The sequence below is a fragment of the Primulina tabacum genome, chromosome 10 (assembly GCF_025594145.1).
Source record: "Primulina tabacum isolate GXHZ01 chromosome 10, ASM2559414v2, whole genome shotgun sequence".
In the NCBI taxonomy this organism is placed as follows: domain Eukaryota; kingdom Viridiplantae; phylum Streptophyta; class Magnoliopsida; order Lamiales; family Gesneriaceae; genus Primulina; species Primulina tabacum.
In genome coordinates, this window is record NC_134559.1 from 24,128,627 (window position 1) to 24,189,574 (window position 60,948).

General features: G+C 36.5%; 2 protein-coding genes across 2 annotated transcripts; both read right to left on the bottom strand.

Moving 5' to 3' along the window:
* Positions 1 to 47,945: 47,945 nt before the first annotated feature.
* LOC142505577 (UDP-glycosyltransferase 86A1-like) lies at positions 47,946 to 52,302 on the bottom strand. The gene is made up of 2 exons (XM_075618620.1): positions 51,694 to 52,302; positions 47,946 to 48,981 (listed from the first exon to the last, which is right to left on the bottom strand). The coding sequence occupies exons 1-2, from the start codon at positions 52,220 to 52,222 to the stop codon at positions 48,077 to 48,079; spliced, it is 1,434 nt and encodes a 477-aa protein (XP_075474735.1). The 5' UTR covers positions 52,223 to 52,302; the 3' UTR covers positions 47,946 to 48,076.
* Positions 52,303 to 52,708: 406 nt separating this feature from the next.
* Positions 52,709 to 54,804, bottom strand: LOC142506197 (UDP-glycosyltransferase 86A1-like). Its single transcript, XM_075619377.1, has 2 exons — positions 54,097 to 54,804; positions 52,709 to 53,765 (listed from the first exon to the last, which is right to left on the bottom strand). Exons 1-2 carry the CDS (start codon positions 54,635 to 54,637, stop codon positions 52,861 to 52,863), a joined length of 1,446 nt encoding a protein of 481 aa, XP_075475492.1. The 5' UTR covers positions 54,638 to 54,804; the 3' UTR covers positions 52,709 to 52,860.
* Between the last annotated feature and the right edge of the window lie 6,144 nt (positions 54,805 to 60,948).

Genomic DNA, 60,948 nt, shown 5'->3' on the forward strand with positions numbered 1-60,948 from the left:
TTCTGTCTAGTTTGCAACCTGCATAATCAGCATCTGAATATCTAATAAGATTGAAAGATGAATCAATGATATACCATAAGCCGACATTTCGAGTTCCCTTTAAGTACATCAGAATGCGTTTAGCAGCAATATAATGAGATTGCTTAGGGTTAGATTGAAATCTTGCACAAATGCAAACAGCAAATAATATATCAGGTCTACAGGCAGTAAATAGAACAGTGAACCAATAAGACCACGATACTGAGTTACCTCTACTAGAATTCCACTTTCATCTTTATCAAGCTTGGTAGATATGCTCATTGGAGTAGAAGCAGCAGATCATGCTTCCATACCAAACTTTTTCAGAAGCTCCTTAGTATACTTAGCTTGATTTATGAAAATTCCAGTATCAAGTTGTTTAATTTGTAATCCTAAGAAGAATGTTAACTCTCCCATCATGCTCATTTCGAATTGATCCTGCATCAATTTAGCAAACTTCGCACATAATTTGGGGTTAGTTGACCCAAAAATAATGTCATCAACGTAGATCTGTACCAATAGAATATGTTAATTCTTGACTAAAGTAAACAAAGTTTTGTCTACTGTCCCAATTGTAAAATCATGATCGACAAAAAATTGTGAAAGAGTGTCATACCACGCTCTAGGTGCCTGTTTTAGACCATACAAGGCTTTGTGTAATTTGAATACATGATGAGGTGAAAAATGATCAATAAAACTTGGAGGTTGTTCGACGTAGACTTCTTCTTGTAGTAGACCATTTAGGAAAGCACTCTTCACATCCATTTGATAAACTTTGAAATTTTTGAAAGCAGCAAAGGCTAAGAATATTCTGATAACCTCGAGCCTAGCTACTGGTGCGTAGGTTTCGTCATAGTCGATTCCTTCTTCTTGTCTAAAACCTTGAGCCACCAGTCTTGCTTTATTTCTGATCACTGTACCTTCTTCATTTAATTTGTTTCTGAATACCCACCTGGTTCAAATGACAGCTTGGTGAGATGGTCTAGGTACTAGAAACCAAACTTCGTTTCTTTTGAATTTATTCAGCTCTTCTTGCATAGCTTCAATCCAACTAGGATCCAGAAGGGCTTCTTCAATTTTCTTTGGTTCATCCTGAGAAATGAAAGCAGCATGCATATATTCATTAATCATTTGCCTTCTGGTTCTCAAAGGTGCTGCTGGATTTCCAATAACCAAAGAGGGAGGATGAGATTTTCTCCAAATAAAAGGGTTTGAAGGGATTTCTTCCTGATTTTATATATTTGGATTGATTTCTACTGAACCAGTAGCAGGTTCTTGAATGTATTCTGGTGGTACTGGTAAGTCTAATGTCTGTACTTCTGGTTCCACTATTGGAATGTCTGGTTCTGGATTTTGAACATCTTTAAAGCTTGGTTCTGTATCTTCTTCACTATCTGGTTCCAGATGAATTCTGTCTATCCTGTTACTTAAATTTGACAGATTAGATATTTTAGGAGTATTGCTATCTTCATCAAAGACAACATGAACCGATTCTTCAACATTGAGAGTTCTATTGTTGAAGATTCTGAAAGCTTTGCTCACGGCAGAGTAACCAAGAAATATTCCAGTATCTGATCTTGAATCAAATGCAGTTAAATAGTTTTTACCATTATTGAGCACAAAGCACTTGCAACCAAATACATGAAAATAAGATACATTATGCTTACTCTCTTTCCATATATCATAAGGAGTCTGATTATGCCTTTTGTTGATCATTGTTTTGTTTTTCTTATAGCATGCAGTGTTGATTGCTTCTGCCCAGAAGCGCTGAGAGATGTCTGCATCTGCTAGCATTGTTCTAGCAGCTTCTTTAAGAGTTCTGTTTCTCCTCTCAGCTACTCCGTTTTGTTGAGGCGTTCTGACAGCTGAATATTCAAGATGAATTCCATGCTCATCGAAATACAACTCAAGTATTTTGTTAGTGAACTCAGTACCCCTATCACTTCTGATTTTAACAATAGAAGAAGATTTTTCATTTTGAATCTTTTTCAGAAGCTTGATCAGGAGGTTATTGGTTTGATCCTTTCAAGCAAGAAATATTACCCAAGTAAATCTAGAGAAATCATCAATAACAACAAGGGTGTATTTCATTCCCCCTAAGCTCATGATAGGGATTGGGCCAAATAAGTCCATATGCAGTAATTCCAAACACCTTGAAGTTGATTTAATGCCTTTGTTCTTGAAGCTGGATCTGACCTGTTTTCCAAGCTGACATGCAGAACAAACATGATTCTTAACAAATTTAATATCAGGCAAACCATCAACTAAATTCTGCTTTTTGAGATTATTGATTGACTTGAAATTCAGATGATTCAATCTCTTGTGCCAGAGCCAATGCTTATCAGTAAGAGAGACAACTAAACATGTAGGAGCATTAACATGATCTAAGTTCCAAGAAACTCTGTAGCTGTTGCCTTCTCTCTTTCCAGTTAATACGGTGGACTCAGCAGAATCTTTAACTGTACATATGTGCTTCTGAAAAGCTACAGAATACCCATTATCACACAGTTGACTTATGCTAATCAGATTGTAACAAAGATTCTCAACCAGTAGTACGTCATTGATAGTTATGTTACCATGGATAATCTTACCCTTACCCACGGTTTTACCTTTTGAGTTGTCCCCAAACGTTATCTTTGGTCCAGTACAACTCATTATTTCTAATATTAGATTTTTCTGTCCAGTCATGTGTCTGGAACATCCACTGTCCAGATACCATGTGGAGCTGCTTACTTTAGCTTTCTTCATCTGTTCCTGCAAACACAAATTTTAGTATCTAGTACCCAATCTACTTGGGTCCAAGCCTTATTAGTCCCTTAGGAACCCACATTTGTACAATTTTTGGTGATTTTGTACTTCGGGTATCCATAGAGGTGTGTGCAGCAGAGGTTCTGTTATTTCTAACAGTATGCATCTTCGAATGTTGTTCTTCCCTTCTGTTCCTGTTGTCTGGCATGTATCTCTTCTGAACAGGTCTAGAATTATAGTACTGATAGTTTTTAACCTTCATAGGGGGTTTTCTTCCTGAGTTGAATCCTCTACAAGATCCAGAACTTTGGTCAACTCTTCCCTTAGGTTTAACATAACCCAGACCATAATGCTTTCTTCTGTTCATCTGATTTACATTTCTTTCAACTTGAATAGTCGGTACTTCCGGTTCATATGCCACACTGGATTTGACAAAGTGAATGAATTTCCCTTTACCTTTCTCCAGTTCTGGTTTAGTACTGGTTTCAGAAGTGCTTTCATTATTGCTGAATCCGATACCACTTCTGTCACCGGATTGCTTATGCAATTCTTGCATCTTTTCTAATGAAACAGAAGACTTATTCCAAGCATTTACCAGAACAGATAGCTTCTGATTTTCAGATTTCATTGTCTGGTAATCTGCTTTTACTTTCTTTTCAATTTACTCATCTCCACTTTCAAATCATTGCAGCTGTTCTCTTTCAAGCAAGTGAACTTACTGACTTGATTTTTTAAGTTTAGATTTTCAATCTTAACTTCCTCGAATGATTGAGAAAGTCTCGAGTACTCTTCTACCATGTCATGCAGTGCTTTAATTAACTCAGTTCGTGTGAATTCATCAGAGTCAAAGTCGAGTACGTCTTCAGATGTCGAGTTTGGTTCAACATCTACCATAAGACATTTGATCTCTTCTACATCACTTTCGCTGGAATGACTTTCAGAGTCAGATGACTCAGTACTGGAGTCCGCCCATTTTGATTTGCTTTCCTCAGCAATCATTGCTTTGCGTTCTCTTCTGAACTTCTTGTCATTCCTTCTGTATTCTTTCTTCTTCTGATCATCCTTCTTGGGCTTTGGGGAGTCAGCAATAAAATCCCTGACTTTTTCACAATTAAAGCATGCCATATCTCCAGAAGATGAATCCTTTTGAAGTTTCGATTTGGACCTTGGTAAGCTCGATGATTCTTTTTCATGAACCTAGAGAACTTCTTTACAAACAAGGACATAGCATCACTGTTGATCTGCTCAGCAGTCTTTTCAGAAGTACTTTCAATAGAGGTGGCAGATGCTGCTTGTGGAATGACTACAGCAGCAGCAGTAGAGGTAGTAGCAATAGTAGCAGCAAGGGCCTTGGTTGGCAGACTGGTTGAAGGCTCTTCTCCGCTTCTCACTTCTAGCTCAAACTCATAGGCTTTTAAGTCAGCGAACAAGTCATGTAATTCCAACTTGTTTAGATCTTTGGAGACTCTCATAGCCATTGTTTTCACGTCTCATTCTCTTGGTAACGCTCTCATTACTTTGAGTGCAATTTCTCTGTTGCCATGCTCTTTTCCCAGAGCCGTCAGCTCATTGACCAAGCTGCTGAAACGTTCATCAAACTCATTTAGAGTTTCTCCAGCTTTCATTTTTAGATTTTCAAACTTCTGCATTGCTACAGACAGTTTGTTTTCCTTTGTCTTCTCATTTCCTTCACATATCTGAATGAGCTTTTCCCAGATCTCTTTTGCGGTAGAACACATCTTGATTTTGCTAAAGGTGTTTTTATCAAGAGTCTTATACAGAATATCTTTCGCAACATTGTCAAGATTAGCTTTCTTTTTATCTTCGCCAGTCCATTCGTTTCGTGGTTTTTCAACCATTTGAGGTGCCCCCTCAGTAACATCAATAGCTGTATTTGGCTTTAAGATCTTTAATGGTCCGTCTGTGATGACATACCACATGTCATCATCCTGAGCTGCAAGGTGAGCTTGCATACGGATCTTCCAATCATCAAAATCTTCTTTTGAGAACATGGGAACCTTGCTAAAGTGTGTCATAACTGTTGCAAATATTTAGAACAAGAGAAACCAGCACTAATACCACTTGTTGGAGATCGATGTAGAGTTTAGAGGGGGGTGAATAAACTCTTCTCCTTTGATGATAGTTTATGCAAAGGGTGCTAAAATCCTGTTAGAAATTGTAGTTGTTCTTGTTCAATAGTACGTCCAGCAGATCACAATTGAAAGTGCGGAAACAATCTGATGAAGTAAGGCGAAAAACAGTAATAGCAGTAGGTAGTAACACAGAAGTTGTTTCTAGAAGTTCAAAGATAAAATCTTCTACGTCTCTCCTTCTTCTGTTTCCTGAAGATATCACTAAAAGACTTTGGTTTTGTAGTACACACTTGTACACACCCACTTCAGCAGGACTTATCTATTGCCTACTGAAACTCTTAGCAACTCGATACAATAGTTCAATATAGCAATGTTCTGGAAAAGACTATTTTACAAACTCTTCTACAACAATATTATAAAGTTTTGCTTGAAGAGATGAAGAAACAACAATACAAAATGATCTCCAAAGATCAGATGTAAAATATGATGCGTGCACTGCTTTTCTGCAAGTTTGAGCTTTTCAAGATAATGAAAATTTCACGGTTGCTCAATGTATCGTTGGATGGACAAGAATGATCAGCGTTGTTATCTAAATGGTTTTGATACATATATATAGGTAACTTGAGTCCAACGTTTATAATCAGAGATTGTCTCCTGTCCTCTGATACAATCAGCTTTATTACCGAAATAGGTTCCTGCATAAGAGCTACAGAACAATCAGTCAGGTTTTATACTAAAATCGGTAAAGCGTATTAAATGACTTAGTATAGCATTTAATGGTGCAATAAATGCTTGGTACTAGATAAGATAACGGTAACAATTAAGATTGAAACAATCGAGTAGAAAGCCGTTAAGTGCTGATCCAGTAGAACTAAGTTCTGCTAAGCCGTTGAGTATTAACTAAAATACTACTTCTGATAGAGCAACTCAAAAGCTACTGTTTTGCATAATCTTCTGGTTGATCTTATTCCTACTGGTTTTAATACTTATCACCACAATAAAGTTATGTCTAACATTACGTTTTCAATATATTTTATTTTTAATTTGAGTAAAAAAATTAAAAAACATATAGTACATAAATCACATTTGATTTAATATAAAAATTAATTAAATTCAAAATTGAATTAAATGAATTGATATAATCAATGCAAACAATAATTGAAGTGATCATTTATTGCAGTACACATATGTCAATATTCATCATAAATCTTTCTTTTTTTAGAAATAACATTTTGGCATGAAATTACTATTTTTGACAACGGTTTTAACAAAAACCGTTGTGGATTAACGTGTTTGTTGGACAAACGACAACACCGTTGTGGATTAGCGTGTTTTTTGGTCCAACAACAACGATTTTAGCTAACCGTTGTTGATTAGCGTGTTTTTTTAAAGAAACGACAATGACTTTAGTGAACCGTTGTTAAATAGCGACGGTTTTAGAGAATATTTAGCGACGGTTTTAATTTTTAAAATAGCGACAGTTTAAACAAAAATCATCGCTATTTTTGCTTAGCAATCGCTAATAGCGACGGTTTTACCAAAACCGTCGCAAATTATCTATAAATATTCACGTCAATTTCCTCCACACCGCTTCACATCTACAATAAATTTTTCTCTCTTAGAAGATTATAGTTTTGATTTAAGGTAAGTTTTTTCGTTTCAATTCTTGGTAAATTTCTAAGTGTTAGTTAAGATCATGAATTGTGTTAGCTTAGTAAGATTGTAAGTTTTTTTAATAGATTTATTAAATTATAAAATTAATTTTTTTTACTGAAAAATTAGCGACGGATTACGTCTAAACCGTCGCTAATTAGTCAAAAACCATCGCTAATTAGCGACGGCTTAATAAAAAATCGTCGCTAATTTTAGCGACGGCTTAATATAAACCGCCGCTAATCAGCTACGGCTTAGTCAAAACCTGTCGCTAATTTTAGCAACGGTATATCATAAACCGTCGCTAGATATTTGAAAACTGTCGCAATATGATAGTTACGACAACGGTTTAAAACCGTTTTCGTTGAACGCACTTTCAAAAAAACTGTCAATTACAACAGTTTTAAATGACCTACGACAACAGATTTGTCGTATAAAATCCGTTGTCTATTAGCGTTTTTGTTGTAGTGATTCTAAAATAAATCAATTAGGCCTAAAATGTTTCTAAAATAAGAAATCTTAGACTTTGCTTGTGATTTGGTGAAGATGCCACGTTTTTTATGCTCATGAGTTGAGACATATTCCAAACAAATGTTTTTATTTAACACATGATCTCAGAAAAATGATGATAAGATCGATATGCTTGGTCCGAGAGTGCAAAACTGGATTATAAGTGATTTCTGTTGCACTTATGTTATCGCAGAAGATTGGTTATTTCATTGCATCAATGCCATAATCTTTGAGTTTTTGAATCAAAAACAGTTGGGGCACAACAACTAGGTATTTACCTTCAGCAGTTGGGGTGGCAATAGAAGTCTTTTTCTTGCTAAATCAAGAAATCAGTCAGTCTCCAAGGAACTGACAAGTCCTACTCGTACTCTTCCTGTCTAATTTACTTCCTGCATAATCTGCATATGAATATCTAGCTAAATTCAAAGACGAGTCACTGGGATAGCAGAGTCCAACACTCTGAGTTCCCTTAAGATATTTCAAAATGTGCTTTGCAACTAGTGAGATGATTATTTAGGTTTAGATTGAAAGCGAGCACAAATACATACTGTAAACATAATATCTCAGCTGGCAGTAAGGTATAACAATGATCCTATTAAACCTCGATACATTGTTACCTCAACTGATATTCTTCCTTCATCTTTATCAAGCTTAACTGATGAGATCATTGGGGTTGCAGCAGCTAAGCAAGTCTCAAAACTCTTTAATATATTTGACTTGATTGATAAAAAAATAATATAGTCTAGTTTTTTGACTTGTAATCCCAAAAATAATGTCAGCACTTCCATCATGCTCATTTCAAAGTTATAATGCATCGTCTGACAAATTTCTCACATAATTTTGAGTTAGTCGATCCTGCATTTTTTCCATCAAAAACCTTGTGCAACTAGTGTAGCTTTATTCCTAATTACAATTCATTCTTCATTAAAAAAATTTCCTATAACTCATCGGGTTCCTATGACTAATTGATGAGAAGTTTTGGGTACTAAGTACCACACCTGATTTCTATCAAATTGATTTAGTTCATCTTGAATTGCTTCTATCCAAATGCTATCTAGATGAGATTCATCTATCTTTTATATTCTAATTGTGAAATAAAAGCAAAATGCAAGAATTCATCAATCATTTGTCTTTTAGTTCTAAGGGGTTCTGAAGTGTTACCAATCATCAGTGATGATGGATGAGTCTTAATCAGTTTATAACTTGGTCCAAGTGGATTGCCATTAACATTGTTTGGAGTAGGATAGGTTATCCTTAGTCTGGTTTCCATCAGCTTGATTCTCAATAATAGCTTGGATATTATCAGTCTGTTTCAAGTCAGCTTGATTTAGACCAATTTGGTTCTCTTGTTCTTCATTTCTTTCTCTGGCTGACTAATATGAGATATCTGGTTCATGTGACTAATGAATCCTCTTGTTCACATTGATTTCATCTTCTCTGTCATCTGCCAAATCAATTAATTTTATGTAATTGATCAAATCAGCTATGTTAGTTTAATCATGGATCGATATTGAGTGTATTTGATTGCTTCTACCCAAAAATATTTGGTAAACATCATAATCAGGAAGCATTGTCCTTACAGCTTCTTTCAAAGTCATGTTTCTTCGTTCAGCAACTTCATTCTGTTGAGGAATTCTTGCTGTTGAGTACTCATGATAAATCATCTGTTATGATAAATACTAATCCAAAGTTTTATTAGCAAACTCAGTACCGCGATCACTTCTGATCCTGATTACTAAGACCGATTTCTCATTTTGAACACGCTTAAGAAATTAAATAAGTTTTTTACTGGCATGATCTTTATCACTAAGAAATATAACCCAAATAAATCGAGAAAATCATCAAAAAATACTAGTGTGTCTCATTTTCCCTAAACTTATTACAAGTATAGGACCAAAAACTTCAATATGCAACAGTTATAAAAATCTATTTGTCACTTTGCTAGTCACCCCCGTGGACCCACGGTTCAAGCCCTAAGCCCTTAAACCAAGATTTCGAACCCCATACGTTCTCCTTGAGCCATATCTCGTTTTCTTCGAGCCACACCCGAGCCACCCTGAGCCAGCCCCTGACCAGCCCACCTAGGAACCCTACTGCACCCACTGGACTCGCCCTATCCCACACTGCAACTCCCTGCACGATGCATGAGCCGCGCGACCCTAGCTAAAACCCTAGGACTCTTCACAACTCAGCTAGGACTCCTACCATCGAGCAACCACTCACCCTCTAGACCCTCACTGGACCCTGACCGACTCCTGCCCGCCAACCTTAGCCACCACCGAGCCGTCACCCTCTGGACCCTCACTGCATAATATGTCCATTAAGCCCATTAGTTAATATTTAAAATATTTTTTTAGGAAAGGTTGTGTAATTATTAGATGAGTTCTCAAAAAGTTCATATTTTTGTCAAAAATCGAATAATGTTAAAAATTACGATTCGGCGTAAAAAATCACCTAAAAACACCTTATTCCCAAAAATATCATATATCATAAACCTTATTTTAAATAAATAAAAACAATTGTTTAGTAAAAATATTTTCCCTTTTTCAGCCATCAGTCTCCGTTCCTCGATCGCATCTCGAATAACCTTTAAAAATATTGTTTTATGCATTCTAAAAATAAACCCTATTTTTAAACATGTAATCATGCATATCATAATTAATTCATCATATTAAAATCATTTAATTAGTCATTTTTCATTTTCCTTATATTTGCATACAGTTGGATTACGCCATTTTATTTTTGGACCTTAAAATACAAGACTTGTTCATATAATGAAAATCGAAAATTTCGAATATCAAAAGTTTCACTTACCATATTGGATAGCTGCCAGTTTTAGTGAACTCCTTCACAAAACAAGAAGTTTCACTATCCTTCTTTATTTAGCAATCATGCTAACTTACATTTCTTTCATCCTATGGAATCAGCTTATAAACTCCTTTATAAGCATCTAGTTTGATTTCTATCAAACTATTGTCGCCAAATTCCAAATCCTTGAAATTTTACTATCTCAACGGGAACACAGAATATGATATTTGTGTGACCCTCAATGGTTCAGATATACAGCTAGCCGTTGGTTCGCATCCTCATATGATTCAAAATAACATTTATTCTTATTCGGGTTTACTCTAGTTGACCTCATTCTTTACATCAACTCCTTGATCAAGAATGTCTTAACTCATTTCTGATTGTACCCATCGGATAATGGTAAGAGCGTCTAGTAGCATCGCCTCATGATCCCCTCGGTATAATTGATAGTGCCTGCAAGAATCTTTAGTCATGGTTAGCGTACAGTACGGTCCCTTCAACACATATATCCCGATCGTGAAACGTCTGCTATTTGTTTTGCTTAAAAAGTACTAGAAAAGTTTTTTTTTTAACACTTCCATTATTCGGCCAAAACCCTCACGCAAGTATAAAAATATTTTTGTACCATTTTTAAAATAAAAAAATTTCTAGTACTTTTTAAGCAAAACGATTAGCAGACGTTTTAGTTGGTATGAGAGCAAAGGTCCTGTAAAAGGTTGTTCCACCATCTGCGCCGGAAAGATCAGTCGTCAAGCCTCAATCTATAAGTTTACCTGCTTTATATGATTTTATGATGTTACCTGCATAATTATATGATTCATATGTTTACGTCACATGTTTAATAACTTTATGAAGTTATATTTTTATATGCTTTAGAAATTTTATACGTGATATGATATGAAATAAGAAATTACGTGATTTCAATGCATGTTGGCTTTGTGGTGGAATTGGACTATGTTGATTTTTTGGGTTGTAGTATTGACATTCTACTTTTTGGGTCATAAGTTAATCGTGAATTTTATAAATGTTTTTGGGACACGTAGATTCTTCTAAGAAAATACTGATGATCCATGGTAACTAGTTGAATTAATTGTGGGAATTAGACATAAGGAATAATGATTCGAAGACATCGATGATCTTTGAAAGTAAGAAAATATATAAATTGAGATTTTAAGTTTTGATGAAAGGTAAGATTGGTTATAGGAATTGATTTTTGGGATAATAAGTATAAAATTTTTGAAATTATGTTATGGGAAAATTGTAGAAGGAAATTAAGAATGCCAAAAACTTATGGGATAATTGTAGGAATTTTCGAAATTAAGGACCAATAGGGATAATTTTCGAGGAAATTAAGAATTAATTTTGTAGTTGTTCAGGAAATTGGGGACTAATTTAGCAATAAGCGATAATTGAATGATTTAAATGATGGGAATTTTGATGATTCGGGTTCGAAAGGATATTTAGAACCTTGGGATATCTTAGGTTATAACGTTATAAGGGATGTTAATCAAGGGAATTATAGGATGAATCAATATTAGGCTTGAAAATCTAAGCGTTAGCGGATGCATTTGAGATTTTAAGGTTGATATATGATAAGTAGACGAACATTTTGGATATAAAATAAGGAAAGTAATATATGATAAGTATGGTCATCGATATTTTAGTGATGAGAATTGTAAGAAAAGTTGAAATTCGAGGTTATAATAATACATCATTAAGTCATCATGGGTCTTTTTAAGTTGCAAATCCCAAACGAGGATTTAGAAGGTAAATTTAATTGGGATCAAGGAGACGTAAGGACATTCTAGAACTTAAGTTTTATCAGAGTGGCGCAGCGGAAGCGTAGATTTTTGGGATACTAGAATTAAGTCGAAACTTTTGATTATCAAGGATAAGCGAATTTCGAGGACGAAATTCAGTTTAAGAGGAGAAGATTGTAATGCCTCGAAAATTTAAGGGGTCCACCCGAACCACATGCATTCGAGTTATTAAATTCCTTGTGTATTTCAATTAATTGTTTTAATCACATAAATTAATTATGTTGTGCATGTTGACATGTGTAAGGTCCAAAATTAAGACGACGTAATTCAATTGCATGCAAATCTAGGAAGTAGGAAAAATGGCTAATTAATTGATTATGTGACATCCATGATTATATGAAATATGATTTTATTGTCATTATGCATAAAACTGTATTTTAAGGAATTTTCGAGTTGCGATCGAGGAACGGAGACCGATGGCTGAAAAAAATAGAAAATGTTTTTAGTAAATAATTAATTTTAATTATTTAAAATATGGTTGATGCTTTTTCATATTTTTTAAAATAAGAGATTTTGATTTGATTTTATACGCCGGGACGTAAATTCTATCGGTATTGGTTTTTCAACAAAAATACAAACGTTTTGGCAACCCGGCTAATAAATTCACAAACTTATTTAAATAAAACTATTTTTGAAATATTAATTAAGCACTAATGGGTCTAATTTGTATGCTTATTGGGCCTAAGCTTAATTAATGATTAATTAAGTATAAAATACTCAAAACCCTCCCCATTAACTCAAAGTTACACGCCACTTTTCAGAATTATTCACCAAATTTTCCCTCAAAGTTCACGGCACACACACATCATATTTTCAAGAGGAAAAGTCGAAAGCTTCAAGGAATTTCTAGCCAAGGTTGTCGTTCCCGTTCTTCGCCATCATCAACAAGAATTCGTGCGTTAAATACGCAAAGGCACACATATTTCTTTCCTTCAAAACATCATCACACAATAATAAGTTTTATGTATGAATTTTATGGAAAAACAAGTATCATTTTGAATTATTTTTTGTTTATGGTATATGTCAAACTTTTGGCTTGTATTTTCCTTCAAAAAAATCATGTTTTGAATGTTTTAAAGGGCTGCCATGATTTAGGTTATGATCAATCATTGTTTTACATGGGTTTAGAGCCCTAGAACATCACCAAAAATCGCTGCACACACGAAACATGCAAGATGAAACCAGTTCATGTATTAAGATAACTTGGGGGCTCGGTTATGGTCATGGAGGCTCGGCTTGGTCTTGGCTTGGGGCGAGGGCTAGCTAGGGCCATGGGTGAGTCAAAGATAGGGTCCTAGCCACGCTAGGACCCGAGTTAAGATGGCTGGGAGGAGTCCTAGCAAGCTAGGACTCCCACCCGAGAGCCAAGGAATTGCGCGCAGGGTTCAGGGGCTTGCGCAGGGAAGAGGGCTCAGTCTGGGGACTTCAGCTAGGTTGACTCCTTGGGGTCCTGGGTGAGTGCTTGAGAGGATGGTTCAGGGGCTAGGCACGCTGGTCAGGTCTTAGGGGCGAATCAAGGGTCCTATGTCTACTAGGAGTCTCGGCCGAGTGCATGTGTTGGTTGTGTGCTTTCGGTTTTGAGCTATGGGGCTGTTCCGTGGGTTCCATGGGTCCAGGAGGGTATCTTAAGGGGTTGGTCAGGGTTTGGTCTAGCATGGCTCGAGGGTGGCTCGAGGAAATCGGGACATGGCTCGGGTGGAACTTTTATGGGTCAAGTTAGGGTTTTTAAGGAACAAATTAATTGAAACACGACTCACGGGGGTCGAGTCGTTGTTCACAAGGGCTAAAATAATAAAAAAAGTCTAAGTGTTAAATTTAGGAATTTTATATTAAAGTTTAGAATTTTTCGGTATTAAAACGCCTTAAAAACGACTAATTACGAATTAATAAGAAAGCCTAGTATTTAGGCTAAATAAAATTATGAGAATTTTAATTTAGGCTTAAATAATTGTTTGGAACATGTTAGAGCAAATGAAATTAAGAAAAAGTAAAAAACGTGAAATTTTACGTCCAGGGGTAAAACAATCATTTTACACCTAGAAATTAGTAATCGTCATGGCAGTGTCATGTATGATGTATGATATGTTAATATGATTATCTCAAATGTTTATGAATTTTTATATGTTAAAATGTGATTTTTAAATGTTTATGGATTTTATGATTTAAATATGAACATTTAAAAGACATGTTGCATGTTTTGTTTCAAAATAAAACAATATGTATATTTATGATTTTATTAAGTGATGAAAATACAAAATATTGAAGGACGTGAAGGAATTGTGACTAAATACGATGATATGTTGAAAATATCGTGAGGGTTATGATCCTAGTGGGAGTCCGACGATCGTGTTTCCTTGGATACGGATACGAATATGTTAATATGTTAATACGTTAACCAATGCCCAGTTGACTGGTGAGAGTGTTGCTGGTGTCCCCGCTGCCCAGTACTGTGGTTTTCTCTAGATGAATCCATCGCCTAATACGAATACGAATACGAGTCACAATCACGATCTGAATTCAACAAACACGAATATGAATATGTTAATACGTTAATATGAATATGTTAATATGAAAATATTTATGAAAGTGTTACGTTTAAAGTTTATGCATTATTATGAAAATGTTATTTTAAGTACAAGTATTTTTCATTGTTGCATATGATCTGTATACGTATTATTTGTTATCAAGAATATGATGTATTGAGTCTTTAGACTCACTAGGTGTGAAGGATGCAGGTGAGTATGATAATAATGTTGAGGGATGCTTGGATGCCTGATTTGACGACTGAAGGTGCACATGACCTGAGGACCAGCGCTTCTATTTTTCGCACTTATGATTTATGATTTAAGTTATAGATTTTCAATACTATTTATTTATGCTTTTGAGTGGTTTTTAAGAGGATGATACTTTTCAAATTTATTGCTTATTAGGTTTGGTAAACGATATGACGATTTGACTATTTCTTTGATTTTCAAATGTTAGTTGGTTGTTTTATTTTAAAATGGAGCAAAAATATTTTTATGTATAGTTGCATGTTTCGGCTGAATGGTTATGTTGGAAAAAAAAATTTCCTAGCCCTTTTTAAGAAAACGAATAGCAGACGTTTCAACATGTTTAAAATATACTTTTCTACATGATTGCAAAAAATATATTTTTAAAGGTTATTCGAGTTGCGATCGAGGAACGGAGACCGAGGGCTGAAAAATGGAAAATAATTTTATTAAATAATTATTTTTAATTATGGGTGATGCTTTTCTTATTTTTGAAAATAATGAGTTTTGAGGTGATTTTATACGCTGGAACGTAATTTTTATCGGTGTTAGATTTTCAACAAAAATACGATCGTTTTGGCAACCCGACTAATAAAGTCACAAACTTTATTAAACAAAATATTTTTAATTAGGCACTAATGGGATATTGGGCCTAACTAATTTTCCTAATGGGCCTAAACCTTTGTTAGTGTTTTATTTATTATTTAAAACTCAAAAGCCTACCCTACACAATCACAAACTCACGCCCACCTCCCCTAAACACTCCAAACTCCTTTCTTTTATACAAGACACGGCACACACCAAAGCAAGAAGGAAAAGCATCAAATTCTTCAAGGGTTTTGAAGGGAAAAGCATCGAATATTCTTAAGGTTTTTAAGCCAACATCCACTCGTCATCGTTTTTCGATTTGTCGACGTTTATTCGTGCGTTAAACACGCAAAAGCACGCCATATTCTTCCTTTACTCATCATCACACCATATTATATATTTATGTTTTAAATTGCATGAAAAACAAGAGAACCTTAATATATTTTCGTACATGCATCTAGGGTGATTTTTTAAGCATCGGTTTTGATCCAAAAAATTCATGAATTACATGTACCTAAGGGACTGCCATGATTAGGAATTTAAAGGGATGGTTTTACACAAGTTTTGGGTCCTAGACACACACACAAAACGCTGCAACATGAATAGAACAAGCTGGACAGCATCGGGTAGCATGGTGTTTGAGGGTGCGCAGGTGTGCAGCTTGCGCAGGGAAGGAAGGGCGAGGGTTAGGTGAGCTAAGCTAGTTTGATAGGGGTCTGAGGTTGGTCCAGGGTCAGTTGGGCTTGGGTGTGGCTCGGGTGAGGAGTCCAAGAAGCGAGGGAGACTAGGCGCATGCATGAAGGACTCGCGCGGCTCTCTTGTTTTGTACAGGGGGTTGCTACGGGCTAGGGTCGAGTCCTAGAGGTCTAGGGGGCTCAGTATGGTCCAGGGATGGTTAGGGTCAGGTGGGCTCAGTGGTGGCTCGACTGGAAGTGTCCTAGGTTGGCTAGGAGACCATTAGCGTTGGATTTCAGCTTGTCCAAATCTGGTGCTGGGTTGCTGGGTTTGTGCGGGGGTTGAGGGCGTGGCTCGAGGGCCTGTGCTGGATCAGGCGGGGTCTTAGTGTGGTCTAGGCTCGGTGATTGTTAGTGCTGGTAGATGGTTAGGGGGCTGTAAGGTTCCTAGGGTCGAGTCAAAAACAAAAATTAAAGAACTAAATTTGGAACCATGGGTCCACAGGTGTGGTTCATGGCTCACAAAGGTAGAATAAACAATAAAAATGTTATGTTTAAAATTTGGGATCAAAATAATGAGTTTTGGATTTATCCGGGATTTAATCGCCGCACGAAACGTTAATTAAATGATTAATTGAAACGCCTAGATTAAAGCTTTATAAAATTATGAAAAATTATATTTAAGCTCAAATAATTATTAAAACTCTAAGTTTTTAATTTGAGAATTTTATATTAAGGTTTGGTTTTATTCGGGATTAAAACGCAGTAATATGTTATATTGAAATATTAATTTAAAAGTCGTTGATTTAAGCCAAATAAAAATATGAGAAAATTCATGTAAGTTTAAATATTTATTTGGACAAATTAGAGTCAATGAAAGTAAGAAAATGTCAAAAACGTGAAATTTTACATCTAGGGGTAAAACGTTAATTATATTTTTAACGGCTTGATTTAAATTTTGGATCTCATCCAAAATTAGTGATTTCAATTTTAAAAATTTGTCTCATCATTGATTTTAAGACTCGTGACATGTTTGTTTGTATGATTATCTGATTTATGTAACTCTTGTTATTATATTAATAATAACACACATACTGATTATTTATAATATATCACATACATCATAAATAATAAATGATGATCGATAACTGAGATATAATTGATCTGTACGAGGCACATATGGATCCAATTCCACAACCTAGGTAAATGCAGGATGCAAATGCAATATTACATAAGCATCCAATATTTTACATGTCTTCGATCTTCAAAACTCCTTCCGCTCCCACTAATTCTAATATTTACATAAAATATCCATGGCACCTTGGATACAAATTTAGGGGGTGAGAACAGACCATAAATCAGGTCCACTTTTAATTATAAATAATCAAAATTACAACACGTAAAATATCATAACATACAAATAGCACATTGGTCATGGCTCTCGATAATCCTTTTACAATATAATATCTTATATTATATAAATTCAATAATATCATATATTATAATTGAATCGTGTATCTCGTAAATTATCAATAACCGTCATAATTATCAATTTAAATAAACACTTTTATTTAATTTCAAATAATTAAATTTCTTGTAAAACGCCTTTTACCATAAATAATTAAAATCATATTTCAATTATTTATGCGGTAAGAAATTAATTTTATCAAAAATTATTGTAGGGGTAAAATTCCGTATTTTCATAAAATATGAATTTAACTCAAAATTTTGAAAAATAAGAAAATCGCTCCCTAGGCCCGAACAATTCAAGCCCACGACCCAGCGCGGTGCTTTAGACGTTCCCGGGCAGCTGCCCGCCCACTGCCCGATCCGATCGGGCGCCGGCGGGCGCGCTGTGCACTGGTTAGAAATAATAGAATCAACACAATTTAATTAAAACACACGATTGAGAATAACTGGCTCTGAAACCACTGTTGGGACATTGTGTTCTAGCACCCAAGACGCAGCTGAAGTTTAAAATTTTTTGTTATGTGCATCGTGTGTTAAAAAACATTCATAGGATGTTCTAAGAATTATACATTCGCGTATATAACGCTGGACTCCAAGTTATTCCGGATTTTAAGCCGATATTGCTCTTCTTGTATATCCCTACGAACGGCTCTTCAAACTCGATCGTCTAATTAGGTCCACGATCAGAAGCTATCCTCCTCGCTTGGATTGTACTAGAAATCGCAAGCGATTTGTGCGTTGAGACTTTATGGAAGAGGAGGGCAGAATTTTGCAAGCTTTGTGCAAAATTGTATTAGCATTCCTCATGGTGTATATATAGAGTAAAACTCCTAATCTAATTAGGAGTCCCTCTCCCACAAGGACTCTACATATATCATTATATTAAAACTATCATATAATAAATATATAATGTATCTATTGATTTAATTCATCATATAATAATACCATATACACATGATTTTATATCATTATATAAATATATATATATATATATATGTATGTATGTAAATGTACATTAAATTAAATAACTCTTATTCAATTTATAAAATAACTCGTTGGTTAATTTAATTCTAGACTCTTTTAGAACATTTATGAGAATTTGTACATGTTAATAGTCAACTCTACTAGCACCAACATTTATGTAAAGTACCGTATTTTCATCTACTTGAAATTTGCGGAAAAATTTAAAATTTTCTTAAACACCAAATGGACATTCAATTTTCGTTCATAAATCAATTGTTCATCCAAAAATTTTTGCATTAAAAGAGATCACCAATAAAATTTTCTAAAGGAAAAAATACTTGTTTAAACATTGTAAAAAAACGTGAAATCAGAGTAGCTGAAACATTGCATAAAAACTTAAAACATGTGCTGTCCTCGGGTTTAGCCTCCCGCTCAGTCCAAGCCGGCTCACTGGTCCCAACCTCTCATCTCCTCAAAGTCATCCTCACCTGCATCGATTAAGTCTAGTGAGTCTAAAGACTCAACATGCATAAATTGGGAATAACAAATAATACGTAGTAAAGCCACATGCATCTTTAAAATAGAGCGTATATACTTAAAACTTGAACTTGCATACAGTGCTTGAACGTACATACATATCATAGACGTGCCATCAACGTAAAACTTTTCTTAACATGCTTGCATCGTACATACTTGAACATACATAAACTTCATCATTTTGTGTAGAGATATGTTTCAAAGCAAGTGACCCATACATAAATACATCTGATCAGACTAAACCACGGTACTGGGCTGACAGGGATGATCCACTGCCACATACATGAGATACCCGTTCATGCTTTAACGGGTGGATTGGTCCCTGGTAATGCTTTACCGCTTTCCAATCCTTATCTAAACCCGGTCATGCTTTACCGGGGTGGATTGGTCCCTGGTCATGCTTTACCGCTTTCCAATCTCATACATAATTTGGTCAGAAGACATTTAGCATACCTCAAAACTTGAAAATATTTTCTTTTGCACGTCGAACATACTTACTTGGCATTGAGGGATTCATTGGATCTCGCTTGGGGCAATGCTGCACATACTAACATGACTTCAAACACTTATCTTTCGTAGCTTAGACGTATAGCCATGCTCACACCCAAAAATGACAATTTTCCTTATGACGTTCTAAATTTCTCGGGACTTGACCTTGTTAAATCATCGTACTAAATCATGACATAAAATCCCAAACCAAATCCTATATTTTATATTCATAACCACAAACCAAATCCTACATTTTATATTCGTATTTAAAATAAAAAAATAATTTTTTTAAAGGGGTACACGGACCCCGTGTACGGGTCCGTGCAGGGGTCCGGGTAGGCACTGGAAATTCGTATTTTGAAGGAAAAAGTGCACGGACCCCGTGCCAGGGTCCATCTACAGGTCCGTGTAGGTGCTGAAATCGCGAACCAACGAAGAAACACTACACTTAAGGCTTATCCCTCCTAAATCGATCATATGGACCATGAACCAATGCATCGAGACCCATCCTAGGATGCTATGACACTTAATAAAACTCCAACAAACGCCTCAAAACAAACAAACACCTCAAAACAACTACCCATTGATAGACGTGGTTTTTACATGTTTTAGTGCATTTGTTTGTGTATGTTTGCATGGTGCATGCGTTCATTTCATTTACATTTTGTTCACTTTAGAGTAAACATTTGCATTTGATCACGTCTCACTTGTGTGTGATAAATTTGCAGGAAAAATGACCGGAAGATCGAATCTGGAGCAAAGTGCGCAAGCCAAGAAGAAAATGGCAGAAAGGCTGGCGCTCGTGCGGTAGAAAATTACTGCCCGGGCGCAAGAGGTGATGATGTCCAGAAAGTATGGCGCTCGGGCGGTAAATTTCTACCGCCCGGGCGCGAGATTTAATTTCCGAAGTCAACTTACAGAAGACTCGGCGCTCGGGCGGTAATATTCTACCGCCCGAGCGCGAATGCCACATTCCCCAAGAGAAATTACAGAAGATGTGGCGCTCGAGCGGTATTATTCTACCGCCCGAGCGCTGCTTATTTTTTGAAATAATCCTTGGCCGATTCCTTACCTTATGTTGTGGATGGGGATGATATGGAAAGGGGGGAGGATGTTTTTGAGGGCATTCAGACTTCATTCATCAGCCGCCGCAAGCTTTGGAGAGGAGTTTTGCGCTTGGATTGAAGATTCGAAGCTTTCCGGGCGTCGTTCTTCGCAATTTTCGTCAATTCTAGTATTTCTAATTTAGTTTTTATCTCTTAAACATTCTTGTGTTTATTTCAATCATGAATTCTAGTAGCTAAACTTTAATCTTTGTTGGGATTTAAGGGGATCCTACCCCAAACTTTGATTTAAATTAATTCACATATTGATTTCTGATGTATTCTTGATTATACTATTGTTTTATCGTGTTGTTAAAGCGTAGCTAACTTTAATAACAATTTTATATTGCGAGTGAGTTCGAGAGAATAACTTGTGATAGGAACGAGTAGTATAATCCGTGGATCTACAATTTACATAGATATATGAAATTGGATACGCACCGATAGTAATAGTCCTAAGGGTCGAAAACTAGGGGATTTCATAGATCGACATGCAATTCGCTCTTCATAAATAATTAAAGACATTTAATTACTTCATTGAGTAGAATTAGTTTAGCATAGCTCGAGAGAGTGTGTTTAATTGAATAGGAAATCCTGTCGGAAGCATAAAATCATTATCGAACGAATTAATTAACGAGGGATAGGTGAACCGAAATTCCCAACAAATCCATTTCTCATTGAATTTTAATCAACCAATTTAGATATTACATTTCACTACCCAATTCTTGAATCATTTTATTTGCGTTTTTATTTGAGCCTAGTAGTAATAATTATTCAAACAATTTTCGTTGCTAAAGATTTAATAACTGGAAATAATAATTGTCAAATACAGTCTTCAGTTGAACGATACTCGTACTCACGTACATTATACTATTACTTGACATCGTGCATCTGCGATTAATTATTGAGCATACAAAACTATATTTATATTAGGGATTTTATAGGGCAAGTTTTGCTCGATCAAGTTTTTGGCGCCGTTGCCGGGGACTGTTAATCTACAATTTTATTTTCAATTATTTACTTTAGCATTCTCTATTTTACTTTGTTTGACACCTTCGATTTCTTCGCAGGTATCTCTCTTGTGCATGCCAAGGTCTCTAGAGTCTGAACTAGAGATATTCGATCCCGAGATTGAAAGAACCTTACGCAGGAGACGACAACAGCAGAGACTTAAAGACATAATGAACAGAAACGAACGTGAGGAGGAGCATCACGAAGATCTAAGGGTCGAAGAGCCAAGGCGCATACCCATGCTTGAGTATGCTCAACCGTCACTTGATGGAGCACATCCAAGCATAGTGCGACCAACGGTCAGGGCAAATCAGTTTGAGATCAAGCCAGCCATAATTCAAATGATCCAGAACACTGTCCAATTCGGGGGGAATGCGCTGGATGATCCGAACACTAACATCGCCGACTTCTTAGAAATTTGCGATACTTCTAAATTTAATGGAGTTTCAGATGATGCTGTTAGACTACGTTTATTTCCATTCTCTTTGCGTGATAAAGCTAAATCTTGGTTGAATTGTTTGCCTGTAGGGTCAATCACAACTTGGGAAGACATGGCTAAGGCATTCCTCTTGAAATACTTTCCTCCATCAAAAACCATGAAGCTGCGAGCGGACATAACCACCTTCTCTCAATTTGAGCAGGAGTCACTCTATGAGGCGTGGGAACGCTACAAAGATTTATTGCGAAGATGCCCACACCATGAGTTACCTCTTGGGTTAGTTGTCCAAACTTTTTACTATGGGTTAATTTCCTCTAACCGTACCATGATAGATGTTGCGGCCTGTGGAAATCTGTTGAGAAAAACGGCCGAGGAAGGATACGAGTTACTGAAGGAGATGGCTATTAGCAGCTATCACCCTCAATATGAGAGGAACACTCAGCGAAGGAATGCAGGAGTACACCAGGTAACTGATTTTTCAGCTGTCACTGCACAATTAGAAGCACTTAATAGGAAAATAGACAGCATGAACGTAAACGGGACAGCGATGCGCCTGCAAGAGATATTTTGTGAAAAATGCGGAGGAGAACACTATGTTAAGGACTGTCAAGACAGTGGTCCTTTCTATGTGAATGAGGAGGCACCGGTGAATCAAGTTGGGGTTCAAAACCGTCCGAGGAATGATCCTTACTCAAGTACATACAATCCTGGATGGAGACAACATCCCAACTTCTCATGGGGTGGTCAAGGCAGTCAGACTCGACCACAAGGAGGACAGCAGTACAGTAAGCAACCGATGTATCGACATGACCCTCGAGAAGAAAAGTCCAATTTGGAGCAGATGATGTCCAAGTTCATTTCAGCCACCGAGACTAGACTACAGAATCAGGATGCATCGATAAAGGGGCTAGAGGATCAGATTGGGCAGTTAGCAAAGATGATAGCAAGTAGAGAGCCAGGCACCTTGCCAAGCAACACTGAGACTAACCCGAAAGAGCAAGTGAAAGCCATAGCATTGAGGAGTGGAAAAGTCCTTGAACAAGAGGAAAAAGAAAAATAGGATCAAGGAAAAGAAGCGGTTGGTACGTACACAGCATTGAAAAAAGCAAAACTTGATGCGCAATTCGGTAAGTTTCTTGAGGTATTTAAAAAATTGCACATCAATATTCCTTTTGCTGATGCCTTGATGCAAATGCCGAGTAATGCTAAATTTCTGAAAGACATCTTAGCTAATAAGAGGAAGTTGGAGGATCACATGACGGTAAAATTGACTGAGAATTGCTCTGCATTGGTACAAAACCAGATCCCACCAAAGCTAAAGATCCAGGGAGTTTTTCTATCCCTTGCATGGTTGGTGATGTTGCTTTTCCTAAAGTTTTATGTGATCTTGGTGCGAGCATTAATCTTATGCCTTTATCTGTATTCAGGAAACTTGGATTGGGCGAGCTTAAATCGACACAGATGTCCTTGCAACTAGCCGACGGATCCGTCAAACATGCACGAGGAGTCAAAGAAGATGTATTGGTGAAAGTGGGAAAGTTTAAATTTCCTACAGATTTTGTGGTGCTTGACATGGAAGAGGATAGGGAGATGCCTTTGATTTTAGGAAGACCGTTCCTTGCAACCGTCAAGGCCGTGATTGAAGTGCAAGAAGGGAAGTTGAGATTGAGAGTGGGGAAGGAAGAAATCACTTTTAATGTTTTTAACGCTCTTAAGCACACACTGCACACTAATGATTGTTTTAAAGTTGATTCATCGGATTCACTTGTGTGTCAATTTGTGCAGGATGCTATGAAGGACCCATTGGAAGCCACGCTCACCACTGAATTGAAGGGGCATGAACTTGATGAAGAAAAATCTGCAAGAGTGGCGTACTGTATTGCCAACCTTCAATGGAAGAAGCCAGAAAGGATGAAATTGGAGGACATGGGGTCTCGAAGAGATTTGACCACTCAGAAGTCAAGCGTTGAGGAACCGCCGACATGTGAGTTCAAACCACTGCCTCCACACCTGAAGTATGTGTATGTAGAGCGTAAAAAGCTAGCACCCGACAAGCGCATTACACCAAGAGAATTTAAAGAAGGCGAAGCGGTGCTCCTGCACAACTCCAAGTTGCGCTTATTTCCTGGCAAGCGCAAGTCAAGATGGACGGGCCCTTACAAGATCACCAAAGTATTCCCCTCGGGAGTATTAAGTTTGCGAGATGGGAAAAATGAGCCGTTCACAGTCCATGCTCAACGACTGAAGCATTATTTGGGTGGTGCAGTGGAGCCACAAATTGGAGTCACTCGATTCCAAAACAGTTAGAGCTGAGAGGAACCGACAGTCAAGCTCTCGACTATAAATTGAGAACTACCCCTTTCTCCCTTATCTTGCATTTAATTCGATTTTATTATTTTTGTTTTTTTAGAGTTGGTCAGTCTTCTTATTTTAATGTTAGTTTTAGGCATCATCACCACCGGAGCACGATGAGGAGGAGCCTTGATCAGGGGAGTTCACTGTTTCCCCTTCTTTACATTTTTATTTCTATTGCATTAATTTTTTTTTTCTAATTGTTGTTGCATTCGTGCTTTATTTTTGCATTTGTTTTTGTGTCCCCTTTCGTGTTTGCATGTTTGGGTTTCGGTTTTTTTGTGCAATGGGGACATTGCACACCTTTAGTATGAGGGGGTCGTTTTTCGTAGTTGTCTTGCATGAGTGTCAGATGATGGTGAAACTAGTAAATTGGTAGCCAATGATGATTGTGGGATAAACGAACTGCATGTTGCTTAGTCTTATCACTCGTTATGAATCCCCAGGTGAATTGAAATCTTTTTATGCACACATAGTGGATTTTGATAGTGGTGTCGATGTCAGTTAAGTTCAAAATAATCTGTGAGGGGAACTAGAGAAACATAAGATGCGAGAATGAATTTATGTTGAAATACGTGACTGACCAGTAGCATGAACTCGTGTAGAAAATCAAACGTATACCTCAAATACCCTTCATCCCAATCGTGCATAGGACCTAAAAATTCATCCCTAGGTCAGATAAATGAACAAACCCTATTTCCCAAGCCTAGGGAGTACGCATGAGAAAACTATGCACAAAAAAAATATAAATAAATAAAGAAAAAGGGGAATGTAAGCTGTGGGGGAGCCAAAAAGGGATGAAATCCTATCCCAAGACTAAAAAGATGGAGATGTAAGGCGTTGAGGAATGTCAGAGAAAAAATTCTGACAAGTGCATAGTGAAAATGATCTACGTACTCCCAATCTTTCTAAACCACTTGAGCACTTATGGCTATTAACTCCCTAAATTTTGTTGTTCAACTATGAAACTCTACCGCTTTTTGTGTTTACTGGTTGGTCTCGAATAGAAACAGAACTCAGGATAGAGAAACTTGCGTTGACTTGTCGATTCGGCGACCCACATGATTTGCGAATAATACTGTCTGAAACACAAGCTAGAAAAATCTACAGCACACACGACCATACTTTGTGGAAAAATACTGATGTTTTGTGATGTTTTAAAAGGGGTATTAATGGATGTGTGTCTTGACTAATTGGATGTGGTTCACAAGCCCGCTGAGGCAGGAGATGTCAGTTTGCTACTTCACCATCAATCTAGTTAGTTTAATATGTTCACTTTGTGTTTGTTGCATGTTTAGTTGTAGTCTGTAACCTATTTTGCTTGAGGGCAAGCAAAAGGTTAGTATGAGGGGGTTGATAGACGTGGTTTTACATGTTTTAGTGCATTTGTTTGTGTGTGTTTGCATGGTGCATGCATTCATTTCATTTACATTTTGTTCACTTTAGAGTAAACATTTGCATTTGATCACGTCTCACTTGTGTGTGACAAATTTGCAGGAAAAATGACCCGAAGATCGAATCTGGAGCAAAGTGCACAAGCCAAGAAGAAAATGGCAGAAAGGCTGGTGCTCGGGCGGTAGAAAATTACCGCCCGGGCGCAAGAGGTGATGATGTCTAGAAAGTATGGCGCTCGGGCGGTAATTTTCTACCGCCCGGGCACGAGATTTAATTTCTGAAGTCAACTTACAGAAGACTCGGCGCTCGAGCGGTAATATTCTACCGCACGAGCGCGAATGCCGCATTCCCCAAGAGAAATTACAGAAGATGTGGCGCTCGAGCGGTATTATTCTACCGCCCGAGCGCCGCTTATTTTTGGAAATAATCCTTGGCCGATTCCTTGGCCGATTCCTTACCTTGATTATACTATTGTTTTATCGTGTTGTTAAAGCGTAGCTAACTTTAGTAACAATTTTATATTGCGAGTGAGTTCGAGAGAATAACTTGTGATAGGAACGAGTAGTATAATCCGTGGATCTACAATTTACATAGATATATGAAATTGGATACGCGCCGATTGTAATAGTCCTAAGGGTCGAAAACTAGGGGATTTCATAGGTCGACATGCAATTCGCTCTTGATAAATAATTAAAGACATTTAATTACTTTATTGAGTAGAATTAGTTTGGCATAGCTCGAGAGAGTGTATTCAATTGAATAGGAAATCCTGTCGGAAGCATAAAATCATTATCGAACGAATTAATTAATTAACGAGGGGTAGGTGAACCGAAATTCCCAACAAATCCATTTCTCATTGAATTTTAATCAACCATTTTAGATATTACATTTCACTACCCAATTCTTGAATCATTTTATTTGCGTATTTATTTGAGCATAGTAGTAATAATTATTCAATCAATTTTCGTTGCTAAAGATTTAATAACTGGAAATAATAATTGTCAAATACAGTCTTCAGTGGAACGATACTCGTACTCACGTACATTATACTATTACTTGACATCCTGCACTTGCGATTAATTATTGAGCATACAAAACTATATTTTTATTAGGGATTTTACAGTGCAAGTTTTGCTCGATCACCCATCACAAACGACGCAACCCAATCCGTGAACACGACATTTGACACCAAGTCAATTCCTACGACTTCTAATTCAACCGAGTGCCTAACGACACGAAACGAAACACCAAAAATCATCCCAACATCATTCTCGATGTACTTAAACACAGCAACGCTCGCCCGTCTATCTCAAACGAAGCCTGCAACAATAAAACTTCAAGAACACATCAAGAACATATTTTTCAGAAAAATGCAGTTTGAGCAGTCCCACAAAAGCGGTCATAATTCACTCAATTCTTATCCAAATATTTCGAATTTTATATCAAATCGAAGGTATCAAAAAGTTTTATGTTTCATATGTTGAAGGTTTTTCCACAAAACCGACCGAAAAATCTCAGTATTAAAAATGACTGCAAAAATCGAAATTTCAGATCTAAAAATTATATCAAAACTGATCCAACCAATTTTCTGCTAAAACTTATACATCATACATGGATTTTTACGCACAATAAACATCATAACACATAATATAAAGAGATCGACGTAGGAATAACAGAATACACATGCCTTTTGATATTTAAAACTTACGATACGACGATACCTAAGCGGAAACGGTGCGAGGCTTGATCCGGGACGAACGTTGCACTATTTTTATTGAAGAACAATCAACGAAAACTCGTTGGAAATACTCAGAGAGGGCGGCTGCACTCTTGCTCTAAGAACCCTAATATTTTTCTCTCAAAATCTGAAATAGAGTGTAAAGAATTCTGTGTGTGTGTGTTTTTTTGTGCGATTAACGTGTAAGTGTGTGGGTAGGTGTGTGCGCTTGAGTTTTAGGTTTAATTAGGGAATTAAATGGCTTAATTACACCATTAACAATATTAATTAAAATGCTAATTAAAAATGTTAATTCTCACTACTAAGCCAAGTCCCCTGATTTAAAATAAAATGCACACTTGCTAAACTTTAAAAGTTTTAAAATCCTAAAATCATTAAATAAATAAATTAGGCTTTTGAAATGCTAAAACTAAGTAAATCATTTAAAATATCCCAATCTTAACTTAAAATAAAATACCGCATTTTAAAATTGCCAAAATCATCGCCGGCCTCTTTTCCTCGATCCCACATCGACTAATCGCCTGAAACATGAAACTCAAGAAAATATTTTAACGTGCATCACATAAACATAAATAATTTAAAAATAATGCATTTGAATAAATCATGCATCGCTAAAAATCCATTTAAACTTAAATACAAAATTTGACAATTTAATAATTTCATGGGTTTTACGTGCACTCAATTTGGGCTCTAAAATTTAATTAGTAAATTTCAAATTAACTAAATAAATGATTTCAAAATCATTATAACCCTGATCGACAATCAGATTGCGCCAATGTATCAAAAATACAAGTTTTGTTCATATAATGAAAATCGAAAATTTCAAATATCAAAATTTTCACTTACCATATTGGACAGCTGTCAGTTTTATTGAACTCTTTCACAAAACAAGCAGTTTTACTCTCCTTCCTTATTTAGCAATACTGCTAGCTTACATTTTTTCCATCCTATGAGATCAGCTCATAAACTCCTTTATAACCATCCAGTTTGATCTCTATCAAACTATAGTTGTCAAACACCAACTACTGGAAATTTTACTATCTCAACGGGAACACAGGATCCGATACTTGTGACCCCTTCAATGGTTCAGGGATACAGCTAGTCGTTGGTTCACATCTTCATGTGATTCAGAATAACATTTATTCTTATTTGGGTTTACCCTAGTTAACCACATTATTTACATCAACTCCTTGATCAAGAATGTCAGAACTAAATTCTGATTGCACCCAGCGGATCTTGGTAAGGGCGTACTAGTAGCATCGCCTCATGATCCCCTAGGTTTACTGATAGTGCCTACTAGAAGTTTCAGTCATGGTTAGCGTACAGTACGATCTTTTCAACACATGTATTTCGATCGAATCTGCAACCACTAGTATATCGAGAGTTGCATATGAATTCGAAAACGATGCGATTTATCTTTGAGTACTAATAGTGGTATGGTATGTGCAACAAGGAAAACACATTTCCCTAAAGAACATTTCTTGCTTTGACCAGAGACTCTTTGCATTATTAACTCATCAGATTGCATAGGATATCTTCACCCGTAGGCAAACGGTGAATCCTCGACTACAATGAATTTGCTCATACGTATTCCGAAACTACACCCAACCTCGCCGCCTGATGACCCTCAATGGAGTCAGTAAACGGATCAAAGTACATGCTAGTACGTATAGCCCCAACATTGTCTCAGGTCAAAAGACTAATGGTGTACAACCATAACTGCGGACTATTCCACTCGGTAAGTGAGAACCACTTGGACAGTTTAAGAGAGGGTTGTTTAGTGCATCATCATGTGATAGGATCGATTAATTGGTGAAAGAGTGTTTAGAATGGGGGTTGAATAAACACTCACGATTTTCGCAATTTTTTTGAATGTTGAGTCAGTTTAGTGACAAACTGAAACTCGGAATCTTGTCAGTCGATATCAATCAATTAAAAATAAGTGCGGAAATAAACTGACTGATAGATAGAACAAAATTAAAATAAGAACACACGGGATTTTATGGATGTTCGGAGATTTCAATCACTCCTACGTCACCACTTCTATCACAAGGATATTATATCCACTAAAATCTTTGATCAATACAAACACTTGTACAGACCCAATTCAGTTTGAACTTAACAATGCCAAAATTGAAACTCTTAGTTTACAATATATTTCACAGTTCTCAACTGTACTTAGCACAACTGATATCTTTTGATATCGGATTTACAACAAGATAATTTGTGCTAGAAAGCTCGTAGAGTAACCTAGAATGCTACGAATATATCGGATAAGTGTGAGCTTTCGATTCTTTTGAATATGAGCGAGAACTTCAGTAGAGTAACAACAAGATTGATAGAATGGTGAATCGTTGTTTTTCAAGTGCTCTTCTCTGCTGTTTGTAGGCTTCTCTTCAACAGTAATAATCAATATAATTTGAATCTTTATATCCGTTGTTTGCCACGTCAATATTCTTCTTACATTCGTACATTGCAGCTTTTCTGAAATGCGGCGATCCTACTATTAGTTGCAGTCTGCTTTGTACTGTTGTCGGTTGAATGTCCTTTTTGTTAACTGATGACGTGTACAGCTGAAAGATCAGCTGATAAGCAATAGCTGATAAGCTCACAACTGAATGTAGCAACTGATCAGTTTCCAACTGATCAACCATTTGTCTGCGTAAGTTTAGTTCAGCTGGTTCAGTTGCCATTGTTAATCTGCGCACTAATCTTCAGTTACAGGCAACTGTCAGTTTGAATATTTGTTCAATGACTTTCAATCTTCTTGATCAGTCAGTTTGTCAAACAACCGAAACTTAGTTTCCAACAATTTCCTCTTTTTTGGTGTTTGACAAAACTTGGAATATATGAACTGATCAACTGAACTAACAAAAATAATCTTCGAATTCTTTGTAGATAAAATAATTCTTCAAATGTACAGATTCGTACAAAGAACGAAGGAATGAAATAATCTTCAAAAATATTAAAGAATCTGCCATAATCTTCAACGTCTAACTACAATTAGTTGATTATTTGTGTTGATCTTCATCTTTTCCTTTTTCCTTTGTCTTCTCCTTTTAGATCTTTTTCTTCTCCTTTTTCTCCTTTTTTGTCAAACGCATCAACCTTTTTTGATAATATACGAACATCCGAGGTGATTTCTGACACAACATTCATCACAATATCTTGTAGCAAATCTATCCTTTTAGTGATAGTCTTTTTATAGAAAATCAAAGCGTCTTCCGACTAAGGCTTGAGTTTGGAAATGAGCTTCAGTCGACACTGTCCATTTTAATTTCTTCCATATGGAGAAATAGTGAAGTTAGATTATGTTGGATTTGCTGTAGTCTTCCCGTGGTAAACTCATTTGAAGAGTTGAGCTTCAAAGTATGCGCAAGCTGGGCTGACTGAATGTCGGAAATGGCATTCATCATACTGACGAGGTTGTTCTGAACATATTGGATTTCTTCGAACAAGGATTCAGTATCCAGTGATATACCAGGAGACATGGCTTCAGAGGTTTCTGGTATCTGCTTCCTTTCTTCTTGATTAAATATTACCATTGCTTCCTTTCTTCTTGATCTGTCAGTTGAATCAGTTTCAAGCATTCCCATTTCTGAAACATCTTCATGTATGACTTCCTATTGAAGTTGTGGAGGAGGAGAAGGATTCGGATCAACAGAGATACTTGATGGCTCTTCAGTTTGTTGATCAACTGAAACAATAGATGGTTGTTCAATTTTTTGCGCAGCTGATTCACAAACTGGTTCTTCAGTTGGTTGAATGACTGAAACTTCGACTGGCTCTTCAGCTGGCACTTCTTCAGTTTGAACTGACTGCAGCTGAGCCTTTTCAGTTTCTACAAAAAATGCCTGTTCAGTCATGGCATCTGATTGATTTGGCTCCTCTGGCTCTTCAGTTTCTTCAAAAATAGCCTGTTTGGCTTGTTCTTCAGTCTGAAGGTCTGGTTCTTCTTTTGTAATAACAACCTGATTGGCTGGTTCTACATTTGCAAAAATTTCTTCAACTGCTCTAGTTTTTTCCAGCTGAATATCAATTATTACTAATGTGATAATCTCATCAAGATATGCCAGTGATAGCTCAGTATCATAATAAAGTTTAAATTCTGCAGTTGAGGATGGAGGTGCAGAAGATAATGGTTGCGCATCCGTTGTAGAAGGATCAGTTGCTTGCTAAGAAGATTCAGCAACTGGGTCCTTGGATGGCTCTTGAACTGAGTGTTCAGTTAGTTCTTCTGTAGAAATATCTTGGGAATCTGCCAGAAAAATCAGTTCTTGATCCATTTCCCAATATTTAATCTCCATCTGCAGTCCGATAAGATCCGTTTCCAGTTGGTCATGAACAGCTTTGTCATTGAAGGCAGTTGGACTGGTAGGATCATAATTCAAATGTAGCTGAGCAACCATTTTCGATAACTGCTTGGCTCGTATTTGATCGAAGAATAACTTCTCACGCTGCAAAGCCTGTACAACCAAAGCAACTTTTTCAAGATTAACAAATTTGTTCAGAACTGATTTCTTCTGAAGTTGCTTGGCAAAAACTTCAGTTCTGAACCTGACCCATTCCTTGTAAACTTAGAGCTTGTCCGTTGAAAATTCATCGATCTCTTTCCAGATAAGATCAATGTGAGTCTGTACTGTGTTGGTTGGTCGAGGTTCTTTTTGCAACTTTCCCTTGCCTTTAGAATCAGTCAGGACATGAGGGAGACTCAGTCCTGAAGTGGTTGCATCAATTCTTTCTGCTATCACTACCCCATTGTGTCTTGCAAAAGGTGGAGTAGTGAAGCAAAAAATAGTAATTATTGGAGCCTTGACTCCACTCGATTTCTTCTTATCAAATATTCGGTGATCTTCTTTTTTCATGGATAGATCAGCAGAAGGAGGGAACTGAACCTCAGTTGATGGTTAGGCAAGAAACATTCTGATTGCTTCCAGTCTTGCAAGTGGTGCATACATTTCATTGTAGTCAATTCCTTCTTCTTGCCTGTATCCTTGTACCACAAGTCTTGCTTTGTTGCATGCAACTGAACCATCTTCGCTCAGTTTGTTTCTGAATACCCATTTTGTACCTATAATAGTTTTACAAACTGGTCTTCGAAATAAGTTCCAGACATTATTGTGGGTAAACTGATTGAGCTCTTCTTGCATTGCATTTATCCAGTTAGGATCAGCAAGAGCTTCATCAGTTTTCTTCGGTTCCAGTTGTGAAACAAAAGCAGAATTAATAAATAAATTAAGCATTTGATTTCTAGTTCTTACCTGGTCAGATGGATTACCTATCACTAATTCTTGAGGATGTGATTTCTTCCATCTGAGCTCATTATTTGTTGCGTTCATATCAGCAACTGCTTCAGTTGGCAACATAATGTTTTCTTCAGTTTTATTTGGAGCTGTATCAGTTGGTAACTGAATATTTTCAATATGCTCCACAAACTGATTATCAGGAACAACTTCATGTTCAACTAATTGATCCAGTACTTCTAGTTCAGGGGTTTGAAGGATGTTTCGATTGATATGATTCTCTTCTTCATTATCATCCTCCAAACTGATATCTGTAAATCGATCAAATAGCTCAACTAGATCATTTGGCTTATCAGTTAGTACAGATTCATCAAATACAACATGAATTGATTCTTCAACATTTAAAGAGATTTTATTAAAAACTCTATAAGTTTTACTAACTGATGAATATCCAAGAAATATTCCCTCTGCAAATTTAACATCAAAAGCTTTTAAATGATTTTTGCCATTATCGAAAATAAAACATCTACAGCCGAATATTTTGAAGTAGGAAACCACACTTTTTCGTCCATGCCAGATCTTATATGGTGTTTTCAAATGATTCTTATTTATCATTGATCTGTTCTGAGTGTAACATGCAGTGTTTACTGCTTCTGCCCAAAACCTTTGAGAAATACCAAAATCAGCAAGTATTGTTCTAGCAGCTTCTTTAAGCGTCCGATTTCTTCTCTTAGCTACACCATTTTGCTGAGTGGTTCTTGCTTCTGAGAGCTCATTCTTGATTCCAGCATTTTCTAAAAATTTTGATAGATTTTGATTGATGAATTCAGTCCCTCGATCAGACCTTATTCGATCAATCCCAACTGATTTTTCATTTAAAAGTCTTTTGAAAAGCTTAAACAGTAGTGCAGCAGTTTGGTCTTTAGATTTGAGAAAAATGAACCAAGTAAATTTTGAAAAATCATCCACAACTACTAAGGTGTATTTCATTCCCTATAAACTCATGACTGGTATTGGACCAAAAAGATTCATATGTAACAGTTCTAAACATAGGGAGGATGATTTACAACCTCTGTTTTTGAATGAAGATCTTACTTGCTTACCAAACTGACATGCTAAACAAATTTTATCTTTTGAAAAATATATTTTGGGCAAACCAGTTACAAGATCATGGTTATTCAGATAGGCAATAGATTTAAAGTTTAAGTGGTTCAACCTCTTATGCCACAACCAGTTTTTAAAAGATTTGGAAGTAATGAAACAAACTGGTTGTAACGTACCGTACTTTCAACTATTTAAAATTTGCGGAAAAATAAAAATTTTCTTGAATAGGAAATAGACCCTCAAAATTCGGTTTGAAATAAACTGTTCATCCCAAAAGTATTTGCGATAAAAGAGATCACCAATTAAGTTTGTTAACACAAAGTACTTGTTTAAACATCATAAACAAAACATGAAATCATTGTATTTGAACATTTCATAAAAAAACTAAAAATAAGGCGGTCCTCGGGTTTAGCCTCCCGCTCAGCCCAAGCCAGCTCACTGGTCCTCACCCCTCGTCTCCTCAAGATCATCCTCACCTGCATCGATCAAGTCTAGTGAGTCTAAAAACTCAACACGTATAAACTGGAAGTAACAGTAATACGTAATAAAACCACATGCAACTTTAAAATAGAGCGTACATACCTGAACTTTGACATGCATACAAAAGCTTGAATATACACATATCATAGACGTGCCATCAACGTAAAACTTTTCTTAAACATGCTTACTTCATACGTACTTGAGCAACATAACATCATTTTGCGTAGAGGAATGTTTCAAAGCAAGTGACCCATACATAAATGCGCCTGATCAGACTAAACCACAGTACTGGACTGACATGGAAGATCCACTGCCACATACATGAGATCCCCGTTCATAATTTAATGGGTGGATTTGTCCCTGGTCATACTTTACCGCTTCCCAATCCTAATCTAAACCCATTCATAATTTAACGGGGTGGATTGGCCCCTAGTCATACTTTACAGCTTTCCAATCCCATACATAATTTGGTTACAAGACATTTAGCATACCTCAAAAACTTAAAATATTTTTTTTTGCACGTCCACATGCTTACTTGGCGTTGAGAGATTCGTTGGATCTCTCTTGGGGCCACTGCTTGCAACATACTAACATGGATTCGCATACTTAAGTGGTGTAACTTAGACGTAATAATCATGCTTACGCACAAGCTCATTCATTTCCTTAGGACGTTCTAAGATTCCCTTGACTCGACCTTGTTAAACATTGCACTAAACTAAGATATCGAACCTCAAAGCATTCAACATAAATTTTCCCAAAAATGAAGTACACGGACCCCGTGCCCAAGTCCGGGTCCGGGTCCGTGTAGGTACTGTAAAATGTGTCGTGCAGAAAATGGAAGGCACGGACCCCGTGCCTAGGTCCGTGTAGATACTGTAAAAACACACCGAAAAGAAGGAAGGGCACGCACCCAGTGCCAAGGTCCGTGTAGGATCGCAAACTTGACACCATGAGGGAAACAAAGGCACGGACCCTGTGTAAGGGTCGTGCCCGGGTCCGGGTACCTGCGCTGACTGAAAACCCACGAAAATTCAATACATGTGTTGCTTAACATTCTAAACTCGATTTCACGGACTATGAACCGAAACCTTGAGACCCTTCCTAGGATGCTACTACATTGATAAAACATGTACAAACACCCCGAAACACGACGCCCATCCTAACACAATACAATCTCATAATCATGGAAATTGACACCAAATCGTTTTCTATGACTTCTAATGAATTCAATTGTCTATCGACACTAACCGGCATACCAAATACCAACCCAAAATTATACTAAACATACCTAAATGCAGCAATGATCACCCGTCGATCCCCAACGAATCCTGCAACAATAAAACTTCAAGAACGCATCAATATCATAATTTTTCAGAAAACGCAGTTTGAGTAGTTCCACGAAAACGGTCATAACTCACTCAATTTTTATCCAAATAATTCAAATTTTATATCAAATCGAAGGTATCTAAAATTTCTACGTTTCATACGTTGAAAGTTTTCCCAAAATCTCGACCAAAATGTCGCCATAATTCAAAGTACATTAGGGTTTGAAATTTCAGATCTAAATATTTCTTCAAAACACATCCAATAAATTTTTTGCTCAAACTAATACATAACATACACATGATTTCATACAAAACACAATAAAATTTGTAATATGACAAGATTGACACAGGAAAAATAGAATATAAGTGCCTTTTGATGTGAAAAACTCACGATACGGCGATACCGAAGCGGAGACGGTGCGAGGCTTGATCCGGGACGATCGTAGAGCTATTTTCTTGCAATAAAAATCACCGAAAACTTGCTGGAAAATCGAAGGAAAGGGGCGGCAGCTTTTCTCTCAAGAACCCTAGGTTTTTATCTCTCAAAAATCTAAAAAATAAAATGTGTAGGTGTGTGTTGTGTGTTTTTACGTGTGACTGTGTGTAGGGGTGTGTGTGCGTGTGTTATAGAGTAATTTAGGGAATTTTTTTTGCTTAATTAAAAATTAACCACAAAATAAAAGTTAATCAAGCACTAACTTAACAATTCTCTTAATTGAAATAAAATTAACACTAATTTTATTAAATTCTTCTTTCTAACAAAATAAATTGCACAAATCCAACTTTAAAAGTTTTAAAATTCTAAACTCACTAAATAAATCAATTAGACTCGAAAAATGCTAAAATCATAATAATTTATTTAAAATGCCCAAAACTCAACTTAAAATAAAATACCACATTTTAAAATTGTCAAAATCTTCATCGGTCTCTATTCCTCGGTCTTGCATCGAATAATCGTCTGAAACATGAAACTCGAGAAACATTTAACGTGCATCACAAAACATAATTAATTTAAAATAATGCAAATTTCATAAAACATGCATCACTAGAAATCATTATAAACTTAAATAAATGATTTAACAATTAAATAAAAGTATGGGTTATACGTGTACTGATTTTGAGCTCTACACTGGTGCATAAGGTTGATCAATCCAACTCACTTTGTAAGTATTTCCACAACGATTTCCAGTTAGGATAACTTCATCAGTTGAGTGTCTAACTTAACAAGTGTGTTTGTCGAACTGAACTGAGAAATTATTGTAGCATAACTGACTTTTGGTCCAGTGTATTTGATAAGTTGAGATAGCAGACTTGCATCCCTTGTCATATGCCGTGAGCATCCACTGTCTAGATACCAGGTAGATTCCTTGTTTGTACATGTCACCTGCAATCACACACAGTATATGATCTTGGTACCCATATTTATTTGGCTCCTAAACTGATTAGTTCTTTAGGAACCCAGACTTGGATCAGTCTAACTGACTTTCCAGTTACTGTGTTCCAAATAGTTTTTCTCGACTTTTGGGTATTAAGTGTGTGGTGTGAGGAAGAAACAGTATGATTTATATCCTTTTTCAACTGACTGTTCTTTTGATACCGTTTCTGAACTGGCTTACAGTTGTAGTAATTGTAATAGTCATTCCTTGAGTGATGATTTTTGTAACTGAATCGTGTAGGTGACCAGTTTCTTGAATCAGTTGAACTCTCAGAGCTATATCCAATTTCATACCGTTTGGCTCTGTTCTTATTTTCAGTCGATTGAACAGTTTGTTTACTTGGTTCTGAGAATTCATTTATCATAGTTGATTTTACAAAAGTAATGTACTTTTCCTTTGTTTTTATTCAACCTTGGCTGTGTATCACTTGCAGATTTTTAAAATGACTGTTAAAGACCTAAACCAATTTTATCATCAACTGATTTTTGTGAATTCTGCATTTCAGTCAATGTAACAGAAGACTTTTTCCAAGCTTGAATCAGTTCAGTATTTTTTGAAAGTTCACTTTTTAACTGATATATCAAAGCTTGGTTCTCAATCATTTCAGCTTTTTGCTTTGCAATCTCCCTTTTTAGACTCAACACTTCAACTGACTTATTAGTTTCAGTTTTGTTATCATTGGGATCATTTTGCTTAGCTATGACCTTCTCAAATGATCGAGCAAGTTTGTGATACTCATTTACCATATCATGCAATGTGGTAATGAGTTCCTCACGAGTGAAATCAATCGAGCTGAAGTCAAATACCTGTTCATGTGTTGACTTTAGTTCAGCATCATCTGCCATTAAGCACCTAACTTCTTCTTCATCATCACTTGAACTAATTGGGCTTTCAGGTTCTGACTCCTCACTGTCAGTTTTTCTGTCCACTTTGACTTACTCTCCTCAGTTAGAAGCACCTCGTGTTTCTTTCTGAGAGATTTCTTGTCATCCTTGGTTTTTCTTCTGTGCTCGTAGGGCTTCTTTTCCTTTTCAGTTGATCCTCGACTGTCCTTCTTTGGCTTGGGACAGTCAGCAATGAAATGGCCAGTCTTGCCACAGTTGTAGCAAGCATAAGGTTCTTCTTTGGACTGATTTTTCTGATATTGTTTATGGAAGTTTCCTTGATTTCTCCTCATAAACCTTCCAAACTTCTTGACAAATAATGACATTACGTCATTGCTCAGCTGATCAACAGATTTTTCAACTAAACCAGTTGGTTCCAGCTTGACAGCAGTTAAAGCAGTTGTGGAATTTGATGTAGAAGGTTCCCCTTCTCTGGTTTGTAGTTCAAACTTGTATGCCTTTAGATCAGCAAACAAATCATGAAGTTCAATCTTGTTAAGGTCCTTTGATTCACGCATAGCCATTGTAATAGCCAAGCCTGGTGAACGGTACGATTTAAGATTTCGTATGATTGTTGACTATTTGGTTAAGTTTAAGTATGATTTTGATGTTAAGAGTTGTGATTTATGGTTTATAGTATTGTTGATATTAGATGATGTGTAGTTGTATTGTAGTGTTGTTGCGATTTAATTCATGGTAATTGTATGTTGAGCCAATAGGTATGAGGCCAATTAGGGTGGTTAGATAAGTTATAGAGGTGCAACTTTCTTGTTGAGAGTGTTGCCGAATTACGAGGAGAAGCAGCGTTGCTGTTCAATTTGAGTTGCAAAAGCTTGTTGTTGGCTTCAGGTGTCAGTGCATCCGCGGTTAATAAGACACAGCACCCGCGGTGATTGGGCAGAGGCGGCACCGCACCCGCGGTAAGAAAGGCAGCGCACCCGCGGTCGTCATTTTCAGATTTTCGGATGATGGCCAGTACGCTCAGCGCACCCGCGGTGCAAGGCCTAGCGCACCCGTAGTAGATGAACAGTGAAAGCGTGTTTTCGAGATTTAAGTGTTATAAATACAAGAGTTGTCCTCATTTCTCTCATTTCTTCTCCTCTATTCTCGGTTCTTAGCTCCAAGGAGACCTAGGGTTCTAAATTTCTTCATTTGGTACCTTTGATTCTAGCTTCTAGTTGGAGTACTGTAGTGAGAACAAGGTTATTGTTGGTTCAAGGAGCTAAGGTAAGCTTGTGGCTTTGGTTATTCTTGGTTTTTGGTGTTTGGAATTCATGGGTTTGTTGATGGTGTTGGTTTTATGGCTTTTATGGTATTGTTGTTGGATTATTAAGTTATTGATGGTGTAATACATGGTTTATTGTTGTAGGTTTTCTACCAAGGGATTAGATTCAAGGTTTTCAAGTGTAGTAAGTGGAATTCATTTCTTTGTGCTCACATGATAATATATGTATTGTGTTTCAATGGTTTTAACATGTGATTCTCTTCCATTTGATTCATATTATGTATTAATACACTTTGTTGTATTTTGGAGGCATTTTATGTCTCATTTATGTCAAAGGGAATACAAGAGAAAAGAGTCTTCAAAGTGTTTAATGTAATGCCAAAGAGAGAGTTCAAATTGATTTATTGGATTGATAAAGAGATAGTGAGAGATTGCGTGCAATTAGTTGATCAACGACCATAGGCTTATATCCCAACAGAGTATCGATTTATATCGATGGGATATAGGTACAGAGACGGAGATACTATTTAGATATCAATCCAACAGAGAAAAGAGAAATACCATCGTTATTGTTATTCATGCTATGATATTTATGTTTTAGAGTTGATGGTATTTAATGTTTTCAAAGCCATGTTTTACAGAGTATGTTATGTATCCATTGTTATGTAAGAGTTCCACTTGCTGAGTTTTATACTCATTTCATTTATTTCATGTGATGCAGATAAGAGCGACGAGCCGGGACGTTGATTGAGTCCGGAGTCATATGCATAATAGAAGGAAGGAAGAAGGATATTTTGCTAGCATTTTGGACATGATCACAAAAATGTTATTTTGTATTTTGTTGCATCATTTTATTGATCATGTATATACTTTTGATTATATATGGAAATGTATTTTAAATCCTTCTTTCTTTTAAGAAAATTTTAAATTCCGCTGCTATTTTATTAAAACTGGTCAGAGGTGTTACACTTAGTGGTATCAGAGCATCGTTCTTCGGACCAATGCATATGACTTCGTCTACTTTCAACAGTCCGGGTATGTCTTCTTCATCTATTTATTGTCATTGGTTGATATGTATTATGTGAGCACATTGTAGGATTTATGCCTCCTAAGAGAAAGGCTTCAGAGGGTGAGGATAGCTCCTCATCGAGAGTTGTCGGCGAGTTTGGCAAGTTATTGAAAGAGCAAGCCAAGGTCCACAGTGAACAGATTCAACAGCTGCTCCGTTTGCAAGGTTCAGGTCAGGGTAGAGGCCAAGGGAGAGGCCAAGTGGTTCAAGCGCTTGGGACTGATGGGATCTTTACTGCTTTTGAGAGGATGGATCCGCCTGAGTTTGCAGGAAGCACTGATCCATTGGTGGCTGTAGAATGGATCAAAGCACTTGAGGCGATATTTGATCATCTCAAATATGAAGATAAGGACAGAGTGGATTGTGCAGTATTCATGCTAGTCAAAGCTGCACGCATTTGGTGGAATGCTACCAAGGTAGGTGTGGATGTTCCGGCATTGAAGTGGAAAGATTTTACTGATCTTTTCTACGATAAGTACTTCCCAGATGCACTTCGAGCTCGGAAGGTGACTGAGTTTTTAGAGCTTTGTCAAGGAGGTATGAATGTCGATGAGTACATTTTGAAGTTCGAGGAGGGATGTCTGTTTGCCCCATACATTGCCTCCAATGACAAAGATAAGGGTGCTCATATCATTAGAGGTCTTCGAGCAGAGATCAGAAGGGACATCAATATGTCTAAGGCGGTGACATTTAAAGAGATTGTTGCTAAAGCATTGTTGGCCGAGCAAGATGAGAAAGATATTGCTAGAGAGAGACAGGCGAGGCAACAGGCTATTGCCCAAAAGGGTCAAGGTTCGAGCCAAAGAGGGAAAGACAATTTCAAGGGGAAAGGCAAGTTAGAGCCGAGCCCTAAAGCACCGACAGTTCCATTTGATCCAGAGAAACCGTTGTGTCCCAAGTGCAGTAGGCATCATAGGGGAGAGTACAGATTTGGTACTCATACTTGTTATCGATGTGGCACTGCAGGCCATATTGCCAAGGACTATCCAAGAGGCTCAAGTAAAGAGAAGGTGCAGGGTCGCATCTTCACCATGACGAAGGAAGATGATGGCAATAAGGAAGGTATGCTCGCCAGTGCAGGTACTTCGCTGGTTCTTCCTTTTATTTCATTTCTTGAGGCTAAGAAGTTGTTGTTTAGAGGTTGTGATGGGTTTTTGGCTTCGATTGTTGCTATGGATAGAATTGTGAAGTTGAATATTGATGATATTGATGTTGTCAGAGAGTTTTCTGATGTATTTGAGGATGATGTGCCGGGTTTACCGCCGGACAGAGATGTAGAGTTTGTGATTGATCTAGTTCCAGGTACGGTTCCTATTTCCAAGGCTCCGTATAGAATGGCCCCGACAGAAATGAAAGAGTTGAAGACGCAGTTGCAGGATCTATTGGATAAAGGTTTTATTCGGCCGAGTTCTTCGCCTTGGGGAGCTCCGGTTCTTTTCGTCAAAAAGAAAGACGGGTCTTTGCGGCTGTGCATTGATTACAGAGAAATCAACAAAGTGACGATTAAGAATAAATATCCATTGCCACGGATAGACGACCTTTTTGACCAACTGCAGGGGGCTACAGTGTTTTCGAAGATTGATTTGCGATCTGGCTATTATCAGTTGAAAGTTAGGGAGTCTGATATCCCTAAGACGACGTTTCGGACCAGGTATGGTCATTACGAATTTCTTGTGATGTCGTTCGGTCTGACTAATGCTCCTTCAGTCTTCATGGATCTTATGAACCGGGTGTTCAAGCCGTATTTGGATAGCTTTGTCATTGTTTTCATCGATGATATATTGATTTATTCCAAGACCAGAGAGCTTCACGCAGAGCACCTCAGAGTTGTTCTTCAGTTGTTGAGAGAGAAGAGGCTGTATGCTAAGTTGAAGAAATGTGATTTCTGGTTGGAGCAGATTTCTTTCTTAGGCCATGTTGTCTCGAAGGATGGTATAGCTGTTGATCCAGTGAAAATCGAGGCGATTTAGAAGTGGCCTATTCCTACCACTGTATCAGAGGTACGCAGTTTTCTTGGTTTGGCGGGTTATTATCGTCGTTTTATTGCAGACTTTTCCAAGATTGCCCTGCCGTTAACCAATTTGACGAGAAAGACTGTGAAGTTTGAGTGGTCCAATGAATGCCAAAGTGGATTCCAGGAGTTGAAAGATAGGTTGACGACAGCTCCGGTACTTGCATTGCCCAGTGGTTCAGAAGATTTGTTGTTTACACCGATGCGTCGAAGAAGGGTCTCGGTGTAGTGTTGATGCAACCTGGAAAGGTTATAGCTTATGCTTCTCGCCAGTTGAAAGACTACGAGAAGAGTTATCCTACGCATGATCTGGAGATGGCAGCTGTGGTTTTCGCCCTGAAAATCTGGAGACACTATTTATATGGCGAAAAGTGTGAAATTTTCATGGACCACAAGAGTTTGAAGTATTTGTTTTCTCAGAAAGAACTCGATATGCGTCAGAGATGGTGGTTAGAGCTTGTCAAAGATTATGATGTGACGATTAGTTACCACCCAGGGAAGGCGAATGTTGTAGCAGTTGCATTGAGCCGTAAGTCGAGTTCTTCTTTGAGTTCTATGATTCAGAAGCCGTTGTTGTTAGATTTGCAACGAGAGGAGATAGGTTTGGTAGTCCCAGGAACTATTGCTCGCTTTTCAGCGTTGATCATTCGGGCTACATTGACGGACATGATCCGTAGAGAGCAGGTCAATGATGTACAATTGATAGAGATGAGAGCCAGAGCAGAGGAGAGAGGTAATTCAGAGTTTGAGATGAATAGAGATGGTTTGGTGACATTTAGAGGCCGTATATGCATTCCTACTGGTGATGATATTCGGCGAGACATCTTGACAGAGGCACATACCGCGCCATACTCGATACATCCAGGTAGCACCAAGATGTATCAGGATCTTCGTAGACTCTATTGGTGGCCAGGTATGAAGAAGGATATTGCCATGTTTATTTCTCAGTGCCTAACTTGTCAGCAGGTGAAAATCGAGCACCAGAGACCTGCTGGGACATTGCTATCATTGCCGATTCCTCAATGGAAATGGGAGCACATTACGATGGATTTCGTGACTGGTCTTCCCAGAACGCAGAAAGGTTATAACTCTATTTGGGTTATCGTTGATCGATTGACCAAGTCAGTGCATTTTCTTCCAGTCAAGACAACGTATTCCATGAACCAGTATGCCGAAGAGTACATAGCTGAGATTGTTAGACTTCATGGTGTTCCAGTGTCGATCGTGACCCTAGATTTACTTCAGAGTTTTGGAAGAGTTTGCACAGAGCTATGGGTACACGATTAGCATTCAGTACAGCATATCACCCCCAGAGCGACGGTCAATCAGAGAGAGTTATCCAGATTTTAGAGGATATGCTCAGAGCTTGTACTATTGATTATCCTGGTAGCTGGGATTCCAAATTGCCTCTTGTTGAACTCACGTACAATAATAGCTACCAAGCGACGATTGGCATGGCACTGTATGAAGCACTTTATGGCAGAAAATGTAGATCTCCCTTATATTGGGACGAGATTGGCGAGAGGAAGATGTTGGGTCCAGAGTTGGTACAACAGACAGCTGATGTTGTTGCTGTTATCCAAGAGAGGATGAAGACAGCACAGTCAAGACAGAAGAGCTATGCTGATGTACGTCGTAGGCCGTTGCAGTTTGAGGTTGGTGATCACGTGTTCTTGAAGATTGCACCTCTTAAGGGTGTGATGCGGTTTGGCAAAAAGGGAAAGTTGAGTCCGAGATTTATTGGCTCGTTTGAGATTTTGGACAGAGTTGGTGATCGAGCTTACAGGTTAGCCCTACCGCCAGATCTTGACAGAGTTCATAATGTTTTTCATGTCTCCTTGCTCAGGAAGTTTATTGCGAATCCTTCCCATGTTCTTCGTCACGAGCCATTGGATTTGACGCCGAATTTGACGTACCAAGAGATTCCAGTCCAGATTCTGGATCGCAAAGTTAAGGTGTTGAGGAACAAAGAGATCGGCATTGTTAAAGTTCTTTTGATGAATCATTTGACTGAAGAAGCCACGTGGGAACCAGAGGATGAGTTGAAAGGTAAGTATCCCGAGTTGTTTGCACAGTGACGTCAATTTCGAGGACGAAATTGCTTTAAGGAGGGGATATTGTAATAGCCAAGCCTGGTGAACGGTACGGTTTAAGATTTCGTATGATTGTTGACTATTTGGTTAAGTTTAAGTATGGTTTTGATGTTAAGAGTTGTGATTTATTGTTTATAGTATTGTTGATATTAGATGATGTGTAGTTGTATTGTAGTGTTGTTGCGATTTAATTCATGGTAATTGTATGTTGAGCCAATTGGTATGAGGCCAATTGGGGTGGTTAGATAAGTTATAGAGGTGCAACTTTCTTGTTGAGAGTGTTGCCGAATTATGAGGAGAAGTAGTGTTGCGGTTCGATTTTAGTTGCAAAAGCTTGTTGTTGGCTTCAGGTGTCAGTGCACCGTGGTTAGTAAGACACCTCACCCGCGGTGATTGGGCAGAGGCGGCACCGTACCCGCGGTAAGAAAGGCAGCGCACCCGCGGTCGTCATTTTTAGATTTTCGGATGATGGCCAGTACGCTCAGCGCACCGCGGTGCAAAGCCTAGCGCACTCGCAGTAGATGAACAGTGAAAGCGTGTTTTCGAGATTTAAGTGTTATAAATACAAGAGTTGTCTTCATTTCTTCTCCTCTATTCTCGGTTCTTAGCTCCAAGAAGACCTAGGGTTCTCAATTTCTTCATTTGGTACCTTTGATTCTAGCTTCTAGTTGGAGTACTGTAGTGAGAACAAGGTTATTGTTGGTTCAAGGAGCTAAGGTAAGCTTGTGGCTTTGGTTATTCTTGGTTTTTTTGTTGGGAAAACATGGGTTTGTTGATGGTGTTGGTTTTATGGCTTTTATGGTATTGTTGTTGGATTATTAAGTTATTGATGGTGCAATACATGGTTTATTGTTGTAGGTTTTCTACCAAGGGATTAGATTCAAGGTTTTCAAGTGTAGTAAGTGGAATTCATTTCTTTGTGCTCACATGATAATATATGTATTGTGTTTCAATGGTTTTAACATGTTATTCCCTTCCATTTGATTCATATTATGTATTAATACACTTTGTTGTATTTTGGAGGCATTTTATGTCTCATTTATGTCAAAGGGAATACAAGAGAAAAGAGTCTTCAAAGTATTTGATGTAATGCCAAAGAGCGAGTTCAAATTGATTTATTGGATTGATAAAGAGATAGTAACAATCTAGTTGATCAACGACCATAGGCTTATATCCCAACAGAATATCGATTTATATCGATGTGATATAGGTACAGAGACGGAGATACTATTTAGATATCAATCCAACAGAGAAAAGAGAAATAACATCGTTATTGTTATTCATGCTATGATATTTATGTTTCAGAGTTGATGGTATTTAATGTTTTCAAAGCCATGTTTTACAGAGTATGTTATGTATCCATTGTTATGTAAGAGTTCCACTTGCTGAGTTTTATACTCATTTCAGTTATTTCATGTGATGCAGATAAGAGCGACGAGTCGGGACGTTGATTGGGGCTGGAGTCATATGCATAATAGAAGGAAGGAAGAAGGCTATTTTGCTAGCATTTTGGACATGATCACAAAAATGATATTTTGTAATTTGTTGCATCATTTTATTGATCATGTATATACTTTTGATTATATATGAAAACGTATTTTAAATCCTTCTTTCTTTTAAGAAAATTTTAAATTCCGCTGCTATTTTATTAAAACTAGTCAGAGGTGTTACAGCCATGGTCTTGACGTCCCACTCTTTGGGAAGACCTCGACCAGCTTCACTGCTATTTCTTTGTTTGAATACACCTTTCCAAGTGCATTCAGCTCGTTTATAATACCACTGACCCTCTCATCATATTCGTGCATGGATTCTCCAACTTTCATCTTGATATTGTCAAATTTCTGAACAACAACTGATAGCTAGTTCTCCTTGGTTTGTTCGTTTCCTTCACAAAGCTGAAACAGTTTCTCTTTAGCAGTTTTGCACATTTTGATTTTGCTGAAAGTGACTTTATCCAGTGTTTTATATAAGATTTCCTTAGCCACATTGTCAAGGTTGGTTTTCCTCTTATCTTCAGTTGTCCATTCCTCTCTAGGCTTCTCAATGCGATGAGTTGCCCCATCAGTTATTGCAACTGACGTATTTGCTTTTAAGATTTTCATGGGTCCCTCAATAATGACATACCGCATGTCGTCGTCTTGTGCAGCTAAGTGAGCCTGCATTATGATTTTTCAGTCATCGAAATCTTCTCTGGAAAACATTGGTATTTTATTGAATGAAGACATGGTGATCAATTTTGTGGATAAGAATATTCTGGGACAAGATTCAACTGCTCTGATACCACTTGATAGGATCGTTTTACTGGTGAAAGAGTGTTTAGAAGAGGGGGTTGAATAAACACTCACGATTTTTGCAATCTTTTCGAATGTTGAGTCAGTTTAGCTACAAACTGAAACTCGTAATCTTTTCAGTCGATATCAATCAGTTAACAATAAAGTGCGGAAATAAACTGACTGATAGATAGAATAAAATTGAAATAAGAACACACAAGATTTTATGGATGTTCAGAGATTTCAATCACTCCTACGTCACCCCTTCTATCACAAGGATAGGACATCCACTAAAAGACTTTGATTAATACAAACACTTGTACAGACTCACTTCAGTTTGGACTTAACAATGCCACAACTGAAACTCTTAGTTTACAATATGTTTCACAGTTCTCAACTGTACTTAGCACAACTGATCTCTTTTGAGATCGGTTTTACAACAAGATAATTTGTGCTAGAAAGCTCGTAGGGTAGTCTAGAATGCTACGAATATATCTGATAAGTGTGAGCTTCTAATTCTTTTGAATATGAGCGAGAATTTCAGCTGAGTAACAGTAAGATTGATAGAATGGTGAATCGTTGTTTTTCAACTGCTCTTCTCTGCTATTTATAGGCTTCTCTTGAACGGTAATAATCAATATAATTTGAATCTTTATATCTGTTGTTTTTCACGTCAATATTCTTCTCACATTCGTACACTGTAGCTTTTCTAAAATGCGGCGATCCCACTATTAGTTGCAGTCTGCTTTGTACTGTTGTCGGTTGAATGTCCTTTACGTTAACTGATGACGTGTACAGCTGAAAGATTAGCTGATAAGCAATAGCTGATAAGCTCACAACTAAATGTAGCAACTGATCAGTTTCCAACTGATCAGTCATTTGTTTGCGTAAGTTCAGTTCAGCTGGTTCAATTGTCTTTGTTAATCTGCGCATTAATCTTCAGTTATAGGCAACTGTTAGTTTGAATATTTGTTCAGTTATTTTCAAACTTCTTGATCAGTCAGTTTTTCAAACAACCGAAACTTAGTTTCCAACATCATGTGATCATCCATCTGTGTGAATGAACATCTCTATGCCCTTGTCAATGAGTTTACTTCATAAATGCTAGTCTCGAGCTCGAGCGACCTTTATCTTTGTTTTAAGCGGCTGATTCGACTAGGAATATGTTTGGGATATATGGTACACTTTCTAATGAGTTTCATGATCTTACATTGCGACGCAGACTTCATTATACCTATTATATATTCAAATGCTTTATCTATGCAGCTTGCATGAGTATACAGATAAAGTATAATGTCATGCTCGAATAAAATCATAAAATATTATTAAAATAAAGTTTTTTTTATATTATAGTCAATAAAAGCTCGAGCTACAAGTTGGTTTGATGAGCACCTACTCTAACAAGTGCTTCACGCACAAATGAAGGATTGAAAATGAAAAAGAAGCTAAGTTAATAGCACCTAACTTGATTTCGACTAATTGGAGGACCAAAATTCCAATTTAGGCCATCTTCCTCTCTCCGCACTCCAGTCTGCACACTCCAAGTACCTCCACTCATCTTTCTTTCACATATTCTTTTCAAAATTATATTCATTGTTTATAATTTTTAATGTACATGCAATTAATACATTATAATATTTATGTATTATTTTACATAGCTAACAAATGAAGAAAAGTAAATGAACAATCGAACACACCCCATTGATTGAAGGACCTAACTTTCAAAGTTCGACTCTGGTCGATAGCCATCCTTGTTTCATGAACGAATTTTGTTCTCCAAATCCTGAATGAATTGCTCCAAGTTTCTGTGAGAGGATCCATTTACTTCTATTGCATTGTGCGATATTATCTTTGCCTTTTCCACTTCCTGCCTCAGCCTCAGTCCAACAGGTTCACTCATCGAATTCTTGATCTTTTCTGCAACTTCTTCCCTATGAACTGAAACTCCATCTAAAAGATTAATCCCCACCTTCAAATCTTCCACTATCAATTTCCTATTCGTAGGTTGATCATATATAAACGGATGACAAATCATCGGAACGCCACACCAAATACTCTCGACCATCGAATTCCAGCCACAATGAGTCAAAAACAATCCAACTGCGGGGTTCGAAAGAACGTTGATTTGATCACACCATGGAACAATCAACCCTTTATCTTTAGCATCATCTTCGAATCCATCCGGTAAAGCATGCGATTCATCAAAGCTCACGATATCGGCTCGAACTATCCATATGAAGTTTACTTCACTAAGTAGTATCCCGTATGCTATTTCTTGAATCTCTTGCTTACTGATCTGAGCCAGGCTGCCGAATGAGACGTACAAAACCGATCCCGGACGCTTTGATTGGAGCCATTGTTCGCAGTCGGATTCAGCCCATAAACTCCTGGTGATTGTAGGAGGTGTACAATCTCTGATGAAATTTACAGGGCCAACCGCATAAGTTGGTTGTTTCTGTTTGAGAGCTGAGAGGGCGTGAAATTCCAGTTCTTCCACTATGTTACATAAGATAAAATCGGCCTTCTTCGCCTCTTCGAATGCCTTGGTTGAAACAAAGTGGGCTTTTGTTGTTGTTTCCGATTCTTTTAAATAAGCCATCAAGTCTTTTGTGCTTATTGCCTCAATTCCAGGCAGGTATGTTATTTCTTCATCGACGTTGTCTAAAACACAACTGAATTAATAATGGACACAAATACATTTGTAATATTATAAACTGGTAATCACTTATAATCATAAGAAAAATTAGCTATTTTTGTTACGCATGTTTTCTCGGTGTTATTAAATTTGGATATTCATACTCCATCTTTAAATTTTATCGGTTTAGTCCTTTTTCATGCTACGTGCTGATGTGTCACTAGACACGTAAACATCACCTCGTCATCGTGTCAGCACCATGTTGGCACAACATCAATGCTACGCAGGAACAATAACAAAAATTGAAAAAAAGTTAAAAACGACATGTTAAGACCGAAATTTGACAAAATAGAATACTAAAATTGTGAAGACCCAAAATCTTGCAACGAGAAGACCTATATATGTCATAGGAAATTTCAAATCATTTTGGAACAACATTTTCGAGTCTCATGCAATCATAATATTGAAAATTTGAATAACCATTTTCTCATCATTATTGACCATTTATCACTGTTTTATGACTAATTTAAACCATAATAAATCAGCCATTAAACTACTCATATTAAGAGCAAAATAATGATAACTAAGAGGAGGTTAATGACTATTAATAGGTGTTTTTACTATAAGGTTAATGGTCATAAATATGTGTCATTACGAGGAGGTTAATAACCATGAATAATAACATTTAAGATGAGATAAATGACAATGAATGAAGTGACCCTTCACCTTACCCTTGGAGGCCTATAAATAGAGGCTTTAATTTAGTGTAAAACCACACCAAAAATCTTCTCAAATAACTCATAAGTCTCGACCACTTCAAGCAAAGAGGAGAGGCTGCATTCAGACATTGTAGTGTTGTCCAAATCGTGACCGAGGTGCTGCCCAAGTGTTGTCTGTGTTTGACCCAAGTTTACTTAATTATCGATTAAGTTCGAATCGTACATTTGAACCAAGAGTAAGTGGGCTTTTGCTATATATAATTCTTCGTAAATGGGTTTTTGTATATATAAAGTTTGACATACTTGTTCTTTGTAAGTGTACTTATATATATATATATATATATATATATATATATATATATATATTAAATGACATGCTATCTACTTATTGTTTGAAAAATGCTACGATATATTTTAAAATCTCGATCGATGTACTATATGTTTATTATGTTCTCAATTTCCTTTAATTCTTCTGATTCCATTCAAAATTATGATATGTTCTGTTTGATGAATTTGATTATGTAATACACTGTTATGATTTGAGTTGCTTATGGAATGAAGATTGTAAATTATGTCTGCCCCCCATCAGTGGGTATAAAACTGTGTTCCGACCTCATCTTTTAGACGACTAACATGTGGGAGATAATTTGACAATGGATAAAGAGATGAATAACTGTGTTTCATTCGTTCTGATTTGATCTGTTTATGATTTGTTCTGATAAGCTCTGTTCCACATTTCGATTCTGATTTTGTTAATATTCTCATATGATAAGTCGATATACTAAGTTTTGAAAGTCTGCTTAGGATATGTATTTTAAATCTATCTCAATATGTATTTGTGGTAATCGATCGGCCTCCACTTGCTGAGTGTGTCCCCAAACACTCACACCTTGCTCCACTCTCTCCAGATAAGAACGAAGATCAAGTAGACGAGGATGAACAAGACATATTTTGGGGTTGGTGATGAAGTTTCGAGACATGAAGATTACTCGCTTATGTTTTTCCTAAGTTTTGATTCAAGTTGTATAACGTTTACGCACATTTTATTTGGTTTTGGGAATTTATCGCTGTAAGACAATATTATTTTGATTTAATTATGAAATAGACTAATTTTGGTTTATATTAAACTACGAATCTTGTTGTTTGACGATTATGTTATCGTTTAACAACGTCGATTTCGACTAAGCTCAGTCTTGGGACGTGACAAAAATAGCAAAAATAGAATTAAAATATGTCGGTAACGAACAACCAGTTATTTCAACGGTGTAGTCACAATGCAAATGCATGTTTTGCAATTTTATATGAGTTTTAAATTGGAAACGGTAATTTGTGTATAAATCGTCCTAAATTAAAAGTGGATTTTTGATCAGATATCTACTCATTCAAACTTTTTTCCTTTTTATGAATCTTAATCAACGAAAAAATGAAAAGAACGTCCAGTTTTGGATTAGAAAACTGTGTTTTAATTACTTGATATGGCTAAAATAATAGAAAATTCAAGAATTTATAGTGGTCCATTTCACATATAACAAGTCGCGTGGAAAATATTTTTTTGGCTCATTAACTCGTTAATCGGGTTTTGGTTCATCGAGTTTTCAAAATTTGCCACTCAAATATGAAAAAAAATCCAGGAAAAGAACACCGAAACTAAACTCTGAAAATTTAGTGGATCGAAACTCGAAATAAAAAAAAAAAAGTTAAAGTGGACAAAAAATTGTATTTACTCAAGTGGCCCGCCTCCAGGCACTAATATCCGATGTTACCTAATATTTTTAGGTGTCATATAATTCCAATAAAAAAAGACAAAAACGCGAAAAAAAAAAAATCGAATCGAAGTCAGTTCACCAAACCAAAACTTTTAAAATCCAGTAAACCGAAACCCGAAACAAAATAGGTTATTTATTGTGGAAAAAGGAAAAGGTTATTTACCCAAGTCGTGCGGATGCAGGTTACACGAAAGAATAAACCTTTTTATGTAGAAAATGAAGAAGAGAAAGAAGAATAGAAACATCCTCTAACCTTTAGTGGGCAAGTGGCCATTTTCAGACAGGAGATCCAGGTGATACCCAATGGAAAGAGCCAACGCTGTTTGTGTCCAAAACGAAACATTTACGAGGCTGTACTTTTTCGCAATCGTCGTAGACCACGAGAAAAAAGTGTCAACGATCAAGAAAAAAGTCGAAGATGGATCGAACAGGATCATGTTCCCTACAAATTCGTCGACCCGAGCCGGGAAATCTCGTAAGAGGGACTCCCAGAAGACATCGTAATGAAGGCCCCGGTCGAAATCCATCGGGAAGCCGTCGCTGATCGTGCTGTAACGTATGTCGAGTCCAGATTTCCGCGCTTCGGAAAAGAAATCAACTTCGTTTCTGGTGTTATAATGATGGATTTTAGTGAGTGTGTCATGAACATATCGAGTGTGGATGAACGTTACCGTGATGCCCTTGGAAGCGAGTTTGATTGCTAAAGCGATGGCTGGGTTGATATGGCCTTGGTAAGGAACTGGGATGACAATAGCATGAAGTTTGCAAGTTGGCTTCGCCATGTTTCTTTCAGAGGAGGGAGGAGGAAACGATAAGTGGGGAACTGATGTTCGGTTGGCTAACAAAGCTCTAAAATTTTAAAGGAAATAATGATTTTTTTAAACTTCTTCGATTTTTAGTTTTGTTTATTACATTTTTAAATGGTGACAAAAAATAAAGTCAAAGTTACAAGTTTTACAAGTTTAAACAGATTTAATATGAGATTATTGTTAGCAGTTTTTTTTTTTCATTTTTGATTATATTATATGAACTTTAATTTTTAGTCTTGTAGCATGTATTTTTTTTTTTTTTTGTCCTTTAACTTGTATGGTTTTTTTTTCATTTTTTGTCTTTTTTTATTGTCAAATATGATAGACTCTAGTCAAGATAGGAACAAAAATTTAAAAAAAAAAAAAACGAATTACAACACTAAAAATAAAAATTCATCACGAGCAAAAATGAAAAATAAAATGATTAAAAATGTAAATTCATTATTAACAAGACAATAAGCGAAAAAATTACAAATTACATGACCAATAATATAATTTTGTCGAATCGTTTCAAAAAACCTAGGTAACAGAAAAAATTGTGAACAAACTCAATCGATTGAATGACCTCTATGACTTTTAAAGTTCGGCTCATGCCGAGAAACATCATCGTTTCAAGAACAAATTTTGTTCTTCAAATCCTGAATGAATTGATCCAAATTTCTGTCCGAGGATCCATTAACTTCTATTGCATTGTGCAATATTATCTTCGCTTTATCCACTTCCTGCCTCTGCCTCAGTCGAACGGGTTCACTCATCAAATTTTTTATCTTTCTTGCAACTTCTTCCCTGTGAACCGAAACTCCATCTGAAAGTTTAATGCCAACCTTAAAATCTTCAACTATCAATTTCATATTCGTAGGTTGATCAAATAAAAACGGATGACAAATCATCGGAACGCCACACCAAATACTCTCGACTACCGAATTCCAGCCACAATGAGTCAAAAACAATCCAACTGCAGGGTTCGAAAGAACGTTGATCTGATCACACCACGGGACAATCAACCCTTTATCTTTAGCATCATCTTCGAATCCATCCGGTAAAGCGTGCGCTGAATCGAAGCCCACAATATCAGCTCGAACTATCCATATAAAGTTTACTTCACTAAGTAGAAGTCCGTATGCTATTTCTTGAACTTCTTGCTTACTGATCTGAGCCAGACTGCCGAATGAGACGTACAGAACCGATCCCGGAGGCTTCGATTGGAGCCATTTTTCGCAGTCGGATTCAGCCCATAAACTCTTGGTGATTGTAGGTGGAGTACAATCTCTGATGAAATTTACAGGGCCGACCGCACAAGAAGGCTGTAGCTGGTTGAGAGCTGAGAGAGCGTGAAATTCGAGCTCTTCCACTGTGTTGAGTAAGATAAAATCTGCCTTCTTCACCTCTTCAAATGCCTTGATTGAAATTATTTGCGCTTGTTTTGTTGTTTCCGATTCCTTTAAATTAGCCATCAAGTCTTTTGTGGTTATTGCCTCAATTCCAGGTAGGTACGTTATTTCTTCCTCAACATTGTCTATTACACCAAGAAAAAAAACTACTTCAATAATGGACACGAATACATGAAAAATGATTGGTTAACATTTGAAAATTTAGTAAAACATGGCGCTTTTATGTAATATTATGACCCTAAACTTGGAAAGTACGTAAATTTTAAATAGATCAACTGGCTTTACAAAATTAGGAAGAAAACATGTATGGATCGGAAGTCACTTTATAAAATAAATAGGTGAAATGGAGTGTGATTAACATATTTTGAAGTTTAAATAACACTTGCATTTAATTATCAAAATCCAATTCAAGGTAACTTGCAAGATCCAAACTCCAATAATAGAAAATTGTCTAACCTTTAGTTGGGAAGTGGCCATTTTGAGACAGCAGATCCAAGTGATACCCAATGGAGAGTGCCAACGCTGTTTGCGTCCAAAACGAAACATTTACGAGGCTATGCTTTTCAGCAATCTTCGGGGACCACGAAAAGAAAGTGTCCGCAATCAAGAAACACTTCGAAGATGGATCACTCCGACGGATCATGTTCCCTATGAATTCATCCACCCGAGCCGGGAAATCTCGTAAGAAGGACTCCCAGAAGCCTTCGAAATGAAGGCCCCGATCGAAATCCAACGGGAAGCCATCGCTGACCGTGCTGTAGCGTATGTCGAGCCCGGATTTTCGTGCTTCCGAGAAGAAATCGACTTCATTTCCGACCGTCTTATGATCGTGATGGGTTCGAGTGAGCGTGTGGTGAATGTATTGTGTGTGGATGAACGTTACCGTGATTCCTTTGGAAGCGAGTTTGATTGCCAAAGCGATGGCTGGGTTGATATGGCCTTGGTAAGGAAGTGGTATCACAATAGCATGAAGTTTGCAAGTAATTGGCTTCACCATGTTTCTCAGAAGAGAGGATAACCGGAGAATTGTAAGGTTGGCCAACAATGCTCTAGCAATTTAAAATCTTCTTCTCGTTTCCGACCGATTGAGATTTCTGTCAAAAATATTAATTTTCATTCTATTTATAGATGGATCGGATCGACTCGTCTGCGTACATATATATCAAAGAGATCGATATGTTTGTGAAACCGCCTTGTGTAATATAATAATATGTTATTCACATATACTTTTGCATTTTTCTATTTAATTTTCATTTGGTACCGTGCGACAATGGAAGTGTCGAATAAAGTATTTGGACAAGGATGTATCCTTTCGATATTATTTAAGGTGTGGTCGATGAGGTCAACATAATATTATTCTACATGCCTGCTGTTTTACGTAGACTAGTTTTCTATTGATTTTCATAAGTCAAACTTGGCCGTCACCAAAACGTATATTATCCGAGAATCCATACTTTTCAATTCTAAAATTGATTAATCAAATTAGTCATAACCTCAAATACTATTATATAAAAAAAACGTTTTTAAAATCTTAAATTTTAATTTTTTTAATCATGTTAATGATTAATTTGTCATTTTATTTATGTAACTTGTTTTTCTTTTTTTTTTGGTCTGAATTTTCATTTTAGTTTTGTAATTAATATTTTTTTTCAATTTTTGATCATTTAACTTGTATGTTTTTTCCTCTCTATTTTTGGTCTTTTTTTATCGACAAATATGATAGACTGTGGTAAAAATAAAAACGAAAGTAAAAAATACAAACTACAACACTAAAAATAAAATTAATCATAATATGAGGAAAAATAAAAAAATAAATGCAAGTTATATGATTAAACTGCAAATCTATTACTAACAAGATCAAAAATGAAAAAATTGCAATTTGCAAGACCAAGAGTATAACTTTTTTTTATGTATTTTATATTATATTTATGTCTAATCTTTGTATCCTTCCTTTCTCAGCAAAATTTTCATATAAGATCGACCGTTAATTTTGTTAAACAAATTTTTGTTTCAATTTTTACGTTAAAAGTATTACTTTTCACTGTGTTTATTACGGAATCGACCTGTCTACATACCTATATCTCAAAGATATAGATACATGAAAGCGTACATACTCTAATATTATATATTATTAACATATACTTTTGGAATTTCTATTTCACATTTTAAAACAAAATTTGATTTGTTTCCGTGCCACAATCGACGTGTCCAATAAAGTCTTTGCATAAGGACGTATTCTTTTGATATTATATGAGGTGTGCTCGATGAGGTCGACATAATAATATTTAATCTTATAATAATAAATAAATCTTATAATAATAAATAAAAATACAACTACTATTACGTAGCACCTTTGTACAATTATTTAACCAATTCTTTTTTTATCAAAAACAAAGTAGCAATACCGATTGTTGTAATGATAATCTATATTATTGTTTAGTTATATATATGTATATATATATATACACTTTTATATTTAAAGAATCTATACAACGTATAAAGAATATGTCTAATTGAAACAAAAGATGACACCAAATTTTTTTCCAAATTTGTACTTATATGATATAGCTATTAAAATTTCAACAATTCAAATTACAGTTTAATCTTTGGTAATTTTTTAGATAATGATATGATCTATTTGACAACCATGATATTACCCGTATTTTAATATAGATCAAATTAACTAGAAAAAAATATACAGCTATGCAATACGTGCGCTAGTGCACTTGTAAATTAGAAGACTTACAGCAAACGAGTAACTAATTGTTGTATCTTAATATATTTTTTGATAAACCAAAAATATCATTTTTTCAAATTACAAAATATATTATTTTTATTCAATAAAAAATGTTATTAAAACTATTTTATTAAATTGTCATTTTATCTATATTTATCATATCTTAAAAATATCTTTCTTTATATGCATGTATGTGATGATCGACTAAATGTTTAGAGGAGGTGAATAAATAGAACCAGCTTTCGTTTTCTTCTACTTATGTAATAGGTGCTCCCAACTATTTTGAGCAGTTAGAAGCTAATCTCGTTCTTGCTAAGAGCGGCAAACTACTAATTTAATGCGGAAACAATCAACAACACTTGGTAAAACAAAAGCAGTAGGAGTAATGAAATGAGGAAAATAAGGTTTGATTCTGGAAGTTGGTGAGGTTTAATTCTCATCAAATGTACATGTACCAAAAATAAACTAGCTTTCATTTTGTCATTTGCTTTATACCAGAAATAGCGCGCAACATGTGGGGATCCGGACGCTAATCATCATCTTAATCATCTTTGGGATTTAATTATCAATTAAGATAAACAGGGTCTAAAAATTTTTCTTTTTAAAATATAAGTGCGGAACGTAGTGGAATTTAACTAATATACATCTCAGTATAGAAGTACAATAATGTACAACAATTATTCAAACTAGTCTAAGGTTCCCTACTAAATTTCAAGTATTAAACCAAGTCTACAATAAGTCCAGAATCACCACTCTAAACTCGTCTTCTCTCATCATCTTCTTGACCCCGATCTTGCCCCACCTGTTGTCATGCACACATACAAACAAGACAACAGCCGGATACTCCGGTGAGAATAAATCCCAGTATAAATAATGTATACATGCAGTTAACTGAATTAACATAAAAGCATGAATTATATCTTATCACATGTAGTATAATCAAACAACATGTATCAATACCAATCTGTAAATAATATCTGAATCGTAATCTACGAAACATAAATCAATACAAATCTGTAAATCAAGTTCTAGTCTCGATATCTAAGACTCGACTCATCTCTCATTCTAATATAGGGATCCTGATCTAATTTAGACTTTGGTATGCTGTATCGAATGTCTACAATAGACGTCGATCTACATCTAAGCTCATCGATACACCGTAAGTCTAGAGTCTACGCGGTTCTGACAAAGACTCGGCGGTTCTGCCCTAGCTAGGCTGATCTGCCCTAAACTCAAACTCTGGCTCTGCTATAATTCAATAGACTAAACATATCAATCTGATAATCTGCAAATATCAATGCAATAAAGTAACGTATGTGATTTTGGGAAACTCAAGTCAAACCTAACTCGAGTTGTGCAATCCCGAATCAACATTTATTTATACCTTTCTCTTCCCGATCTGATGAAGACGAAGTATTGAAGTCAGCTCTGTCCATATCCAATCTGATAATTACAATCATATAAATACCATATCAGTATATAACTCAGTTCAAGACCCGTTCTGATCAATACTCAAATCGGTATATAGTCTGATCCATATCTGAACAAGGTACAATCTAATTCATATCAATGATATCACGATACAATCGAAATCATTACTGAATCTGATCAATCTCAATCAATACTGAATCTGATCAATATCAATCTACTGATGTTTCGACGGCATAACAATACAGTCACGATAACCCCGTCTATCTCAACATCACAGATATAATACCAGAATTCATAACCAGTATCAGTACAACTCATAATCTGAATAATAACACAATTCTGATATAGAATCTCAACTAAATCAACTCTGAAATTCATACCAATTTCATAAACAGTCTATTCTTTAATCTGACTTCGATTCTATGATGTCTAACATGTCAAGAACATCCTATATGAATTCCATTTAATTCTGACAACATCATAATTTCAAAACATGTCAAAACGTAGTAAAACTTACTTCCAGTTATAGCCTGCGTCGATAGGAACACAGTACCGAAGTTGAATTTAAAATCTAACGGACGGATTTTACACAATCGCGATTCTAAGCTTCCAGGAAAATTTTGATAGCGTTTCTCTCGATTTCCCGTTTCTGAAGGATTATAACGTTTTTAAACATATATATATATAAATATACACGTTCATGCAATAAGCCAAGTGGCAATCTTACGTTTTGCATGCCACGCGTATATGCGCGCCCAAAATCCGCGCATATGCGCCGAAAGCACTGTCCGGCTCCTGGACTACTCGCGCATATGCGCGCACTGACATCGCACATATGCGCGAGACCTACTGTCTCCGCATATATCCTGCACATCGCCTCGCGCATATGCGCGACTCATCTCCGCGCATATGCGCGAGACTCTCTGGAGTTACTCGCATAGGCTTCGCGCATATGCGCGACATCTTCCGCGCATATGCGCGAGGTCTTCTGCCTGTTTGGCGCATGTGCGCGCATCCGGTCGCGCATGTGCGCCGATGCTACTGTCCTCGCACATCACTTTTCACCCGTGATCTCATTTCGTGTCTCGGTTAGCCCTTTCATAATTATCTCGATTAAAAATCAATAATCGTAATTTAACACGGTATAAAATCTCGGGCATTACATTTCTCCCCCTCTAAGATATGATTTCGTCCTCGAAATCACAGGCAATCAAATCAGATAAAGATGGAATGTACAATAGAGGTTACTTCAGAAAATTCATTCTGATAAAATTACTTGCAAATACTGGCTATACAACATCCGTATATACCAATTAACGGCTCATACCAAATCAATATCATCAGCTGTTATCAAATTCAATCTCAAATTTCACCGTAATATCATTCCCATTCAGCGGAAATCTGCCGTACTCATTGTACAATGTCTTATCTGTGGCTATCTAATACTCGTTTGATAGCTATCATCATACAGTAATTCATAAAGTGACAAGACATCAGGTCACTAGTGCTAAAATCCAGCACTATAGTTCCTGGATATCCTTCAGTATCTAGATAGTTCACTCCAACTATCCGTCAATCTATAAACCATAGATAAAATCATGCTATACATTCTGCCAAAAGCACAAAATCAAGCAAAATCACAATCTGATATACTCTACTTCGTCATTCTAGTTATTCTGACCACTTTTCTGACATCGATCTGTGTCATTTGGTCATGTTTGTACGTTATCTGGTACAAAATAATAGATATAGATTGAATAATCTGTCAATCACAATCATATTATATCACAATCTGGAAAGTATTGCAGTGATCTCATTACGAAATTCATCGAAGTATACTCCCCATGTCTAGTCAGAAATATACAAATTCTGTAATAAATCTTTTGATTTCTATCTTTCTGTCTTCATTTATTGGCAATTCAGACATTTCAATACAAGTTCTGCCAACATTTCAGTACCAATTCTGTCACAACTGATTTAATATGTCTATATCAAAACTATCTGTTCGAATTATCATATACGTTCTGTTACCTGAACGACTACTGAATCCATTTATGTGCGCTTCTGACCCTATCTGTCATTTCCAATTCGAACTATTTGGTATAAACAATCAGTTAATAATATAAATTAAAGAAAAATACCTACCTGGTATTCGGTTCTGATTATCGATATCAAATTCTGTTGTACAATTCTGAAACATTTGACATTACAAGATAATCATTTTCATACAGTAAAAATCACATATCTGTCATCATGATCGATGCTCTGCTCTGATTATCGAAATTAAGTTCTGGACATTCTAGTTAAATCTCTGAACTGCCGTAATTCTTGAATTCAGTTCTGATTCGGTTTGAATAATCTGTATCAAACACTGACTCAGAATAACCGTACTATCAAATCAGATTCGGAATGTCAATAATCTATACTGATCTAGAAGCTAACAATTCTCAAGCAGTTCAAAACATACTCGGATATATAATCTGCCCACTCTGACAAAATAAATTCTCTGATATTTCTGATATCGGTATCGTTCTCAGTCACTGATCACAATTTTAACTGTGTCAAGAACAATCGGTATACTAACTTCAGATATCGCATACTCTGAATACAATCTGTTTCCAGTAGAATTCATATTTGAATAATTTCTGTATACCATAATCACAGTTCTCAGAATATTCCATTCAATCTTCAGTTATTCGATTCAATCAATCAGATGCTGCGAATATATCAAAATATCATAGATACAACGAGCATGAAATCATCAGAATATCTCTGAACATACTGAAATATGCCAAAGAGAAACACTAAATCAGATGTAACTCCTAGTCGGTACTCTTCTACTGATCTTGTAATTCTTTCAATTCATTCAGTGTCATTCTGGACATTCAATATCATTCTGTATTGAATTCTAAAACAATAAACAGTACCTGGTCTCAATTCAATTCTGAAATCTATCTTTCTGATATAAAGCAAATCTGAAATCTTATCTGGGCAAATATCCGCCAACTCGTACATTACTGGAAAATCTGCCGATGCTAGGCTCGATTTCAGTACATCTACTGAATACATAAGGATACCATCTGCTCCTTTCTGTATTAATCGAGTCATAAACAATACAGATATCAAAGGAATTCTAGATC

Excerpts from the sequence above, each read along its gene's own strand:
- LOC142506197 (XM_075619377.1), bottom strand. The coding sequence starts at position 54,637 with ATGGTGAAGCCAATTACTTGCAAACTTCATGCTATTGTGATACCACTT. Across the intron at positions 53,766-54,096 it reads TGGCCACTTCCCAACTAAAG|ACAATGTTGAGGAAGAAATA; the intron begins GTTAGACAATTT and ends TTGGTGTAATAG.
- LOC142505577 (XM_075618620.1), bottom strand. The coding sequence starts at position 52,222 with ATGGCGAAGCCAACTTGCAAACTTCATGCTATTGTCATCCCAGTTCCT. Across the intron at positions 48,982-51,693 it reads TGGCCACTTGCCCACTAAAG|ACAACGTCGATGAAGAAATA; the intron begins GTTAGAGGATGT and ends GTTGTGTTTTAG.